Here is a 72089-nt window from a genome sequence, read left to right as displayed (position 1 = left end):
TGACTACACTTGGCCATGACTCTTTGGCCAATAGGCTAAGCTTATTCCCAAATTTGAATAACTGAATAAAAGGGACTGAGGTTAGCTTTTCTTAAGAACAGGAATCTAAGACTATGAGGTGGAAGGAACACTACTGAATATAATCAATTTATTTTAAATAGCAATTTGATAGTACACCCATGTTCACAGTGGTATTATTCACAGTAGCCAAGTGATAGAAGGAACCCAAGTGTCTATTGATGGGTGAATGGATTAACAAAATATGGTATATACACAAAATGGAATATTGTTCAACCTTAAACAGGAAAGAAATTCTGACTTGGGCTACAACATGAATAAACCTGAGGACATTATGCTACATGAAATAAGCCAGTCACAAAAACACAAGTACTGTGTGACTCTGTTTATAAGAGATATCTAAAGTAGTTAGAGTCATAGGAACAGAAAGTAGAATAGTTGTTGCCAAGGGCTGGGGGAGGGGAAAGAAGGGAGGTGTTTAATGGATACAGAGTTTCAGTTTTTCCAAGATGCAGTTCTAGAATTGGTTTGCACAACAATGTAAATATACTTAACACTACTTAACTGTACTCTTAGAAATGGTTAAGATGGTAAATTTTATATTATGTATATTTTACCACAACAAACAAGTAGATAAGTAACATTCCCCAACAATGATCAATTCACTGAAAATGTAAGCCAAAACAACATTGTTACAGAACTCTAAAGGAATATTTACATTGTCTTTTTATGTAGGGGATTGCAAACCTAGAAATTGTTATTTTTTTTAATGTTGTCATTACTCTGAGTTTATGGCACATTTATAGAAGCTAAAGGGGATGATAATTGTACCTACAATATAAGGAATATATGATACACATAAAGCAGTTAGTATAGTAATCACACAATCTTAATTATTATTGTTATTGCTCTCTGGAAAAAGAAAGTATTGGAGAAACTAAAAAAAAAAAAAAGCCATTTGCCAGTTGTTAGAAATACATGGTTTTTTTCCAAATTAATGACACCTCACTGTGAACAACCATCAACTAGACTTCTTTTAGTTCTAAAGCTCTGCAAATCTTTGATTATTGTACAACTGTTATCTCTACCACTGACAGCGTGGAATATTTCTGAGGAACTCCAGCTTTTTCATTACTATTCACACATCTTTATGATGTTTGCAAAAGGTGGTATACCATTTTGATACTAGAGCAACTGGAGACAGGGACTATGAAGAATTTTTTAGGCTGCATTTTCCACATTTGGCTTTCCATGGAGGAGGCAGCACAAGGTGGGGAGGCCTAGGCTGTCCTTCCAGTTCTTACTGAATTGTGGGGCATTGTGCACACGTCAGCAATTTTCTGAGCAATTACCTTTTCTCATCTGTGAAAAGATAGGACTGGACTAGTCGAATCTTGTGTCTCTTCTCATCCTGTCCCTACTCCTTCTTTATACTCCTAGGGGTTTCTGGAGACTGTCCCTAGGGCCAGAGTTATACCCTCAGGCTCAGATAATTAGAACAGGTTTGGCCTTAGAAAATTATACTTGGATGAGGAGAACCTGTTAATTGTGCTTTAAGATCTGTCTGTATTGGATACATGTCAATTAAAATATGAGCCCCAGAACTGCCTTTCTGGATAACTTAATACAGAATTATGCCATGCCTTCTGTACAGACTAGTGAGTAGAATGAGCCTTTCTAGATAAACAGCCACTTCTGTCCAAATCTAGGTGGAAATGTACATCCAGCTGTTCACATCCTGGTAAATTGTAACAAGAGGGAACTGTCCCATGATTGTGTCTCAACATTCCTACAATATTAGTAGCTTCTTCTGGAATGTTTGCCTTGATGGACTTCATTCAGGGCTGAGTGTAAGATTTTCGAAATTTTGTGTATGATTTAAAGCCACCGAGTAATAGATTAGGAAGGAGCTGTAAGAAACTGTCCAGTTAATCATGCCACAAAGGTGGGATGTTTTAGTTTAGTTCCCCCAAAAACAAGCCTGAGAGAAAACCTTGGGTGTAAGTAGTTTATTTGGGAAATGAACCTAAGAAGTATGAGTGAAGTAATGGAGAGAGAGTAACGGGAAAGGGAAAAAAGCCAGTACAAGGGTGTATTGCTGTGGGCAACAGGAGCCCAATTATACTGGTTTTCTGAGAAGCATCTGGGATGTCTCTGGAATTGTTTTTTGGAAGGCTGGAAAGCTGAGACATTTTTCCTATTTCCCATGCCCCAATGGTTGAAGACTTTGAAGCCATCTTGAATATGGGCTGAATGGGCTCTTGCACTTTCAGAAGAGATCCTGAGGCAGGAAAACAAAAAATCTACCTGAGATTAATGGAACTTTATGTTCTTAAGCCTTAGTTTCCTCATCTGTGAAATGAGGCTTTTGAAGTCTTTCTTGAAATGTTTTAAGGATGGACTGTATCATTAGGTAGAGCCCTTAGAATCCAAGTTTGACTTTATTAGAGCCTCAGAAAAACTTTGAATGAGTTTATCAGAAAACTTGTATAAGCTTTGTAGTCAAAGTCCCCAGTGAACTCATACTGATGTCAGTTCTGGAAGGGATTAATGGTCTTAATTGGTGATATAGAAGTAAGACTTTTCACCCACCCATCCAGGATGGATTTGGTTGATTCTGTAGAAGAACCAGATGATTTGTTTTTTATCGTATTTTCATTCTCAGTTTCCTCAAGAATCTGTTGATTTTCACTGTTGATGATACCTCAGTGAGAAATATGACATGAAGAGTTGTCTTGAAGATATGGCTACAGGCCTCTTCTCATCTCCAAAATCATTGTCCCTATGGAGAGGAGACTGTACCTTAAGAAGATGCACCTGAATTTCTCTACTGAGTTTTTGGTTTTGTTTGTTGGGTGGTAACCATTGTTCTGTATTGGTGGGGAAAAGTCAGTCTCAGGGGCTGGTTGGGAATGAGCAAAGTTAATGTCTCTGTGGCCGTAAACCCCTTGCAGAAACATCACAAATATGGCCCTAGGAAGTCAGTGATTGATATGAAAACTCAAATTTAGTTTGAAGCCTGGAGTTCAACCATTTTTCCTGCATTGGGAGTTTTCATAATGGAGAAGAAATATGAGATGTTCTATTAAGGAACACCTTTGCATTATGCAACTCCTTTTGATCACAATAAGTTTCTGAAGGACTAGGACTCCAAGAAGGAGGAGAAAAGTCACAGCTTTGAAAAGCCTGTGAATATGCTGCTGTGTGTATTCTTGGTGAGCTGTTCTGAAGATTGGTTTTTATTTTTTTATTCTTTGTTTTAAGATTAGTGGCTCAGAAAACTGAATCATAAAATAAAAGCCAAAGGATTTGGAAAAGACTACAAAATTCCTGAGTTAATGGAATGAAACATTTGGGTTTGCTTTGTCCACTTTGATCGGTGAATTTATACATTTTATATTATGATAATATATACTTATAACTGAAATTCCTCTATTGTTGGTTATCATGTCTGAAATGCTCTCATAATAATCCCAAAATGTTCCCCTTTCACTGAAACAACTTTTTTAATATCACAATTATTGACAAACCAGGTTACTTTTTAAGAATCTACATACCCCATTATAGCAGAACAAACAGTATTGTTAAAATCTTTGAGAGTCCAATTCCAAATTACTATGAAAGCTTCAATCTGTTCCCTGCATTTGTATGTTATTCACAGTGATCCTGCCAATGTTTATCACCCATTTATGAACTTGGTTACCATCATGGCATATTAAAATTCAGTGGTAACCTGAACTGTATTCTGGAGTGGAGAGAGCCATTGTTTTCCATAAATACACACTCGCTGACCTGGATTTGTTTTTAGTTTATGTCCATCATCTGCTTAAAGAAAAATAAAGAAAAGGCACTGAAGTCACAGAGGTAGGGGAAGCTTTGGCTGCCATGATGCGTAGTGGTGTAAGGGAGTTTATTTCTGGTGACGATCTTGAGCTCTGGAGAGGAAGGCAGCATGGATTGAATGAACCCCTCGGGAAGGTTTGAGCACCTCCTATGAGTATAGCACTGTGATAGAGGATGGATAAGAAAGTACTAGAGATCTGTCTTCCATGACCTTAGAATCTGAGTGGGGAAAGGAACCATGCAGTTTAAGCCCCTATGCAGTGCTCTATGAAATTTAGTCTGAATGAGCGATGCATGGCTGGTGCCCTCGGAATTCAAAGACCAGAGACTCTTGCTGTGGGCTGCTGTGCTTGAGCAGCACCATGAAGGGTAGAGTACACCTAAACACAGATAGAAGACTAGAAAGCAAATTTTGGGGAATGAGTTGGAAAGAAGTGATGTGGTCTGGAATTTTAGCTAAATGAGTTCATGCCACTGATGATGCACACCAGAAGGCAAAACAAATCTTTGTGCATGGGATTGTTTCAAAGAAAAAAATAATCACCCTTCTTTCTTTTATAGGCTACTGGCATAATATCAGTATGACACAGAGGGTTTTTACTTCTTCAGGTGTTTTGGTTACATTGGCCTCCTACAGATAAGGTGGGAGTTTGGGCATATTGCTGTTTTTCTGACAAAAGCATTTTCCCCCATGGCTAGTTCTTCTTGAAATGATACTTCTTTCTTATTTTTCCATGGCTGGAAAACTCCTACACGGATATGGGCTTCTTTGAGAATGACAGCAAGGTTATTTGGAGGGAAGTTGTTTGTGAGTTAAGAACTCTGTCCTTTTATTTGGATTTCCTTATGTAATATTTTTCTTTTGTTTCCTACATTTTTACTTATTCTTCCCTTTTTTTCTCTTGCTCTGCTTGGTAGTATAGGCTATCTTAGATTTTTGGCTTCTTTTATAATTTTATTTTTATGAGAATTATCTCAGAATTGCTTACAAATGGGACATAGATACACTTTTCTACCTTTCCCTTGTCAAGTCTGAAATTTCTGGTCCAATGCAAAAAGGTACAGCCACTCTGGAAGATAATTTGGTGGTTTTGTTAAGAACTGAATATATTCTTAACATACAATTCAGCAGTCATGCTCCTTGGTGTTTACCCAACGGAGTTGACTTACGTCCACACAAAAATCTGCATGTGGACATTTATAAGCAGCTTTATTCATAATTTCCCAAAGTTGGAAGCAACTAAGGTATCCTTTAGTAAGTGAATGGATAAATAAACCATGGCACATCTAGACAATAGAATATAATTCAGCATTAAAAAGAATTAAGTATCAAGCCATGAAAAGACATGGAGGAAACTGAAATTAATATAACTAAGCGAAAGAAGCCAATCTGAGAAGGCTACATACTGTATGATTCCAACTGTATGGAATTCTGGAAAAGGCAAAAATATAAAGACAGTGAAAAGATCAGTAATTTCCAGGCACTGAAGAAGGGGGAAGAAATGAATAGGCAGAGCACAGAGGATTTTTAGAGCAGTGAAAACACTCTGAATGATAAAATGATGATACGTGTCATTACACATTTTCTGGATCCATAGAATGTACAACACCAAGAGTGGACCACAATGTAAATCATGGATTTTGGATGATAATGATGTATCAACAGAGGTTCATCAGTTGTAACAGATGTGTACCATTTTGGAGGGGGATGTCCGTAATATGGAAAGCTGTGGATATGTGGGCATAGGGGGGAGGTGGGAATGGTGACTTTGTCTCCATTTTGCTGAAAGCCTAAAGTTGCTGCCCCAAATAAAGTTTTTAAATAGGAAAAAATCCAAGAATGCCCCTGAATTGGAGAAATCTAGTAAATAGACTGCTTTATAAACTTTGAAAATCATGCTGTTATTCATATCTGCCTGTGATGCCTTTCCCAAATGTCTCATGGAATTTCTTAAATCATACTTTTACTTTCTAAACAAAGTTCTGGCTAGATATTGTCTCAGCAACTGATTTTTTAAAATTTATTTTATTTTATTTCATTTATTTTAAGTTATTTATTTAATCCAGGAGACAGAGAGTGTGGGTGGAATAGGGGCAGAGAGAGAGGGAAGAGAGAATCCCAAGGAGGCTCTGCACTCAGCACAGAGTTTGAAGTGGGGCTCAAACTCATGAACCGAGAGATCATGGCCTGAGCTGAGATCAAGAGTCGGATGCTTTACTATCTTTACCCAGGGATGCTTTACCCAGGTGCTCCTGATTTTGTTTTTAAAGGAAGGGGATAGTAAAGATATTTTTTAAAAACTCCATTATAAAAGCAATATATTCTGTGCAGCTCAAAGAGTAGTAGTAGTTCAGGAAGAGACACCCTGTCCCCTCACGAGTGACAAGTCTATAATTCACACTGCTACCTGTACTTTTTATTGGAAGGATGGTTGAAAAGTGTCTGTAGAGCATTGGATTTAATATTTGCAGTTAATAAACTTAATTTTGGTTTTTAACATCTGTAAAATGCAAAATGTAGTAGGTTTTAGGGTATAGATTAAATATTAGATATTGTTTACCTAGGATTGGCAAGCCAGATAGACATGTGATCAAGAGAGGGTACAGGGTGCAAGTGTGCATGTGCAGTATGTGCATCTGTCCAAGGGTCCTCAAAGGAGGACCTTGGCTGCGAACCCGCAGGGGGACATACTGGGGGCTGGCCTGTGGGTGGGGATGGTGGGTGAAGGAGGGAGAGGAATGGGTCAGTTTGCAAGTTGGACTGAAGAGCTTTGTGGGGACAATGACAGGCATTCTGAGCCTCCAGACTTAGACCCCTTAGAAGAAGCTCTGTGATAACCCCAGACCCAGAAACTGCACATTAGGGTGATAGGAGAAATGGGCAATTGATGTAGTCTCCCTGCCCTCCAGTTCCTTGCCTTTACCATGAAGAAGTTGAATTGAAGCAGTGAGTTTTCAAACTTTTCTTTTTTTAGGAATTTTTTTTGTTTGCAATTTTTAAAAATTTTTTATTTTTAAAAATTACATCCAAATTAGTTAGCATATAGTGCAACAATGATTTCAGGAGTAGATTCCTTAGTGCCCCTTACCCATTTAGCCCATCCCCCCTCCCACAACCCCTCCAGTAACCTTCAGTTTGTTCTCCATATTTATGTGTCTCTTCTGTTTTGCCCCCTCCCGGTTTTTGTATTATTTTTGTTTCCCTTCTCTTATGTTCATCTGTTTTGTCTCATAAAATCCTCATATGAGTGAAGTCATATGATTTTTGTCTTTCTCTGACTGATTAATTTCACTTAGCAGAATACCCTCCAGTTCCATCCGTGTAGTTGCAAATGGCAAGATTTCATTCTTTTTGATTGCCAAGTAATACTGAATTGTATATATATGCCACATCTTCTTTATCCATTCATCTGATGGACATTTGGACTCTTTCCATACTTTGGCTGTTGTTGATAGTGCTGCTATTTTTTATTTCTTGTTTTTTTTTCAATATATGAAATTTATTGTCAAATTGGTTTCCAGACAACACCGAGTGCTCATACCAAAAGGTGCCCTCCTCAATACCCATCACCCACCCTCCCCTCCCTCACACTCCCCATCAACCCTCAGTTTGTTCTCAATTTTTAAGAGTCTCTTATGCTCTGGCTCTCTCCCACTCTAACCTCTTTTCTTTTTTTTTTTTTTTTTTCCTTCCCCTCCCCCATGGGTTTCTGTTAAGTTTCTCAGGATCCACATAAGAGTGAAAACATATGGTATCTGTCTTTCTCTGTATGACTTATTTCACTTAGCATCACACTCTCCTGTTGCATCCACGTTGCTACAAAGGGCCATATTTCATTTTTCTCATTGCCACATAGTACTCCATTGTGTATATAAACCAGAATTTCTTTATCCATTCATCAGTTGATGGACATTTAGGCTCTTTCCATAATTTGGCTATTGTTGAGAGTGCTGCTATAAACATTGGGGTACAAGTGCCCCTATGCATCAGTGCTCCTGTATCCCTTGGGTAAATTCCTAGCAGTGCTATTGTTGGGTCATTGGGTAGGTCTATTTTTATTTTTTGAGGAACCTCCACACTGTTTTCCAGAGTGGCTGCACCAATTTGCATTCCCACCAACAGTGCAAGAGGGTTCCTGTTTCTCCACATCCTCTCCAGCATGTATAGTCTCCTGATTTGTTCATTTTCGCCACTCTGACTGGTGTGAGGTGATATCTGAGTGTGGTTTTGATTTGTATTTGCCTGATGAGGAGCGACGTTGAGCATCTTTTCATGTGCCTGTTGGCCATCTGGATGTCTTCTTGAGAGAAGTGTCTATTCATGTTCTCTGCCCATTTCTTCACTGGATTGTTTTTCAGGTGTGGAGTTTGGTGAGCTCTTTATAGATTTTGGATACTAGCCCTTTGTCTGATATGTCATTTGCAAATACCGTTTTCCATTCCGTTGGTTGCCTTTTAGTTTTGTTGGTTGTTTCCTTTGCTGTGCAGAAGCTTTTTATCTTCATGAGGTCCCAATAGTTCATTTTTGCTTTTAATTCCCTTGCCTTTAGGGATGTGTCAAGTAAGAAATTGCTACGACTGAGGTCAGAGAGGTCTTTTCCTGCTTTCTCCTCTAGGGTTTTGATGGTTTCCTGTCTCACATTCAGGTCCTTTATCCATTTTGAGTTTGTTTTTGTGAATGGTGTGAGAAAGTGGTCTAGTTTCAATCTTCTGCACGTTGCTGTCCAGTTCTCCCAGCACCATTTGTTAAAGAGACTGTCTTTTTTCCATTGGATGTTCTTTCCTGCTTTGTCAAAGATTTAGTTGGCCATACGTATTCCATTGGCCATACATATTCTATTCCATTTGTCTATGTGTCTGTTTTTGTCCCAATACCATGCTGTCTTGATGATGACAGCTTTGTAGTAGAGGCAAAAGTCTGGGATTGTGATGCCTCCTGCTTTGGTCTTCTTCTTCGAAACTACTTTGGCTATTCGGGGCCTTTTGTGGTTCCATAAGAATTTTAGGATTGCTTGTTCTCGTTTTGAGAAGAATGCTGGTGCAATTTTGATTGGGATTGCACTGAATGTGTAGATAGCTTTGGGTACTATTGACATTTTAGCAATATTTATTCTTCCAATCAATGAGCACGGAATGTTTTTCCATTTCTTTATATCTTCTTCAATTTCCTTCATAAGCTTTCTATAGTTTTCAGCATACAGATCTTGTACATCTTTGGTTAGGTTTATTCCTAGGTATTTTATGATTCTTGGTGCAGTTGTGAAGGGGATCAGTTTCTTTATTTGTCTTTCTGTTGCTTCATTATTGGTGTATAAGAATGCAACTGATTTCTGTACATTGATTTTGTATCCTGCAACTTTGCTGAATTCATGTATCAGTTCTAGCAGACTTTTGGTGGAGTCTATCGGGTTTTCCATGTATAATATCATGTCATCTGCAAAAAGTGAAAGCTTGACTTCATCTTTGCCAATTTTGATGCCTTTGATTTCCTTTTGTTGTCTGACTGCTGATGCTAGAACTTCCAACACTATGTTAAACAACAGAGGTGAGAGTGGACATCCCTGTCGTGTTCCTGATCTCAGGGAAATAGCTCTCAGTTTTTCCCCATTGAGGATGATGTTAGCTGTGGGCTTTTCATAAATGGCTTTTATGATCTTTAAGTATGTTCCTTCTATCCCGACTTTCTCGAGGGTTTTATTAAGAAAGGGTGCTGGATTTTGTCAGATGCCTTTTCTGCATCGATGGACAGGATCATATGGTTCTTATCTTTTCTTTTATTAATGTGATGTATCACGTTGATTGATTTGCGAATGTTGAACCAGCCCTGCATCCCAGGAATGAATCCCACTTGATCATGGTGAATAATTCTTTTTATATACTGTTAAATTCGATTTGCTAGTATCTTATTGAGAATTTTTGCATCCATATTCATCAGGAGTATTGGCCTGTAGTTCTCTTTTTTTACTGGGTCTCTGTTTGGTTTAGGAATCAAAGTAATACTGGCTTCATAGAATGAGTCTGAAAGTTTTCCTTCCCTTTCTTTTTTTTGGAATAGCTTGAGAAGGTTAGGTATTATCTCTGCTTTGAACGTCTGGTAGAACTCCCCTGGGAAGCCATCTGGTCCTGGACTCTTGTTTGTTGGGAGATTTTTAATAACTGATTCAATTTCTTCACTGGTTATGGGTCTGTTCAAGCTTTCTATTTCCTCCTGATTGAGTTTTGGAAGTGTGTGGGTGTTTAGGAATTTGTCCATTTGTTCCAGGTTGTCCAGTTTGTTGGCATATAATTTTTCATAGTATTCCCTGATAATTGCTTGTATCTCTGAGGGATTGGTTGTAATAATTCCATTTTCATTCATGATTTTATCTATTTGAGTCATCTCCCTTTTCTTTTTGAGAAGCCTGGCTAGAGGTTTATCAATTTTGTTTATTTTGTCAAAAAACCAACTCTTGGTTTCATTGATCTGCTCTACAGTTTTTTTAGATTCTATATCGTTTATTTCTGCTCTGATCTTTATTATTTCTCTTCTTCTGCTGGGTTTAGGCTGTCTTTGCTGTTCTGCTTCTATTTCCTTTAGGTGTGCTGTTAGATTTTGTATTTGGAATTTTTCTTGTTTCTTGAGATAGGCCTGGATTGCAATGTATTTTCCTCTCAGGACTGCCTTTGCTGCATCCCAAAGTGTTTGGATTGTATTTTCCTTTTCGTTTGTTTCCATATATTTTTTAATTTCTGCTCTAATTGCCTGGTTGACCCATTCATTCTTTAGTAGGGTGTTCTTTAACCTCCATGCTTTTGGAGGTTTTCCAGACTTTTTCCTGTGGTTGATTTCAAGCTTCATAGCATTGTGGTCCGAAAGTATGCATGGTATGATCTCAATTCTTGTATACTTATGAAGGGCTGTTTTGTGACCCAGTATGTGATCTATCTTGGAGAATGTTCCATGTGCACTCAAGAAGAAAGTGTATTCTGTTGCTTTGGGATGCAGGGTTCTAAATATATCTGTCAAGTCCATCTGATCCAATGTATCATTCAGGGCCCTTGCTTCTCTATTGAACGTGTGTCTAGATGATCTATCCATTTCTGTAAGTGGAGTGTTAAAGTCCCCTGCAATTACCACATTCTTGTCAATAAGGTTGCTGTGTTTGTGAGTAATTGTTTTATATATTTGGGGGCTCCCGTATTCGGCACATAGACATTTATAATTGTTAGTTCTTCTTGATGGATAGACCCTGTAATTATTCTATAATGCCCTTCTTCATCTCTTGTTACAGCCTTTAATTTAAAGTCTAGTTTGTCTGATAGAAGTATGGCTACTCCAGCTTTCTTTTGACTTCCAATGGCATGATAAATAGTTCTCCATGCCCTCACTTTCAATCTGAAGGTGTCCTCTGGTTTAAAATGAGTCTCTTGTAGACAGCACATAGATGGGTCTTGTTTGTTTATCCATTTTGATACCCTATGTCTTTTGGTTGGCACATTTAGTCCATTTACGTTCAGTGTTATTATAGAAAGATATGGGTTTAGAGTCATTGTGATGTCTGTAGGTTTCATGCTTGTAGTGATGTCTCTGGTACTTTGTCTCACAGGATCCCCCTTAGGATCTCTTGTAGGGCTGGTTTAGTGGTGACAAATTCCTTCAGTTTTTGTTTGTTTTGGAAGACCTTTATCTCTCCTTCTATTCTAAATGACAGACTTGCTGGATAAAGGATTCTCGGCTGCATATTTTTCTGTTCATCACATTGAAGATCTCCTGCCATTCCTTTCTGGCCTGCCAAGTTTCAGTAGAGAGATCGGTCACGAGTCTTATAGGTCTCCCTTTATATGTGAGGGCACGTTTATCCCTAGCTGCTTTCAGAATTTTCTCTTTATCCTTGTATTTTGCCAGTTTCCTTATGATATGGCGTGCAGAAGGTCGATTCAAATTACGTCTGAAGGGAGTTCTCTGTGCCTCTTGGATTTCAGTGCCTTTTTCCTTCCCCAGATCAGGGAAGTTCTCAGCTATGATTTCTTCAAGTACCCCTTCAGCACCTTTCCCTCTCTCTTCCTCCTCTGGAATACCAATTATGCGTAGATTATTTCTCTTTAGTGCATCACTTAGTTCTCTAATTTTTCCCTCATACTTCTGGATATTTTTATCTCTCTTTTTCTCAGCTTCCTCTTTTTCCATAATTTTATCTTCTAGTTCACCTATTCTCTCCTCTGCTTCTTCAATCCGAGCCATGGTCATCTCCATTTTATTTTGCAGTTCATTTATAGCATTTTTTTAGCTCCTCCTGACTGTTCCTTAGTCCCTTGATCTCTGTAGGAATAGATTCTCTGCTGTCCTCTATACTGTTTTCGAGCCCAGCAATTAATTTTATGACTATTATTCTAAATTCACTTTGTTATATTGTTTAAATCCTTTTTGATCTTGTTATTTCCTGGAGATTCTTTTGAGGGGAATTCTTCCATTTCATCATTTTGTATAGAACTGCAGGGCACTTCCCCTGTGCTGTCTTGAATAACTTGCGCTGGTTGGTGGGGCCGCAGTCAGACCTGATGTCTGTCCCCAGTCCACCGCTGGGGCCACAGCAGACTGGTGTGTACCTTCACTTCCCCTCTCCTAGGGGCGGGATTCACTGTGGGGTGGTGTGGCCCATCTGGGCTACTTGCACACTGCCAGGTTTGTGGTGCTGGGGATCTGGCGTATTAGCTGGGTGGATCGGCAAGGTGCACAGGGGCAGCATGGGCAGGCTCAGCTTGCTAATCCTTCGGTGATCTGCTTCGGGAGGGGCCCTGTGGCACCGGGAGGGAGTCAGACCCGCTGCCGGAGGGATGGATCCGCAGAAGCACAGTGTTGGGTGTTTGCGCGGTGCAAGCAAGTTCCCTGGCAGGAACTGGTTCCCTTTGGGATTTTGGCTGGAAGATGAGCAAGGGAGATGGCACTGGCGAGCGCCTTTGTTCCCTGCCAAGCTGAGCTCTGTTGTCCGGGGCTCAACAACTCTCCCTCCTGTTGTCCTCCAGCCCTCCCGCTCTCCAAGCAGAGCTGTACTTATAACCTTCCAGATGTTAAGTCCCGCTTGCTGTCAGAACACACTCCGTCGGCCCCTCCGCTTTTGCAAGCCAGACTCGGGGGCTCTGCTTGGCCGGTGGGCTGCCCCTCCGGCCCGGCTCCCTCCCGCCAGTCCGTGGAGTGCGCACCGCCTCGCTGCCCTTCCTACCCTCTTCCATGGGCCTCTCATCTGCGCTTGGCTCCGGAGACTCCGTTCTGCTAATCCTCTGGTGGTTTTCTGGGTTATTTAGGCAGGTGTAGGTGGAATCTAAGTGATCAGCAGGATGCGGTGAGCCCAGAGTCCTCCTATGCTGCCATCTTCCTCCAGGACCAATAGTGCTACTATAAACCTGGGGGTGCATGTGTCCCTTCGAAACAGCACACCTGTATCCCGTGGATAAGTGCCTAGTAGTGCAATTGGTGGGTTGTAGGGTAGTTCTAGTTTTAGTTTTTTGAGGAACCTCCATACTGTTTTCCAGAGTGGCTGCACCAGCTTGCCTTCCCACCAGCAATGCAAAAGAGATCCTCTTTCTCCGCATCCTCCTCAACATCTATTGCCTGAGTTGTTAATGTTAGCCATTCTGACAGGTGTAAGGTGGTATCTCATGGTGGTTTAGATTTGTATTTTCCTGGTGATGAATGATGTGGAGCATTTTTTCATGTGTCAGTTGGCCATCTGGATGTCTTCTTTGGAGAAGTGTCTATTCATGTCTTTTGCCCATTTCTTCAGTGGATTATTTGCTTTTTGGGTGTTGAGTTTGATGAGTTCTTTATAGATTTTGGATACTAACCCTTTATCTGATACGTCATTTGCAAATATCTTCTCCCGTTCTGTCGGTTGCCTTTTAGTTTTGCCAATTTTTTCCTTCACTGAGCAGAAGATTTTTATTTTGATGAGGTACCAATAGTTCATTTTTGCTTTTGTTTCCCTTGCCTCCAGAGGTGTGTTGAGTAAGAAGTTGCTGCAGCCAAGATCAAAAAGTTTTTTGCCTGCTTTCTCCTTGAGGATTTTGATGGCTTCCTGTCTTACATTGAGGTCTTTCATCCATTTTGAGTTTATTTTTGTGTATGGTGTAAGAAAGTGGTCCAGGTTCATTCTTCTGCATGTTGCTGTCCAGTTTTCCCAGCACCACTTGCTGAAGAGACTGTCTATTCCATTGGATATTCTTTCCTGCTTTGTCAAAGGTTAGTTGGCCATATGTTTGTAGGTCCATTTCTGGGTTCTCTATTCTGTTCCATGTTTGTAATTTTTAAATAAAATATAAAATATTAATTTAAAGGTTGGAAAAACAGAACATTAACAGTACCCCAGAAGTTTCGTCTAGTTTCCATCTTGATTATTGATTACAACCTTCTCTCACCCCGCAAAGGAAACATTCTTCAGGCTTTTGTGAAAATCATATACTTGCTTTCCTTCCTAGTTTTGTTGCCTATATGTGCATCTCTAAATAATATAGTTTAATGTTGCCTATTTTTAGGTTTATATAAATAGAATAATTCTGGTTTCTTTTGTGTCTTTCTTTTTACATAAGATATTATGTTTGCAATATTCATCTATGTTGTGACACAAACCTCTGGTTTATTAATTTCTACTGTGATACAGTTTCCCATTGTATGAATTCACCACAATGTATAGATCCATTGTATTAAGGATGGGCATTGGGTTGCTTCTGGTTTGGAATCGTTATGGACAACAGTGCTGTGATTCATATACAATCAATCTTGGGCACATATGTACAAATTACTCCAGGATACATATCTAGGAGCAGAATTGCTGGTTGCAGTGCATGCACACCTCAAACTGTTGTCCACTGTAGTTATAGTAATTCTTTTCCTCCATAAACAAAACCTGATACCAGGAAATAAAGTAGATGACAGAGCTGCTCTGTTTGAAACAGAGGTGGTATTCCTAGTGTTGACTTGCTTTGTATGCTCTCTTGGTGCTTTTTGGTGGGTCTAACACACCTGTTCTCCAACATTCTGTTAGCTTCTCTCTTCTCTATGTTGCTTTGGAAGATAATGGGTTCCAGTAATTTTCCATTTCAAGGGCAAAAAGAGATCTTGACCTTCCGACCCCCAAATAGCATCTCTACTTAGGATTACTTTCATTAGGAAACCCAAGATTCTACTTTTAAAGTAGGTATTTCCTTAGACCCTCCCTAAGGAAATTCCTATTCCATGAAGAGCTAGAAAAAATTTTTAAAAATGCACACTCCCTCTTGGGCCTATCTATCCTCATTATGATTCTGAATTAGCTTGACTTGAATCTTGGCTAGAAGTAGAAAAATTATATCCAATAGTTATGTTTAAAAAATAGCTGAAAGCAATTGGATGAAAATATTCAAACAGTTTAAAGTGAGAGAGGATGAATCAAACTATTGAGTATTGCTGGAGGTATAAAGAGAATATTTGTACAGCATCTGGTATACTTGGATGTCACTTGTCTTGTTGTCATGAAACTGTGGTGGTGGTTTAAGGTTTAGAGGGAATTCATGCTGTTAAGAATTATTATTCCAATCAAAATGACAAAATGTCGAAATGGAGACTTTCCCCATGTTGTCCTTTGCCAAAAAGCATAACAGTAAAGCAGGATTGATGCTGGAGCAGTCTGGGCAGTAGACAGGCCAATGCATGTAATGCATATCATTAAAAATAGTTAGCACAAAGAAATGGTTGTTATTGTGCTTCGTCCAAGTCGGACTTAGTAGCTAATTAAGTATAAGCTCCTTTTTTATTCCCATGGCCATATGCAGTTTTTGAATTCTTACAACACAAACTGTTTTAAAGAAGAAGTTAAATACAGAATGCATTGAGTTTGGTAGAAAAAGTTTAAAGGTCTGCATTTTCCCACCAAAGCTATTTAATATCAGCTGCAGAGTGGGTGTGTGTGTGTGTGTGGAAAGGTTGTGACCTCCCTTATTTTTACAACCATTGCCATGATTTCATAATACTGGCAGCAGTCACCCAGAGTGAAGAAGTAGACTTTATTACAGTAATTATATGCCAGAATGTGGGTATTAAAACAGAAAACTTTTCTACTGATAATAAATGTCAAGGGAAAAATGACTGTACCCAACAAATAGCCTTTCATCAGTGTTTTTAATATATTAATGGCCTCAATGAAGACCAAGATGTGTCCATAAGGTAGAAGCTCAGACTCTATGTACCCTTTTTGCCTCATTTGCAGAATGGTAAGTAGGGCAGTTGAAGAATAGAAGCATGTCTTAGCAAGTTGGGTTTATTTTTCTTGTGGCATAAAGTCACATATATTTTCACTTGAGCAGATATACCTATTTTTTTTTTTTTTTTGCAGAGAGGTTAATTGTGACCATAACTGAGTTATTCTATTGTTTCTGGATCACTTCACTGCTTTTCTCTGATTTTTTGGGGGGGGGGGTTTGGGAGCTGGGAGAAGTAAAGCAGCATGAGAACTTTATCTTGAAATATGTTAGTTTTCTGACTATTAAAAAGAAAAAGCTCAAATAAGGACAATAAAAGACACAAATAAGTACCAGAAAGTGTAATTTTTTAAAATAGACATATTCTGAGCTATAGGCTTACAGGTACTAAATTATACTCATCAAGTATTAATTGTGGGATTTATCAGTACATCTCTGAAATAATAAATGTGGTCTAAATTTTGAACATTTACATCAGGAAAACATTTAATTCACTATGCAATTTGAATTTAGTGACAGGTTGATTCATCCCAAGAAATGCTAAAATTATAGACCTTTTTATTTTTGATTTCAGCAGACTTTGAAGTATACACCTGGACTTCTCTCCAAAGTGACCTGTTAGTATGCAGAAACTCAGTAGCAAAAATCAGAGCAAGATTTGGGTTCCCATTCTTCATTATATACAAATCTAGAGAACACACTTTTTCTTTTTGGATGTTTGGCTAGTTGCTAAAGCCATCCACATGATTTGAAGGTGACCTTAGACTTATCACTGAAATCCAGTGTTTTACTCCTACATACAATTAGTGCTTAACAGATGCTTGGATAATGAAATTGATTTTCAGTTTAGGGCCTGCTCTGCTTTGTCACATAAAGGACTTGGGTTCAGAATCTCCTGAAGTGAGTTGACTAGTGATGGTGACCCAGCCAGCATCTCAGAGGAGACTTGCTCTGGGCATCAATCACTGATTCATAACAGCCTTAGGTGCTTGCCACTCCCACTCAGTTTCATTGCTCAAAATCCAGACCAGTCCTCAGGACATGACACTGATTGCTCTTCTGTGTTTTCTCTGTTCTCTGCAGTGGGTTTGTCTTTAACAATGAGCCATTCATGGGCACCCAGGGAGCTACCCAGGACCAGGGAGACGGCTGCAGGCCCTGCAGGCAGCTGGCTATGCTCCAGTCTAGATATTCTTGGGAATGTGGAATTATTTGAATCAAAGGGAAATAAATCTTTTGCAAATGTTAATACAAATGACTCTGGGAAGGGCTTGGTGCTAAAAGAGAGACTGAGAATTCTTGGTGCCTACAGAGTTATTTTTTGGCAGGGATTAATACTTGGTTGCCATGGGAATGATGAAGACAAAATAGTAGTCATATTTTTAATGGTTGTTCTTACTGTGTCATCTTCAACTGCCCTAGGTTGAAAAAACTTTTGTTTGAATCATTTGACTACTCTTGTCTCATGTTCTGTTTCTTTTTCTCTTATATTTAAGTTTGCAAACATACCTCTCTAAATCAGTTTGTGAATCAGTTATATCATATTTTCTTTGAGCATAAAGGAACAATTACTTTTAAAGTTTATACTTTAATTATATGCTTTCTCTGTCACAGGTTGAAATTAGAAGCGGTATACCCTGGGGATCTGAAATTCTGTGCACTTTTTTGATGGGATGGGGAGAGAAACTGTACAGTATGGGGCACAGTCCAGTGGGCCTGTGCCGAGTCTCCCCTTCACCACATCTAGCTAATGCCGCTTTAGGGTGATTAGTAAACATCCCTGAACTAGGTTTCTCCATTTGTAAAATGAGGCTAATTAAATGAACACTGAGGTGCTATGAACCCTACAGAAAATGTATGTCCTATTACAGGGATGATGAATACCCAGCAAATATGAGGCCAGTTCTCATTCTGTGTCCTTAACAGAAATCACACACAACTCAAGCTTTCCTTAAGCTACAGACTCCTTCTCAACATAATGCTCCAGGTAGCCACTTTCAACCTATAAGAGTTAGCATGTGAGATTTGTCAAATCACAATCCTTGGAACTTGAAAGACACTCAGTAGGTGGTAGTTCTTAATTATTACTATTCTTGCTAGTATTAACAGGAAGCTGTAGATAGAATAACAAGAGACACAGGAAGCTGTTTTTTGCTTTTGCCATTATAATTCAGTTTGTATCTAGAATTTTAAAGCTTATGTGCAGCAGTGGATATAGCTGATCACTTGCCTGACTTGAGAATACTGGTCTCTCATCTTCGTGCATCTCTATGGTCCCTTACTCCACTTTCTTTGTTGGTTCCTTCTCCTCTCACTGACCTCCAAACATTGGAGTGTTTGAGGGTTCTTTTATTTTATTTTCTAACTTACCTTTACTAGGTGACCTTATTTGGTCTCATCGCTTTTAATACCATCCATATGCTAACAATACCAACATTCATATCTCCAGACTGGATCTCTGTTCTGAATCTTGTTGTATATTCAGTTGCATTCTTGGGATACATCTCTAATACCATGTGTCTGTAACAGAATGTGTCTATTAATTGGATATCTAACATAGGCATCTTCAGCTCAACCATTAAGGGTTAAACCCCTGATTTATAACCTCTTCACCTGCAACCCAAATCTGCTCCTCCCATATTCTTCTTCATTCTTGCAAATGGCAATTCCACCCCATAGTCGCTCAAGTGGAAAACCTAGATGTCATCAATTCTTCTCTTTTCTTCACACCCCATGTCCAATTCACCAAAAAATCCTTTGGTTTCTGCCTACAAGAATATTACTACTTCTTACCACTTCTACCACTGCTATCATAATCCAAGCCACCATCATCTCTCATCTGTATTATTGAAATAGCCAGTAATAGGCTAAAATTGTTTTTCAGCACACAGGCAGTGTGATTCCTTATGTGGAAATGAGAACATGTTACTCCTCTGTTCCATACCGCCCATTGCCTTTCCATTTCACCTTGAGTAGAAGTCACAGCCCCTACAATGCATTGTAAGACTCCACACAGTTGACTTCAGCCACCTTTGAGACATCATTTTCTTTTTCCTTCCACTGTCTCCTTGACTTGTTCTGCTCTAGCCACACTGGCCTTCTTGCCATTCCAAGAATATGCTATTCCTGATTCAGGCCTTTACCCTTGTTGGCTTTCTTTAGAAAGCACTTCCTCCAGGTGTACACAAAGCTTGCTTTCTCATTTCTTTTGTTTCTGTTTATCAGCAAGGCCATCTTAAATATAATACATAGCACCCAACCCTCCCTACCTCTTCTGCCTGGCACCCATTCTCCTACCTCCCTTGCTTTCTATTTCCTCCATGGCACGTATCAACATCTAACATATTATGGCTTTACTTGTTTGTTTATTAGAATGTAAGATTTAAGAGGGCAGGAACTTTGTTCTCTGTTGTATCTCCGGCACCTGAAAAATTCTAGGTACATGATAAGCAGTTTTTTTTTTTTTTTTTTTTTTTTAATCTATTAAATGAATGAAACAAATGGATCTAAAGCATGAGTTTTTCTGCAGTATGAATAAAATAGTTGTCTACAGGGCCACGTAGAATTTATACAACTTGCTACATTTGATTAAGTTTTAGTAATCTTATTGTCTCAGTATATTTAATACTGAGAGAAGAAAATCAACACAACCACTGTAACTGAGGATAAAAATATATTTGTTTACTGTAATTTTTTAGTACCCTAATTTGTTTACTGTAATTTTTTAGTACCCTAATTTGTTTATTTTGGTAAATAGAGATGGAATACAACATGGGAAAGTGTTGATCTCATAGTTGATCTCCTTGAGGCTGACCAACTTTGGGTGGCTGTAAAACATATTTAAAATTGCCTGGATGCCACCTGACCATGTTTACCCTGGGCTGGGCTTAACTAGTGACTCTTGAATTTCTACAAGGGAGTGCTAACCTCGTTGGGAAGGAGATGTGGGTCTTTAAACCTTATTGTGTGAAAAATATCAGTTGTCCATCTCATAGAATGAAAGAGTGGGTGAAGGCTGTTGAATGAGGTTTGGGATAGGGAAGGGAAGGGAAGGTATCAAACCTCTCTCTCTGAGAAGCATAAACATAGGGGATTTGGTCCTACTAAGTAACCGTATGACCTCAAAGTAGTCATTTCATTTCTTTGGGCCTCAGTTTCCTCACCAGAGAAGTGAGGAACTTAGCATACATTATTTATCAAGTTAATTCCAACCCTGTCTTTGGGTGGTACCATGGAAGTTTCAGATTCAGACTCTCAGATGTAATTTCCATTTAAATTGGAAATCTTTCTGAGGTCCAGTTTATTTTCTATAAAATAAAGAAGTTTGGTTAAAACAGACTGTCAGATTTTTCCCAAGTCTAGCATTCTTTGCTCCCATTGTGCTTTTGGATTTTATTCCTCATTTTTACTTTCTTTTACTTTAAAACATTTTTTGGGGGGAATTTTTTTATTTTTTTGAGATTGTGGTCACACACACACACACACAATGTGGAGCTGTGTCATATACATTTATATATGTAGTGTATGTATTTTGCTGTTTATGTACTCACTGCCTAGAGACAGAGTATGGAGCAGAAATGTATCCTTGTGGCTTGTTTTATGCTCTAAACTTGACAGTGAGAGGACAGGAAATGACCCATTTTTTGTGACATAACATACTGAAATCTGTCTTTAACCTCATTTCTGGTCACTTCACATTGGAAACTGAAGTATTTGTATTTATCTATCTATCTATCTATCTATCTATCTATCTATCTATCTATATTTTGAGAAAGACAGAGAGCGGGGGAGGGGCAGAGAGAGATTGAGGGACAGAAGATCTGAGGTGGGCTCCATGCTGACGGCAGAGAGCCTGATGTGGGACTTGAACTCGTGAGTTGCGAAACCATGACCTGAGCCAAAGTCAGATGGTCAACCGACTGTGTCACTCAGGTGTCCTGAAAGTGCAGTATTTTTAAACTGCATTTACACTTCTCTTACTTCTCATTCCTGTGGCTTGTTTTTAAGGTATCTAGGTGAATGGTTCTGGCCCAGAAGCAGTTCAGTCAGCTGAACTTCTCAAAAGGCCTGGTCACACCTGTATCTTAACTTTGTGCCTCAGTTTCTACAAGTACAGAGAAATGGAGGAAATAAAAACTACTACCTGCATTCAGCACCATGTTTGAGATTTCCTAATAAAAGTTTCACAAAAGGGGCTGAGTGTTAATTTTTAACAAACGTGTGTGTTGGGGTTGGGAGAGGGCTTTTGAAAGATTGCTTATCAAATCTGTAATCCTTTCTAACAAGCATCTATAGGTGGAAACTCCAAGAGGAATTACTGGAATGGGAAAAACAATGGCATAGCTGATTAATTATGGGTTCAAATCCATTTTTTTACCGATTTATCTTGATTCTCTCTTCACAGAACAGGTTCTTCTAAATTCATTTTAACAGAATATATATAGAGCATCTGCTGTGGGTCAACATCCTCTCCCTGTGTCCTTTACACCCACTGTTCTCTTTCATTCTCACATCAACCCTTTGACGTAGCTATTTTTTTCCCCAACCTATGTCTGAAGAAATAGAGGCTCAGAGGGCACCTGAGTGGCTCAGTAGTTTAGCATCTGACTTTGGCTTCAGGTCATGATCTCACTGTGAGTTCGAGACCCACAGCAGGTGAGGTTGAGCCCCACAGTGGGTGAACTCAAGTCCCGCTTCGGGTGAGCATGAGCCCAGCTTTGGGTAAAAATACAAGTCCCGCTTTGGGTGAGCCCTGCTTCTCTCTCTCTTTCTCTCTTTCTCTCTCTCTGCTCCTCTCTCACTTGTGCCCTTTCTCTCTCTCTCTCTCTGTCTTCCCCTCCCCCTAAAAAGAAATAGAGGCTCAGAAATGTTGTGAGACTGTCCCAAAGTCACTGAGAACAAAATTGGAAATGAAACCCCTGTGTTATGTCTCCATCTCCTTTGCTCATTCCCCAATATGAGAGTTGTATAGTGCAGTGGGGATATGGGGGGGAAGATATGAATTAAAAAATAACCCAATAATAACATTTTAATCATCATTTTGTATGCCCTAAACTTATACAATGTTAAATTTTAATTGTATCTCAATAAAGCTGGAAAAATTATTATATTTATTTGAATATATATTGACTTCTACCTATGCAGATTTAATTTGGCTTTTTATCCAAGTATAAATCATCTGCTGTCACAACAAAAATTGTGAGAAATCAAAGTAGTGGACACTTTGTGATTGCTTAGAATGGTTTTATAATTTAATTTTTTGTGGTGTGGCTTATGGAAGTCTAGTATTATTCTGAAGATAAGCATTAATGTAAAAGAATTGACCATGACTGTGAACAGTCCTAGGCCTCATCTTTCCTGGATATGACCTGGCTAAATGAAAAATGGCTCATAGGCCTCTTGTCAGCGCTGGATAAGGGCACATGTGTGTTTTTTGGGAGTACTCTTGCAATTGAGATGACCCTTCTGAGTGGTGAGATCCTGCTAATGTCTCAGTGGTCCAGTTTGTTGAAGTGATCTGTCTTCATTTGCTTTGAGACATTAAGGCAGACCGAGGTTGAGTTTTTAAAGAATAGAAGAGAATTTGTGCACCAGTTCCTTCAAAGAAATCAGAGTTACAGAGGCCTTTTACAAATGTAGTGCTGCTTTGCTGTTGAAACATTGTGAACAAAAGTACTTATTTAACCACCTGGTTTTACCTGCCCAACGTGGTCTCTCCCCTTCTTGCATTCCTCAAATTCTGTATATTCTTCCAGACATAGCTGAAATCCTACCTTGTGAGGTCTCTACCCCCACTCCTTTTAGAGGTTATATGTCCTTTCTTAAGTGCTTAGAGCTCCCCCCATTCATCTGTCAGTCCATTGTTCATGGAGCTTGGACACCTCTTCCACTGACGTATGAAACAATTATCTGGATATTTTATTGTTTAACTTTGCATAAGCTTATATTTTATCTCCTTCACTAGATTAGATTACGTACTAGTTTAAAGAAACTAATCTAATTCTTTGAATAACTCAAGGCTTTGAAGATATTTGGAACTCAGTAAATGAGTGTTTCTATTAGATTTGATTAACTTACCATGAGAAAAATGGACAAGAGTCATGAATTCTACCCCGTAGGAAATCACTTTACTCTGCCTTCTTAGTAATTGCTTCTTCCCTTTTAATTTTTCCTCCAAAAGACGTTAGCTGTGAATTAGGTGTCTGCTAGTTCAGTGTAGACCATAGTAACATGTGCTTTTTTGTGTGTGTGTATGGCTTGAAGATTTTTAGGGAGAAGAAATCAACTTGGAGAGGAACAAAGAAGAATATGTTTTTAGAGTCTGAAAGGAAAGTGGTTAAGAAAATCAATATTGTAGGGACATATTTATGATATTTATATTTGTCATGGGTAACAGGGTAGTGAGTCCAGTGAAAGATTCACTTGTAATCTGTCCCTGAGTAATTGATTTACTCCCAGAGGGGGTCCAAAAATGGATTTCCGATTATATTTGGGATTGGAATACTTGTCTTAATTGGAACCTTCTCATTGTAAGGCTATTAAGAATATTAACAATCAGAGAGCAGAGGTGTACACAGTGTGATGAGAGACCAACCCTCGAAGTGGGCAGGTAGCCAGCCTCCCAAGAAACTTGTTTCTGATAACTTTGTGGAGGACGATGAGGTCAAAGGGTGGGTTCTGGACGTGCAGAACTTGTGTCCTCTTCCCTTGAAGGCCTCAGGCAGTGATAAAGTAATTAGTCACCACAGAGCATCATTGACTTCTCTGCTCGAATCAATGAATATTCCCATTGGCACTGACTTACTTAGTGGGAAAAAAGGTTACATGTCTAGAAAGAGGGAGGGAGTATTATTACAGTGTATTTTTCCTCCAATACTTTATTATGAAGGTATTTAAGCATAGAGGAAAGTAGAAAGAGTTACACAGAGAACACATATATACCCACTTAGTTTCTACAATGAATATTTTGCTGTAATTATTTTATTACCTATTTCTCCAGGCTTCTATCGATCCATCTAAAGAGTAGCATTTTATGAGTTTTGACAGGGGCTTTCACCTGTGTGATCCAAACTCCTATCTAGATACAAAATATAATATTTATCCCCTCAAGTTCCTTTATGCTCCTTTCCAAATAATCCCTGCTCCCCCCACCCCCAGAGACAGCCACTTTCTTATTTCTTTTATTGTAGATTAGCTTTGCCTATTTTAGAACTTTGTATGAGGTTTCTTTTGCTCGAATAATATTTTTGAGATTATCCATGTTGTTGTGTGTATCCATTTATTTTTAAACCAAAATAATATCTGTTAGTATCTAGAAATTCTCAGGTTAGCAGCTTCTTTGTAAAGTGGTAGCAGAAATAAAGGGTTTTGTTTTTTGGTTTGTCTCTTTGATATTTAAAAAATGCTAGTTGAGGGGCACCTGGGTGGCTCAGTCGGTTAAGTGTCCGACTTCGGTTCAGGTCATGATTTCACGGCTCATGGGTTCCAGCCCCGTGTGGAGCTCTGTGCTGACAGCTCAGAGCCTGGAGCCTGCTTCAGATTCTGTGTTTCCCTCTCTCTGTGCATCACCCCCCCTCTCAAAAGTAAATAAATGTTAAAAAAATAAAAATAAAAAATGCAGGTTGAAATGGGTTCTAGTGACAGCTAGGTTGGCCCCTAATTTTCCCTAAGTAGTGGTTGAGGACCAGTGATTGGTCAGGTTCATGTAGACTAAGCTAAAACTGGAATCTAGATCTCCTGACTCACTGCTCAAAACAGTTTGAAAGGCAGCTGAGTGGGGTGGTTTTTTGAGCCGAAGCCATGTGAGACTAGAGAGTTTCGACAGAGCTTTGCTTTAGAGGATGTGAAACTACACTAACCTCATGTGACAAGGAATCCTCGGAGGCCTTGGTGTGAAGCCAGGGGAAAAAGTTTGATGCAGCTTCTGGTTACAGCTCCAAATCAGAACTCACTGCCCCTGTGTGACTTATGGTGAGCTTTCTGATTTGCAGTAAAACAAGACATGGGTCGGGGAAGGCTTTTATACACCAGCATGCATAGACAGGATAACATTAAAGGAACAAAAAAAGTCAAGAAAGGCACCTTCAACACGGCCCTCCCATAGGAAGAGACCTGGAGCTGAAAATAAAATATGGAGGGAACAGACAGAGCCTTTGTCTCCGATTCAGTCCAGGATGACAATGACCTGGCGGTGCCTGCTTGCCAGCTGTTGGCTGGCCTTTGTGAAAGTCCCTGATCTCTGGGCCAATGCTTAGTGGGCAGGTATCCATTTCATGAAGCCAACTGGCACTGCTGGCACCTTTGTTGGTGAAATGAGCCCAGTGACAGGGAACTAAGGCTGCTGGGCCACTTTTGCTACCAGCTGGCAGGTGCAAACCCCAAGGGCAGGTACCCTGCAGAGAGAGGGTTGGCGTTGTCTTGGTAACTAGTTAGAAAAGGACATTTCTTCTTCAAGGTCAGTTTGACCTCTTTTCTGCCAGGGGAATATTGTAAGAAGTGATTCTGTGACAGTTCTGACTTGTGTGTGAATGTGTACCTCGCCTGTTTTGAATGCATAACTCTTAATTGGTTCTTATTAATGTCATCTGTTGGACAAATCTGGGGTTGGTAGACTTGTTGGGGAAGTCGTCGTTGATGAAGATCAGGTCATCAGAGAAGTCCCAGAAATGAGAAGATCCAGTGTAAACCGAGGAGAACTGAACAAAGAATTCCAAAGGTGTTTCTAAAAGGCAGTCAGTCAGGTTAGACAGGTTTGTTGGGCTATTCCGGGATAAGAGATTAGTGCTGACTGTTTGAGGCATGTCACCCTAGATGTCCTTTGGCCAAACTGTCCTGGGCACAGGGGTGAGAGACCCTTGTCAGCTTGCTGCGTGCCTTACAAGTTTGACACAATGAGTTCATTGTTAAGAAGCAAGCTTTCCTAATCATTGTTGTCCTCTCTGTAAATCTTGCACTCATGCCTTTACTTGAGCAATACATTTTTTCTGGCTTTGATTTAAAACTGTAGTTTCTCTTTGGTGTTAGTGTTACTGTATCTGGCTGTGATAAAAGCTGTTCTGACTCAAGTCGTTGGTTGGGTGTCAGTATTTTTTCCCCTATTTTGCATCTCTTGTGTATGTTTACATGGTGAGTCTGAGATTTCTGTTAGGAGAAATAATAGCATTGTAACAATATGGGGAATTTTACTCCGTTTTGTCCACTGGGATGCTATCAAAATTATTCAGATGGGATAGCACCCTAACCATGGGAAATATTAATTATACTGGATAAATGCTGAGCAACTTGCTTGCAAATAATACCATGGAAATAGTCCTTAGTCTCCTAATGTGTAAAATGAAAAGATTGTAGATTAGACGAATTCTTCATTTCCTTGCTAGCTAGTTTTCTAGGACTTTAGATTTGAATTCAAAAAAAGAAAGCTCTAAATAGATTCAATATTTACAAAATGACCTTATGAATTTTTACACTAGACCCTTATATTCAGCAAAGGTTTATAATTCATCCTCTAAGTCTAGGCACTTGGGGATATAGAAATAGATTAAGCATCATTTTCTATTCTGAAGGATCTCATGGTCCAATGGAGGATGGTTGGCAAGAAAAAATTCTCAAAATTGGCAAGAGTTTAAAGGCAAAATTCTGCTTGAAAAAAAGAAGTTATCTTTTGGTTTGGAAAAGCACCTCAATGGGCATATTTAATGTAGAGAGATGAGCCTCTGCCTCCTCCCCTCTAATCCCTCCTGCCCCCATTGGCAGGGTCAGGACTAGGGGGGTGTGAAGCACATGCCTTGGGTGCATGTGTGTGATCTTGCCTCACTTTCCTCACCCTAATTCTGGCCTGGTTCCAATAAAACAATAAAATTTGCCAATTTTGATTGTTTTAAATACTAATGCACTAAAATATCTAAAGGTTTAGACCAAAAATTGTATAACTGAGTTTAGGGTTTGGAGGGTTGTCATTGGAGAAAAACCTTGAGGGAGATGGAGTCCCTGGAAGATGATGGTGAGCACAGTCAAGAAATTCTTCATGGCAGAGAATGGTTAATAAATATTTATAAGAGAGATGACTAATAAAAGTTATGCTATGCTGCAGTTACCCCCTCTACTCTCCACCCTTCAGTTAAAAGTAAGATACATACAATAATCCTTGAATTTGTGCTGATGTGAGAAAAAGGAAGGAAGAAGGGTGGTGTCCAGCATGGGAGGAAGTGGTCTAGTGAGAGGAACCACGCACGATGTAGCAAGGCCTAGCTCAAGAGAAGCCTCACTCTCTGAAATCCTTTGGAAAGAAGATGGAAAGGGTGGTGGGTCTGGAGTTTGCAAGGCATAGGATGTAACCATGAGCTCAGGCAACAGACATTGAAGCCACACCTGTAAATCAATAATTATGTTCTTTAGTGGATCTTTGGTTTGCTCCTCCATTCACCATGCTCCCTGCTTTCCTCTTGGGAAGCTGCCTCTATGGGTCATATCAAAGGACTCTCTTGTCCCCTGGCTCCAGCTGGAATGGCCAGTATTGAGCACCAGTAGGTAATTGGAAGGAGGGAGGAGAAAGCATTGACTCTTTTCCTGGGGGTTTGCTTTAGGCCAATGGTATCCCTTTATTGATGGTTGCAGCTTTGTCTCATTCCTTATCCAGGCTCAGGGAACCATTTTCTCATGTTACCATTTTCAGGCTAAGGGTGGTAACAGAGCCCCCTGTTATTTTCTCTGGGGTATGCACTGTCTTTTGTGATTTCCTTGTACTTTGCTTCTTTGTAAAGGGTCTCTGTAATAAACTCTCTCCAGTGTCAGAGTGCTATTTGTCACTATTAAGACCCTATTGATACAGACATGAGAAATACTAAGAAAGATTGTTCAGATTGTTATAGGTTGACAGTAGGGGAAGCAGCCAATTGCCCAATGGGATGGGAAGATGGGTGGATATATAGGGCTTCATGGTTGATATTTGGGCTGAATCTTGTAGAATAAGATATTTCTCTGGGAGTAGGGTGAGCTGCAGCATGAGAACAGCCAGGTAGGTACTCATGTAGGTAAGCTCAATGGTCTGCTTACCTACATGGTCATACCTAAATGGTCATAAAAGACAGTGATTATCCAGTGGGCTTTAAGAAGCACAGGAAAGCTTAAACAATAAAATAGCAATCACCCATACTCCTGTAACCCCTGTCGATAATCTGGCATACTTTCCTCCAGAGTTTTTACAGTTGAGATCATACTCTGCCTATAATTTGGGATCCTTTTTTTTCTTTAACATTACATAATAAGTGATTTTCCCATAACTGAAAGAAGCTACAAATATCTGCTCCTTTTAGAGGTAGCAGAATAACTTTAAGGAACCAAGTGCTGGGGCACCTGGGTGGCTCAGTCGGTTGAGCATCTGACTCCTGATATCCACTCAGGTCATGATCTCATCGTCATGGGATTCAACCCCACATCACCTACGCTATGGGCATGGAGCCTGCTTAAGGTTCTCTCTCTCCCTCTCCCTTTGCCCCTCCTCCCTCCCAAAAAAGAACCAGGTGCTATTACATCATGTAGAGGTACTATAATTTTGTGCTTGCTGAATTTAAAAAATTGCTACTAAAAAACCTGAGTACAGATGTATTTGTGCTTCAGGATTGCTGAATTATTGTAGAGTTTTTGTTGTTTTGTTTTGTTTGTATTTTTTAATGTTAAGGAAGATTGAGTTTTCCCTTGCTGGGTGAGAAAAAGGAAATGGTGCCTGGGACTCCATTCTGAGGGCTGGCCTGGTAACTTGGCCAGGAAGGGACTCTTTGTGGATGGACATTAGCAACAGTGATAGCTGAATTAAATTTTATCCTGTTCTGGAATTACTTTCCAAAGTTTCCAGTCCTTCAATGTAAGCCTGAGAAATAGGGCCTTATGTTGGTAGTGCCTTGTGTAAGGGAGGGGCAAGAATAGAGTATGTGTGAAGGACAAAGGGCTGTGAGGAGTGGACAAGAGGGGCACATGGATTCAGAGGGACCAGGAGCAGGGATTTGGGGAGAGAGATGACTGGCAATCTCCCAGGAGAAGCATCCTGTGCTGATCCTCTGAAATACTGAGATGGGTATTAGACTTCTTGTGGTTCTAAGACTGCTATTTGGGTATTAATGGCAGAGGTAATCCTGAAGCTTGAAGGACTCAGGTTATAGTTCCTTCTAGTGGGAAGAAATAAGGGAAAACAAAGGAGGAAATGAATGAAGCGGCATTATGAAGGAAGGATTTGGTGACATTGTGTGGGAAGGTGCTAGGTATTAGCACTGGGTAATGGAAGTGATATTTCATCACAACAGAACTGCAAAATGATTGAGAAGAGTAAAAGATAATTTGCACAATGTTTTTGGACCTGGAGAGAGGTAAATTTCTGGAGAGAAGTAAACTTCTTTTGTAGGGCTGAAATGTGGCAAGGTAAGCTATGATTCAACTTAGTATTTGTAATAGGACCTTGTAGGAAAGGGATTGCTATGACCTCAAAAAGTAACAGAATTACCTGGGTTTTCCTTCTGATTGTTCATCCTATGATGAGACAAGTTCAAAACCTGAACTTAGCTGTGACTTTTTTTTTCAGTGAAATTTTTTTTTCCATTAGAACCCTGAAATAAGTGACTTATTTATCCTCATGTTGTTACCCCGTTCATTTTTCAGCTCATGCTCTACCTCTGTGAGACATGAAGCTAGGGAAGGGCTTAGGGAAAATATCTGATTTGAAACATGATTGCATTTTTCACATGACTTTGCCAGATGGGGTGTCTGCATTAAAACTGAGGTTTCCCACCCTACAGCTGCCTTAGCTGAGTATTCAAACCTGCTTTGCAAGAGTTTGGATATGATATTCATGCAATTATCTGCAAATAATTTATAGAATGATTCTATTTTTCCCTGGGTAATGAAAATATAGTGCCTCTTTGGGGAGGCTTTGGAGAACCCCAGGACAATAAGGGGTAAGATTTTGGTGTTGCTTTTATTGTCATATTGATTAGATTAGCTTTGGTATAGAAATCTTAGAAAAGAAGACATAGGATTTTGGCAAGAAGGCTGTTTTAATAACAAATAATCTTTTTAAAAGATCAGAGACCCATTACCTAATGCATAAGGTAGGTTAAAAGGCCACTGCTTCTGCTATCTCCATAGAATTTTGTATTTGTGTAGTATGAAAAGCAATACTGACCACCCCTATCCAAAATCAATTTAAAGAAAACATAAAAATATTACCTTATGTCCAACAGTAAGATATTATTTTATGTGAGGTGTCTCTGGGCTAGAAAGAAAGACTGAGCTCTCAGGGTTCTGGCATCTGTTTTTGTTATATAGACATGGTTTTGAACATGGCATTGAAAGATCTCTAACATTAGGTTTCAGGGCTCTTTATCTGAGCTTCTCAGTTTTGCCTTCACTTTTATTTATTCTGAATGAAAATATAGAAGATATATTTGAGTATTTTTATAAATTTGAGAGGTTCTAATAACTGAGTTCATATTCTTAAAAGATCTCTATATGTTAAATTGATGGGTTGAAATGAAGGGGATAAAGTTTAATGAGAAATTAAGATTAGATCTTAGATTAAAAAAATGAATTGACTGGAGATGACTGGCTTAATAGAAGTTCATGTTGAAAGTCTCATGAGTTTTATCACTAGGAAGTTCAATGAGAGTTCTGTGTCCCATGACAAGCATCGACCCAAGAGTGCATTCGTGTAGGTAGGATCCTCCTATCAAGGATTGGTAATGGTCCTGTATTTTAATTTCGGCCAAATATCAGATAAGTTCCTTATCTTAAAGGGTTCAGGGAGTTTATCTAGACACAGTCAACCAGGTGGTAAAAATTAGGCAGTGGATCACATAGGAAACTTGCAGGATTCCCAGAAGCTACGATTTAGCCTGCAGAATAGCTCAGGAGGAGGCATGAGTGATTGCTGTGTAGAAATAGTTATTTGAAGGGTTGGGGATTTCACGGATTAGAGAATGTAGCATTGGGGCAAGACCTGGGTCAATGTCTGGACATTGTAAGGAAATTGTGTGATATTGGAAATTATCTGATGAGTAAGATTTGTTCAAAAGTGGAATGGACTGGCATGGGAAGAGAGGAGTCCCCTGACCCTGAAAAATGAGGCCAGATATCAGCCTTCTGGCTGGGAGGTTGTGGAGGGATTGAAGAGTAAAGCTGTACTAGATCACTCTTCAGATTCTGTTCATTGATAAGTAGTCAAAATTTGTCTCTGGAGCTGACTCTCTTCCTTTTATCCCAGCTATTACTCTGGGAGAGGCACGATCACCTACATGCCATCATGGTATTTATCACTTATAGGGCTTAATGTCTAGAGCCCAGAGAAATTTATGCTTTGGTAAATTTCTTTTTTTTTTTTTTTTTGATGTTTATGTATTTTTGAGAGAGAGAGAAAGAGTGTGTGAGTGAGCGCACAAGTGGGGAAGGAGCAGAGAGGGGGATGGGACACAGAATCCAAAGCAGACTCTAGGCTCTGAGCTGTCAGCACAGAGCCTGATACAGGGCTTGAACCCATGAACTGTGAGATCATGACGCAAGCCGAAGTTGGATGCTCAACCAACTGAGCCACCCAAGGGCCCCTATGCTTTGGTAAATTTCCAACAAATAGGCATGCTTCTATTCATGCAGACCACCACTTACATCAACCTACAAACAATAGGAATGTTATAAGGATGGGAAATTTTCATGTGCAATAACAAGCTTCTAGAGGGAGAGATTTTTGTAGGGCTCAACATGTACCCCTTAAACATATAGGCATGAAAACATATAGGCATGCTTCTATATCCTCTGAAAGTATGAAGTCAGAATGGGCACAGAAAAATTAGAATCTGTCTGCTGTCCTTTGGCATTGTTGTGGGATTAAATCAATAAGAACAGAAGCTTGATCTTGGTATTTGATAAGAATTTTTAGCTACCACTTCCTATTCTACTTGAGGTCACTTTGTCTCAGCTTTGGAAGTGGGCAGTAAAGATGTAGTATTTGAACATGGCTGCAGTCATAAACTCTCTGCTTATTTCTTCTCTGTATTCTGTCTCCCAGCTAGCAAGGAAGGTAGAACAGAGAAGGTATCTGTGCCATGAAGAAGGCAAGATAGCAAATATTTTTGGGGTGCAGAACTGCCATCTCAGAAGATAAGAGAAAAGCCCGGAAAGGAGAAGAGAACTAGGGAGTATTTTTCTCTCTCATCCAGGAGGCTTTTGGGGACCCCTTTCTGAATCTGGCATTCCTCCTGTTAGTCTCTTTACAGACATGTTCAGGGACCCTGTGGAGTTCCTGAGGATTCCTGCAGCTGCTGGGGTCTTGTAGGAGATGGGCAGTGTGTCTCCCGGTCCTTGTTAGTCCCACAAATAGCCCATTGAGGGGAGCAGGAGAAGGGAGAGGCATCCAGGGCTGTCCCTGGGGTACCTCAATGGGGGCACTGTTCAGGCTTGGGTGGAAGCCAGCCCTGACACCATGCTAGTTGTTAAAGCCTCATTCTTCCCAAGGAGACGGCTGGAAAGGCAGCAGAGCAGCTGAGGCTCCAGAAAAGGTACTTCTCTTGTTCTTCACAAGGCCCAACTGACACACGAGAGGAAGCCACTTCCTTTTCAATTATTTTCTGTTGTTCATTACATTTACATCCCAAGCATTTTTCCTCTTCCTTCTCACTCTGGTTTTATTACTCAAGACCCGAAACTGATGGGTTTTTCCTTTCTCTCCCCAGTCTCAACTGAAACTTAGAAATGATGTCAGATTTTTCTGTTTTGTACCAGTCTCCTCGGGCAGCCCATCACAGAAGCACTCTGAGAAAGGCTGCAGTTTTGCTGTTGCTCTTGATACCCTGAATAGTTCAAAGTCTTTTTTAAAATGAAGAGTGGGGCTTTGGAGATTGCAAAGTACTAGATGCCCACTGCAGGAAATGTGTTATTTTTCCTACCCGCCGTTCATACTCTTTTTTTTCTCATAACACCACCTCAACTTTTTTTATAGGCCACCACATTCCAAGCTCAGCCTATAGGCTTTTATGGGGTTAACCAGACCATAGAAGCCCCCTCATTTCAGGTTGGGCACAGCACCCTGGCCTACCTACATCTTCTGTCTTCCTAGCTTTCGGTCCAGGATAGTTGGGACCCGGACTGGGCTACATGAAAGATTTTGTGGAAGTATTGTGTAAGAGACTCTCTGTTTTCACTGAGGCTGCCTGCTGGGTACTGTATAAGTTGGGAGCTTTGCTATCACATGGGAAGAGTCAATGTTAGAATATAAGTCACAGAGGAAAACTGAGCCAGAGTGACACTGATGATATAGGATGTAGACTGGATCCAACTATGCCTGAAGCCAGCACACTGACCTTTCAGTTATGCTGGTGAGTACATTCCCCCTCCCCCTTTTTAAATCTAATTTGAGCTGAGTTTCTGCTAGTTAAACCAGTTTCTGTTAGCTTAACTCTTTTAATTGCAATGAAAAGAATCCTAACAGATACTAAGTATTTTTCTGTTTCCTAGTCTCTGCTCAGGCCATCCCAGTGCCTTGCAATTGCCCCAAACTGTACCAGAGCTAAGATGTACTAACTTTGTTCAAAATTTTAGCATCTGTGAAAACAGGGGACTCACTCACTCAGTTCTCTGACCCAATAGGGGAACAGGTGGAATCACCACCTACATTTTCAGTTTGTGGTAAGGACCCCAGCCTTGGCTATTCATTCAGCAGTCATTAATTCTGTATCTGTTACGTGCCACAGAATTGCTTTAAAGAGCTGACAGTTAAGCAGAAAAACTGGTATGAGTGGAAATAAGTTTAGCAGGCACCATGATGAAAGTCTGTGTCTGCTTCCATGGGAAAGAGAGAGTAGCCCAAGGAGAGAGTAGCCAGTTCTTATCTTAGCAGCATGAAGAAAGACCTCATGGAAGAGGTGGTGCTTGAGCTGTATCTTCAAAGATGAGTAGAGGTTTTTCAGCTAAAAAGAAGTGTAGGAACCATTTTATCCCAAGAGAGAAATGTGAAGTATTGTCTGAGTTAAAAATCTATCATCTGCAGAATGGAGTAGGCAGTTCAGTCTTGTGTGTTTAGTACTGACTGGTGTGCTGTACTGTCCATAATACATCAGTCTGTGGCCACACTTGTCTTTCCCTTCTTCTCTTTCTAAAATTTGGAAGATATCTATAAAGTTCTTTTCCTGGTAACCAAGGCTCTGTAGACATTAGAGTTGATTGTGGTGGGTAGACTAAGCATTCCATGTCTAGCCTCCAGCTTTATGGGCAAATCACTTGTGGGGAGATAGCAGTGTCAGTAGCTGCAGAATCTGTCCTACTTCAAGGTCATAGAACTCTATGCCTTCAAAATAAGTTGTCCAGCAGTAGCCCCTTAACTTCCTCTTTAGCCCGTCCAGTGATTTTGTAAGCACTCCAATCCCTATGCTAACTGCCTTGCAGTTGGAAATAACTAGAGTGAGTTCTGTTGTCTGCACTGAATTCTGACTGATGATTCCCCACTGTGAGGTCTGGAAGAGCCAAGACCTGATTATCTTGTTCTCCATTGCATCCCCAGTCACAGCTTGGGTTTGGCAATAGTAGGTCCTCAGTAAACCAATTTTGAATAAGTGCATTAAAAGTTGTCTTATGTGTATGTATACACATGTGTATGTATATGCAAATAAAGCAACTCAAACGATGATGTAAGGCTTCACATGGTCAAAAGCCACCTTACTAGCAATAAGTGTAATGTTGTCATAGGCTAGTGGTTACCATGGAAGTAGAGTGTTCATAGAAGACTTACTAGAAGAGTCTTGGTGGGAAGGAACTGGATTCTGACAGATTAGCAGAAGTTGGATAAGAAAAAAAAGAGAGGGACATTTCAGACATTAGTGCTTAGTGCTAATATTACTGCACACTAATGATACATGTGCACTCATTCCTGAAATAAGGACTGAATTCCCTTTGAAATGCATATGGGCTCAAAAGTGAAGGGAAAAGGTCTTGGCATGATGTTCTTGGGTTTTGCCAAACCCTAATGTTGTGTTTGGAACCCTTCTCTGCCCTGTAGGCCACAAGAATTCCCCTGTCCCCATCTCATACCCACATCAAGCATGTTTCTGAATCTTCTGGGAAGCCACACAATGAGGAGTCAGATGTTTGATCCAGCTTCAGAACAAGCAAGGCAAGTTCTAAGTTAGAGCAGCAGAAATTTCCATGGGGAGCCTTTGTCCAGGCTGACAGCCTCTGGTCCTCCTGATCTCCAGGACTGGGTGAAAGGTTTGGTGGACAAATCTCTCTTCATTATACTGTGATTACAAGGGAAGTAGTGTGATTGAAGACTTCTCTACCTGCCAGTCAAGTTGATCAGTATCAGCAGAGGGCAATAGGCTTATGAGCCCTTCTTTACATGGGAACCAACCCAGCCAATGCTGGTGTTATGTATTGTAAGAAAGAGAGCAAATGTCTACAGAACCTTTGCAAGCCTGCAAAATCTCTTCTCACACTGCATTCAGGTTAATAAAAGGGGGTGGATGGGTAAGACAAAAGCTGTGTGGTGTCCATATATATTGTGTAAGAAGGTAAGTGAACACCTGCAAAGATGAATACCTGAAAGCTGGGCTGTTGCTCTGGACCTTCAGACTTCACCTGATTGATGTGAGTCCTCTTTCTCATATGTTTAAATGAAATACTTTGGGTATTAGGAATTTAAAATTAGGAGACTCCTAATGATGATAGAGGAATAGGGGCCTCTAAAGCTTCCGTATTTGATATGCTCTGAGACGTTATTGTTTTTTATTTAACCTGACCTCCTGTTCTATAGAGCTATTGAGTAAATTTATTAATCTCTCTAAACTTCCGTTTCCTCATCTGTAAAGTACTTGTTGTGAGGGTTAAATGATAAAATGCATGTATACTCTTTAGCCCAGAGCCTGACACAAAGTAGACCTCAGTAGCCACACTAACTGTTATTTTCAGCGTATATAAGGCCATCAATTCAAAGATTGTGGACAGATTAATTGTTGAACCATGCTGTGTTAGAAATAATAAATCTTGAGATGTCTCCTGGTCTCTGCCCTTGGCTTGTTGGGTAGCTTCAGTGACTTGCATTAAGTCTGCGGTGGAGAGAGATGGGACTTAGCATGATATCAGGTCCTATGATAAGGACTTGGAGGGGGGCACCTGGGTGGCTCAGTTGGTTGGGCGACTGACTTTGGCTTAGGTCATGATCTCACAGTTTGTGAGTTCAAGCCCCGCATCGGGCTCTGTGCTGACAGCTCAGAGCCTGGAACCTATTTCAGATTCTGTGTCTCCCCCTCTCTCTGCCCCTCCCCTTCTCACACTCTGTGTCTCTCTGTTTCTCAATAATAAATAAACGTTAAAAAAAAAAGGACTTGGAGGGGGTGTGGTTGCCCAGAAGCTCATAGGACCTAGGTAAGTGTCTCACTTGAGTGACTCAGTCTGAGACTGTATAAGTTTGTAGGATCCATAATCAGGAAGGTGGTGGTTGTTAGACTCACATTTGAGCACTAGGCTTTGAGAAAAATAGGGATAAACTAGAGGATGTTATGGGATGATGAATGTTTTCTGAACCACACCTCCTGAAGTCAAGTGAAGGGGCTGGAGAGATAAATTTGGGGAAGTGGGGGTGAGGGTGACTGACTCAAGTTTCCAGTAATTTGAACATTGTTCCACGGTAAAAGCTGTGATGGGTGGGTGGGAATTCTGGGGAGGCATTTTCAGTTCTCTTGCTGAAAGGATGAGTGGGGATGAAGTTGGGATGAAGATGGTAGAACCTTTTAGAAATTAGTGGAATGGGCTGCCTTGCAATGCACAGTCTCTAGAGCTGTTAAGCTAGATAGGTTGGGAAGATTTCTGTGCAAGGCTGAGGAAGGTTTCTGTGCAGGAGTATTTGGGAGAGAGTTCAGCCTTGTGGGGGAGAAGTGATGGCCAAGGAAGATTTTCCTGAGGAAGAAGTAGACAAGATTGGAAGAATGAATGGGGAGAAGAGGAACAGGGAAAGATAGAATTTGATGGGTGCTGAGAACTGAAAGTGGTTTGGTATGGCAGGAGCATAGGTGTGATGGGAAGTGAGTAGTTTGGAGAACAGAGAGATTTTAAGGGCCTTTTGTATTATCCTTAGGAGACAGGATTTTATTCTAAGGGTTTATGGAGGAGCCACAGAAAGGCTTTAAGCAGGGGAGTAACATGGCCAGATGTTATTATAGAAGGATTACCGTCACTCCATCAAGAATTGAATAAAGGAAGAAGAGAGTCAGCATTTTCTGAGAACCCACTGTGAAGTGGATGCTTCAGGTAAATGAGAGCATCCTGGGATGCCTGGGTAGCTCAGTTGGTTAAGTGTTCAACTCTTGGTTTTGGCTCAGGTCACGATCCCATGGTTTGTGGGTTTGAACCCTACATCGGGCTCTGTGCTGACAGTGTGGAGCCTGCTTGAGATTCTCTGTGTCCCTCTCTCTCTGCCCCTCTCCTACTTGCTGTCTATCTCTTTGTCTCAAAATAAATAAATAAACATTTATTTTAAAAAATGAGAGTGCCCCACACTCACAACCACTCTCTCTGGATGGATAATTATCTTAATTTCATAGACAAGACAATTAAGGACCCAAGAGGTGCCTAGCCCTAATCCATCTTTCATGTGACCTAATGCTATAAGACCCTTTTCCTCCTGGCTGGAGATAATAGGCAAGGACCTTTCTGACACTTTTTCCCAGGAATTTGGGATTGGTGTTCTAAAGCAGCCAGTTTATTTTTCTATGTAGCTGGACACTTGGTAACTAGGGTGCAGCCACATACCCCTATGTGGATGGAGAAGCAGAGAAAAGGCATTATAGGGAGAGAAGAAAGCAGCACATAGATAAGCAGAGAGGAGAGATACAAAGACAGTCCTGCCCAGGGCTTTTTGGTTCTTCTTACAGTCCATCTGAATTTCCTGAGATTTCCTATATCCTTATCACATAGTTCTTTTGGTTTAAATTAGCTAGAATTCATTTGTGTTAAAATGGAAAGAAATGGATTCATCAGTGTTCCTAAGGGGGACTGAGGAAGGCAGGCAGTGAGATAATGTGAACTCCACTCCCCAATGTGCTGAAAATGGTGGGGATCAGGTATTGGGAAATGGAACCATGCTATGCTTCTCATAACTCCCCAGAGAATTACTAAACTGACAAAGTGCTGAGTGAGCCTGGGTTTCTTGTGGGAACAGAGAAGGGGATGGACTCTGAGGACATCCTCATGTGGATTCTATTGAGACAACACATGAGAAGGCAGCAGGGCAAAGGCAAAGAGGAAGATAAATGAAGGCAGGAAAATTGTGGGAAGGGGATAGAACTATATCAAGCCTCAGAAGGGGGATTCAGGCCAAATTTAACAAATCCAAGAGAGTAGAAAGGTTTGAGCACACATCTGCCTTACAACTGACACCAGAGGCTTAATTTATATAATACTACAAAGTTCTATTTATTTTATTTTTATAGAAGCAGTGCGTGATGATCTTCTTGTAAAATTCCAAGTTATACATGTACGTGGAGTATGTAAAGTCCCCACTTTATCCCCAAATATTTACAAGTGAAATTATGGGTGAAACCTGGCCAAGCCCTGAAGAGTACAGTCAAGGGTGAAAAGGGTCCTGGACTATGTAGGAAGTAGGTGAGAGATGAGAGCACAGCACTGTCCTTCATCCTAGTGGATGTGGTAACAATGCCTGGGGCAGGATTTGCTTTTATTTAGCCTATAACAAGCATACATTAAACAATATCTGTTCTGTAATTTTTTGTTTTGTTTTTCGAGAGGAAGGTACAGAGGTTTCCTATATGCCAATTGTGTCCATACCTCCATAGCCATCTCTGTTGTCAACACCCCCCACCAGAGCGGTACCTTTGTTACATTCCATGAACCTACATCCGTACTTCATAATTAGCCATAGTCCATAGTTTACATTAATAGTTAATAGTCCATAGTTTACATTACAGTACTCTTGGTACTGTTGATTCTGTGGGTTTGTGAATGTATAATGACAAGTAGCTACCATTATAGGGTCATACAAAATTGTCCTAAAAACCCTTTGTGTTCTACCTATTCATCCCCCCCCTACTCCCTCTTCTGGCAACCACTGATCTTTTTACTGTCCAGAATGTCATATAGTTGGAATCATACCCTGGGGCATGATTCTAAGCCTTCCTGAATGTTTCTGACAGTGGGTACAGTAGACAGAGCCGGGCCAGTTGGTGTCAAAGTGGTAGGTGCCCATGGGACTACCCACCTCCCTGATCTGTTCCCAGTCCCCATCATGAAGAAGCAGGATGAAGCTAGAGTTGCTTGCTCCAAAATCTCACTTGATTGCCTGTGCTATATAGCCTTTGTCAACTGTTTCTGAACCAGTCATTGAGAAAGAGACCATCAAGAAATTAATTTTTTTTGTCTTTTGTCAACTATCCTGATGCAGAGCATTTCAATCAAAGGTTTTGCTCAATTTGAAGTGTTGGTTAATTGGGACTGAGTAGGTGAATCATATGTTTGTCTTGGGGAATTATTGGGCACCAGCAAGGAGTTAGCGACCAGAAACAGCATGTATAGCTGGAGGGTTTTTTTGTTTGTTTTTTATTGATTTGAAAAGGAATTTTTTTTAATACATTTGGTAAAAAATTAAGACAAACAGAAAAATTTTAGATAAAAAATAAAAAGCCTCTCTTCTTACCTTCATTCCTAATGGTATGGTCTGAATATTTCTCGCCACCTCAAAACTTATATTTTGAGGTCATAACTCCCAAAGATGATAGTATTAGATGATGACCTTTGAGTGCTGATTAGATCATGAGGGCAGAGGCCTCATGAATGGGATTAGTGCTTTGTAAAAGAGGCTCCAGAGAGACCCCGGTCTTTCACCATGTGAGGACACAGTGAGAAGTTGCTGTCCTATGAACCAGAAAAGGGGCTCTCACCAGAAGGTGATTATACTGGTACCTTCACCTTGGATTTTCCAGCCTTCAGAACTGTGAGCAATAAATTTCTTTTGTTTTAAGCATCCAGTCTGTAGTATTTTGTCATAGCAGTTTGAATGGACTAAGACACCTACCTTTACCATTTTCTTTCCTAGAATTAAAAAAAAAAAAATGTACTAATGGCCTATTTGTGGAAAATTTTAAAAATTTCAAATAAAGTTGCATTGACCACCTTTGTACATGTATTTTTGGGTACTTTAAAAAATATTTATTTATTTTTGAGAGACAGAGACATAGTATGAGCAGGGGAGGGGCAGAAAGTGAGAGGGAGACAGAATGTGAAGCAGGCTCCAGGCACAGAGCCTGATGTGGGGCTCAAACCCACGAACTGCAAGATCATGACCTGAGCCAAGTTGGATGCTTAACTGATAGAGCCACCCAGGTACCCCTATTTTTGGGTACTTTTATATCTATAGAATACATTTCTCATAATGTAATTTCTGAGTCAAAATGTATGTACATTTTTTTAACTTTGCTAGATGTTGCCAAATTTACTTTTGCAAAACTATACTTACGGAGACTTCTACCAACAGTAAGTGACTGTTTCTCCACATTGTCACCAATATGGAGGATTACCAAACCTTTAGTATTTTCCAACCTGATAGGGAAAAACAGTGACTTGTTTTGATTTTTTCTACCTTTTTAATGTTGAGTAATGTTGTACACCTATTATCTCTCTTTTTTTTTTTTTTACTGAGCAGTTAATTTCCTTTGTTCTTTTGTCTTACTGAATTATAAAGATTCTTTGTTTATTAAGAAACCATACCTTTCTCAGATATATTTCAAGAAATTTTCTTCAGTTTTTGTCTTTGGACTTCGTTTATGATGTCCACCGTATTTGCCATATGGAGGTTAATTATTATTATTATTATTACTGAGAGAGAGAGAGAGAGAGTAAGCTGAGGAGGGGCAGAGAGAGGGGAGAGAGAGAATCTTAAGCAGGCTTCATGCCCAGCAAGGCACCCAACTTAGTGCTTGAACCCACCACTGTGAGATTGTGACCTGAACTGAAATTAAGAGGCAAATGGTTAAACTACTGAGCCACCCAGATGCCACTGGAAGTTTATTTCTTAATCTAATTTTTATTTTTGGTAGATACATTCATCAGTCTTTTCCTTCTTGATGGCCTGAGTATAATGGCCCATGCTAGGAGAAAGAACACAAAGACAGCCTTCAAGAAGAGGGAGAACTACAGCTGAGACACCATTCATTCTAATGGAAACACTGGGTCATCTGAGATTTCTCTATAGTCATTAGGAAAAGCAGTGCAAAGAAACTTCTTTTTTCTGTATTGGGGTGAGAGTGAGGGTATGTTAGAATTAAGGAAGGTGAAGAGTTGAGAGGAAGAACATCTCCAAATGCAGCCTGGTAAGGGAACAGGAAAATAGAGGCTAAGTTACAAGTGAAAAAGGTAGCCTGTTCTTATGTTCTGAGGCTTATTTAGGGTGTGAAGATAACTGTGGGTGGGTGGGTGCAATAAGAAGGTAACTGCAGGTCTGGCTTAACCACCTCTTCTGGTTCCACTATCTCTGGTAAGTTGACCTTTCCTCTCTTCTCCATCTCCATCCCCTTTTCTCTGCAGCTTAACTCTAGTCCGGACAACGAAAATAATCACATCCCACAGAAGACACATTGCCTATGTCCTGGGGTGAATCTTATTCTGAGGACCAGTGGCCTTGGGGTCCTTGGGGATGGAGGTTAATGATCCTTGAGGATGGAGGTTGATATTGCTGTGGCTCTTCCATTCTGGTCTTACCAGATGACACTTCTCACTGAAATGCCCAAAAAGGGAAGGAGAAATTTGTAAGGTATCAATACTGTGAGAAGGAGCCATTTGGAACCCTGACAATTTGACCCTTGTCCTTTCCTATTTAGAAATTGACTTCCTAAATTGGACATCCCCCTTTGCTGCTTGTTTTTTCCTAGATTTCTGATCTTTGGGCATTTTGTATCTCCGGCTCACTCTACTAGAGGAAAGAGAGAAGGTACATTTTACACCAAGCACACTTGCCACTTTACTAATCACTCAGCAAGCCAATGTATGGCAACTAACCAATGCTAATGTCTCAACTGAGGTTTGGGATTGTGCTAATGTGAGGTCAAACTAACAACTGAGGATAGAGGGGGGAATAAAGGCAGAAGGGGAGGAGATGGGTGTGGGAAAGCTGTGGTGAACGTGGTGGATGAAAATGAACAGAGGAGGTTGGGAGGTGGCAGCCTCTCTTGTTTCAATCACTGTAATTTACACCCACCACAGCAGCAGTGAGGTTCCTTAAGTTGACTTGCACTTGACTTGCAGAGAACTTTGGGGGCAGTCCGTTATCCATGTTGGAAGTAGGGGTTAAAAAGTAAGGATGCAGTGAATGAGAGAAAATCCTGCCCTGCTGAAGGAGTGCTCAGCAGGTTCCAGGGATTGTTGTGAATACAGACTTTCTCCAGGCTGATTAAATGGAATTAACTCCATGGTCTGGGATTGTACAACCTCCCGTTGCTCTCATCTCTCCAAACCCTTGTTTTACCTCTTCAGAGCCTCCTGGAACCCTGAGGAATTTATTAATGAGGTCCAATTACAGGAAATTTCAGGTTTTTAATCAACTCTGGATGCATGACTGTAGAGTTCAGCTCAACCCCCTTGAGAAAATGTATATTAAACAAGATTTCACTTGATTTCCCTGCTGTTTTTCCATGTCTCGCCGTCTCCCTCTTTCCAATCATCTGTAACTTCCCCACCTCTGCCCCCCCATTTCTCTTCTGCCCTCATCTTTCCACTCCCCAGCTTTCACACAGAGGAGTGGACTTCAGCTGCCCCCCCCCCGCCCCTTTTTAAAATGCAGGACAAGCAGAGCACAGCAGACTGGTAGACAGCTGGTTTCTGTCCAAGCCCTCCCCAAACCTAATTTGTGGCTTTCATCTAGGTGTGCTGGAAAGACTTTTCCTGGTCATTTCTACCCAGTCCACTGTTCGCAAACAACCTTTGTTTCCTCTTCAAGGATATTTTTGAAGACAGATCAGAGGCTTGAAAACACTTGGAATAACTCTTTAAACAGGTTTTCCAAACACTGGTGGCCGGAAACAAAGGAGGTGGGTGGGAGCATCGGCCCTGAATAATGTTCTATTTATCATCCAGTGTTGCCTCAGGCCCTGCACAGCTTTGGGTTCTCCTGGCAAGTCTGTGGAAATTTTGTAGACTTCCGGGGCTTGGTCTCTGCGGAGGCTGCTCCTTACCCTGGGAGAGATGGGCCCTCCACCAGCTGCTGTGGGAATGGCACATCTGGCATTTCAGCAGCCACTTCCTCCCCAGGGAAAAGCCAGGACTCCACCCTGTACAGTTTCACAAAGTGATGCTGGGGCTCCTGGGAATGCAGGAGTGGTTGTGAGCTGTTAACATCCTCCCGACTCCTGTGGGGCCTGCAGGCTCTGCTCAGCTGATTAAACATTCTTCATGTGGGGAAGACATTTAAAGTGACCATTGCATGGCATGCCCAGGCTTTTCATTGTTGGAAATTTTATTTAACAAGGTGGGAAGTCCAGTTAAAAAAAAAAATCTAAGTTGGCTGGAAGATTCTCCTTCATAGGTGTTAGCTGTAACCTTGCCTCTTAGATGAAGCCATCTTCATCTGCTTTAGCTGGCAGGGATCTCTTTAATAAGCCAAGATTCTTTTGGTTGAAGGTGACCAGAAAGCAACTGGATCTATATAGACTGGACAAATGAGGGCATTTGTCAGCTCCTGAAATCAGGATGGGAATATAGGTAGGTCTTAGGAATGAATGGAATCCATGTTGTGTTAGATCTGGCTCATACTGGTTCTTGAGAACTGATAGTTCAGTTTTTAGGAGTTATGTGAGCCCTGTTATATACATACAGCCATTATTAAAAGTTAAGTTGTATAAACTCATGACTAAAAAATTATATTAAACATGAAGATAATAGCGTCCTAAAAACTCACCACTTCCTAATTATTTTACTGCATTTAGATATTTCTGTGCTCTTGAGATTGCTTACATCTATTGTATCTGTGTGTTAGAAACACTGTATAATGGTGGGCTGTTGTTCATCCCTTTCCAACTCTGTTTTCAGTAATGTTATATTGGAAGCTTGAAACTGACCATGGTGGAAGTATTTAAACCATAGACACTCACAAATGTTGCACATTGCGGCTTGATCCAATGTTGATTGTCTAGAGTCTAGACTTAAAAAGTGATGGAGAAAACATTGATAATGCCAATCGAATGGAAAGTATGTCATATTTGTGAATGTTACATTGTGAATGGCATCAAAGAAAATGAGAAAATATTCTTTCATTTTTTGGAGGACTGTTCTCTGCTATCTTTGATCTAGGACAGATTTGCAAATGGCACTTACCTGGAATATATGTCACTAGTTGTATCTGGCTGGTAGGAACTTTATTGTTTTTATTGCCTGTGTTTTACTTGGGGGAGAAATAACCATTATCCTCTATTCACCCTACTGCATTGCTTTTCTTGTGGATGGGAAAGAGATTTAATTGGGGGTTATCTTGGTGCCCTTTAAATCCAGGCCAGCATCTGTCACCAAGTAATCAGGCGGCAAGTTTGGTGTGTGCACATTTGTTCTCCTTCAGATTCTTTGGCCCATGGTCTTTATCATCATTGTTGTCCACTGATGCTGGCAGATAGACTTGGCCCTTTTTGCCAACTTGGGTCATGAGTAGAGCAGTTCATGAAGTTCTTATTCAGAATCCTGATTACAGATTAAAATCTCTTTGAAACTCGTGAAGGAGAGCCATTTCTGCTGGGAAGGTGTCAGTGATCCTATGGATTGGCAGAGCTGGTAGAGTGGGGCAGGGGAGGATGACCTTACATAGGTCATGCAACCAGTACTACTGAATGGTCATTGCACCCATTACTCTGCCTCCATGCAGTTGCACTGAAACCGTTTATTTATTTGTTTAAAAAAAAAAATTTAAGGGGTACCTGGGTGGCTCAGTTGGTTAAGCATCCGATTTCAGCTCAGGTCATGCTCTCGCAATTCATGAGTTCAAGTCCCATGTTGAGCTCTGCACTAATAGCTCAGAGCCTGTAGCTTGCTTCGGGTTCTGTGTCTCCCTGTCTCTCTCTGCTCCTCCCCGGCTTGTGCTCTTTCTCTCTCAAAAATAAATAAATAAAAATTAAAAAAAAATTAATTAATTAATTAAAAAAATTTTTTTAAATTTATTTAAGCCATCTCCACACCCAACATGGGGCTCGAACTCATGGCCCTGAGATCAAGAGTTGTGTGCTCTTCCGACCGAGCCAGCCAGGAGCCCCTCACTAAAACCATTGAAAGTGCAGTATATAAAAGGAAAACTTAAAAAAAAAATGATTATATTTAAAAATACATTTCAATGCCTTAGTGCAGTCTTTGCTTCTGCACTGTAAGCTGATTTATCCTTATTTGGTTTTCCAGATATACACAAAGAAATCACTGTATTTGATACTTGACGCTACCTAATTGTCCCTGTTCATTTTCTCTTCTGAGAAAAACTTTTTTTTAAACTTTTAAGGGTCTCCCACAATGATTATAAGGCATCACCCTTCACACATATTTTTTTTTTTTTTTTAAGTCTTCAGACACAGGGCTTGCTCTAATATTTTGTTTGTATCCTTTTTTAAAAAATTAAAAAAAAAAGATTTGGCCTCAATGAAATATTTTGTATTCTCTTCTATGGTGATTTCTCTTTTCTCTGAAGTTTTTAAAGCTATGGTCAGTGGTATGTAATTTATTTGTTTCTATTTGTTTCCTGTGTGGAGCTCTTTTGTATCCTCAACAGAAGTATTAAGCTATGGAGGGCAAGGATAGTAACTTACACTTTTCTGTCCCTTAGTACCTACTAAAGTGCTAGAAAATAGTTACCATTCAAAAAGAGCTTGTTAATTTGCTGGCTTATTGGATGACAGCTGTAAGAAGTCTTCTTCCTTCTAATGTCTACATACTTCTGATTTGCTGCTTTTAAACTACTGACAGTGGGAGAAATCAAATGAAAACTTGTTAGAATTGTGGACAAAGTAAGGGTAACTTAGCTCTGAGTGATATGCTAAAGTATCTCTTATGAATGAAATTCATGACTGTTAGACATAAATGTTCCTAATACCTATTTTGCCTACCCAGAAGCTCCTCCTAACTCTTGTCCTTACTGTTTGATCATTACCATGTTTTGAATTGATTGAGGTTGGTAAAACAGTTCTGGGTAAGTGATGTCACTGTCATGGCCTAACAAGTAAGTTAATAATTAAAACATTTTTAAATTAATTTTTAAAATTCAAGTATAATTAGCATACAGTGTTATGTTAGTTTCAGGTATGCAATATAATGGTTCAACAATTCTGTACATTACTTAGTGCTCATATGATAGTATACTCTTAATCCCCTTCACCTATTTCACCTATCCTCTGTCCCTCTCCCCTCTGGTGACAGTCTGTACTCTGTATTTAAGAATCTGTTTTTTGTTGTTGTTGTTGTTGTTTATCTCTTTTTTTCCCTTATTTATTTTGTTTCTTAAATTCCACATATGAGTGAAATCATATGGTATTTGTCTTTCTCTGATTTATTTCACTTAGCATTATACCCTCTAGAATTTTTTTTAACGTTTTCAAATCCAGGGAATAGGGACTCCTTTTGACTCTATAGTTCTTGACTAATAAATGATTTGGCTGCATTTTTGGTGAACTATGAAAAATCTAATGAAAATGTGATATTTATAATGGGAAGTATACAATTTTGTCTTCAGATAGCTGAAAGGACTAAGTTTTTGCCTTCTAAAAATAACCCAAATGAATCCATAAACCATAGTAATACATTTAAGTTTATATAACATAAGATTTTCTTCAACAGATCTCTGTAACTAATAACTTATTATTTGGTATTTTAAAAAGTGGTAAAATTCCTAACAATATTCACCTTTGTTTATAAATACAGGACATAAGGGATTTGGAAAATCACCTCAAGTATACTAAAAAGGGTTACAATTGTACTAGTATAAATCATTCATATCCACGGGTTAGCACTTATTGAAAAAATATGGGACTTATTTTTATGGGTAACCCAAGATAGTTTGGTTTTCGTGGGCATTGGATATACACTTCTTCTATACCAGTGCAACTTCACTAACATTTATTTAGTCCCTACCACGGTCAGTATTCCCATGCAGACTCTCAGCCAATATTAAACAGATAAAACATTGCTTGGTTTAAAAAATCTAGTGGGAAAAAAAAATCCAGTGAAATTAGTGATAGGAAGGATGATATGGTTTTATAGTCTCAAGCAGGTATTTATTGAGTGCCTACGGTGTGCCAAGAACTGTAGTATTATTTTATATTCTTGGTTATAGATGAGCAAATTGAAGCTCAGAGAGGTTAAGATGATTTGTTTAAAGCTATGTTGTGTAGTCAGGTCTAATTCCAAAGGCTGACCTCTTCTTTTCCTCCCATTGCCTCTAATGTGGCTAAAACCAGTATTTCTTGCCCTGATAGGATCCCTTCTCCCCTTAATTGGGCTGGGAGTGGGGCTGTGATCTGGGGAAAGAGTGTTACCCACAACAACATGGGATGGAGACAGAAGGGCTCAGATCCCAGCAATGACCAAAATGCCTTGTGGATGGAAATTCTAGCTCCCTGACTTACAAAAAGTTTGAGATAATTGGCACTGGTATTAGCAAGAAGTGCTTTGAGCTTTTCAGATGAAAGGCTCTAGGTGAGTATAAAGTATGGCTATTAAAGGCTGTCATGGAATTTTATATAAAGGAGAGTGCTTGCTAATTATAAGATGGCTACTCATTTGTAGATTTACTTTCTAGTTTAATCTCTCATTGGTGTTATTACAAGAGCTAGAAAAGTGCCTAAAGGTTTACGACCAAGACTCAAAAGCTAAGTTTGCATGTCCTGGATAAACCTATCTGCTTAAAATAATAAAAATAATAGTAGTCATTAAAATGAATTCTGTTTATACCTTGTTTTTGCTTGAATGGCTTTAGAGTCTCTGCAAACTTTAGCCGTTAGCAACTATATTAATTCACTGGCCTGTGACTTATCTGAGAATCTGAGAACATTTTAGCAATAATAGGAACTGATAGGACTACAGAATTAATTAGGCATCTCTCTGGAGCATACCTGTTGGGGAGGAGGAGAGGCGAAAGCTGAATATTATTTTTATGTAGCCTGGATGGCCACAAATTTTTAACTCCTTTTATCATCTTAGCCAATCCTAGATCAGCCCTGAAGGTTGTTATTATAAAGTCCCCCCCACCCTCCCCGCAAGTTAATGTTTCCCTTTGTTTTGTCTATTGTTTAGTTTTAAATGACCCAGGCAGTGGCTCAGAAAGGAATGCAATTCCCATAAAACATTTTCCCACATTAAACAATTAAAAATTATTTGGAGGAAAAAGAGAGAGAGGGAAAGCAAGAGAAGGAACTTGGAGTTTTTTAAAAACCTGTATTGGAAACTTGGTTGATATTTTTTCTTGTGGCTATAAATAGAAAGCTTAGGACAGGGTATGTGCCATGGCCAAGGTCATAGAGTAGAGGAGAGCCAATAAATAGGGACGGATATGGACTGACTGGATCATGATGTGTAATAGCACATGCTTTATTAACCACATTTGTTAAAAGCCACATTTTGTTATTCTTTTTTTTCTTGTATCTTGGTTTCAAAGACTATCCATAGATACCCTCTGCCTTTATTTTCTTTCTCCCAGCCTTTTCCATTTTCTCTTCTTATAATTCTCACTTGATTGTTCAAAAATGCAGCCAGTGGGCTCCTTAGTCACCTCCCCAGCCTCCCCAGTTAAGGTAATGATAACTCTTATAATGAATTCACCTCCAACTGTATATTGGCTTGGACACAATAGACTTGTTTTTTCTTGCTGATGTTATGTCTAAAATAGATGTCTTGATAGTTAAAATAGATGTCCTGATCGATACAGTTCTATCCTTCAAGCAGTGATGCAGGAGTCTGAACTCCTTTTGTCTTGCGGCTTCATTGTCTTCAACATGTGGCTTCCAAAGTTGCCCTGGCCATGAGCACCCACACTTCAGAAGGAAAACAGCATGGAGAAACACAGGTGGAAGATTTTTGTGTACCTGGTTTGTGGAAGTGGCCTACAACATTCTGTTAATGTTAGTTTGGCTAAAACTTGGCCACCTGGCCACACCCAACTGCAGAGGAATCTGGAAAATGTAGTGGGTTGCATTTCTAGGAAGAAGACAGCCTGGCTTGGACATTTTCTCCACTTTTGGTTTCTGTGGTCCCTTTTCCTTTCATCAGTTCTTCAGGGATTCCTTTACTGCTCCTGTTCTTATATTCTCTTAGTAGAGAGTACAACTGACTCTTTTTAAGTTTCTTTCTTTCTTTCTTCCTCTTTCTTTCCTTCCTTCCTTCCTTCCTTCCTTCCTTCCTTCCTTCCTTCCTTCCTTCCTTCAAAAATTGTAGTAAGATATACGTAACATAAAACTTCCCATTTTAACCATTTTTAAGTATACAGTTCAGTGGCATTAAGCACATTCACATTGTTGTACTGCTGTCACCACCATCCATATCCAGAACTTTTTTCATCTTGCAAAAACCCAAACTCTCCATATCTATTAAATACTTACTTCCTATTCCCTCCCTTCTCCCAGCCCTCAGCAACCACCATTTTCCTTTCCACCTCTATGAATTAATCTTTTTTATCTTATTCCACAAAACATCACACTGGCTTGCCATGTTATGTTGATTGGATCTGGTAAGCAGGAAGTAGGTAGTCCTTTTTTTTTTTTTCCTCCCAAGCTTTATTGAGATGTAATTGACATATCACATTGTGAAAGATTAAGATGTAGGGGTCTACTTTTTGTGGGAGCCCCTTGGCTCCCAGCCTTTTTCCATGATGCCAAATCTATGGGATCCTGGATTCCCTCTCTTCAATCTCTTCTCATTGTATGTTATCTTATATCTCATAGAAGAAATACTGAGGTCCCTGTCCTGCCCAGCTCTCCTCTTTCCTTGGGTGTCCCCCTTTTACCTTCTCCTAAGACTCTTTTAGTCTTACCCCCTGTGTACTTTATGCCTCATTCATATTCTGTGTAGTTGCTCTATCTGCCCCATCCCCCCACATTCCTTCCTCAAATTCTGACTACCTCCTCCTTATTTAACTTTTTAATCCCCATTTACTCTAGGGCCTTAAGGATGATGGTCCTTTTACTCTCCTGATGAAACATAAGCTTCTGCTTTGTGGTCTCCTAGACCATCTGAGCTGTCTCACTCCAGTTCTCAGTCCTAACCACCATTTAGGTGATCCCAGTTACATAACCCTTTTGGGCTGATAAGAACAATTTCTCACTTTTTATTGTACGAATTACATAAACAATCTGAAATATAAGCATAATTTGTGTCATTTCACTCATGGGGAAACAGATTCAGGGAGAAAAGTGATTTTAGCAAGGTGACACAGTATATTCAGGATGAAGACCTTAGCTCAAGTTTATAAACAATAAAGGCTTAAGCTCAAAGCCCGTCACTCTTTTGAGTTTCTTAAAGCATACAGTTTTTTCCACCTAAATCATCTGTTGCAAATACTTATTCCTGCTCTCTTCATTTTCCTGCTGCTTCAGGCTCTTAACCTCCTCTGTTGTCTCTGGCCCAAAACTTAGAACTTCTTCATGCCCTGCCTTCACAGCTTTAAACTCAAGACTTCTCAGAACACAATGGAATGCCCCTGGAAGGAGCATATGCTACATACATAGTTAAAACTCTGAAATGCTGAAAAGATATGTCAACTGGTTATTTATTTATTTAAATTCTGTTGTAGGAAGGGTGATGTGTTTGCCTAATGTGAGACTATAGACATTAAGCAAACAAGGTAATACATAAAAGATTTATCCATCATTCAGACAACAGGTTTTGAGTACCATTTAGGTAACTTTTGTGATTAAAGTTGTGAATGATATAAAGAATGAATGAGAGTCCCTTCTGTCAAGGAGCCTTAGAATAACAGAGGAGATAAGACTAAGATCCTGATAATGCTGACAAAACATGGAGAATGATAGTGCCAGCATGAAGCACAAAGTTCACCTGCTACTTCAGATGATGACTAACAAGAATATACTCAGCTGGAAAAGTTGAAGGTCCATCTTATGAAGGAAGTGGAAATTTGAACTGGTGTTCATCACCATTAATATAGTTATTAACTTGACAATCTAAGCACCTATTACCAGTTTGCTGTTAGATATGTGTCACAGAACATAATACATGTTGTCCCTATCTTTAGAGATCTCATTGTGTAGTGAGGAAGAAAGTAGCTCCACTGATGACTATACATATAAGCATTTTATGGCTTATATGTATAAGCCATACATGTATAGGGATAAGTGTTATGAAGGAAAAGGACAAGGTGTGTGAGAATGTATAATAGGGAGATACTACAAGGTTTGCAGCAGAGGAACATGATTTAAATGGAGAGGGAGTGAGTAGAAGGAGACATCTAGTTAGGCAGAAGAAAGGATGGAGCAACACAATAAAGCAGTGTTAAGTTGAAGTGGAAGGGAAGGTAGGGAAAGTAGTAGGAGAGCCTTCTCAGGTGTGAGGAATCTGAACTTGATTTATTGGACAATGAAGAAACCAATGAAAGTTAAGGTAATCAGGGAGAACACTTGTAACCCAGATCAGAACAAGACCACATGAGAATAAATTACACTTGTTTTTGTACATCAAACCATCTTGGTCCTTGCAAGAGGCAAGATGAGACAAGATCAGCACCATAGCAGTGGATTCATCGTACGTTTCCACGGAAATCCTTTCTATAGTTCATGACTGAAAGTCTTGGTCTGTTTGCCTATGTCACATTATGAAGAGCAAGAGGCAAGAACTTAGAAAGTGGATCAGGAAACAGTAAGGAGGAATGTCTTCTCACATCCCTGCAAATCTGAGACATGAAACAAACATGAAAGATGAGTACTTCCCAGCACATCCCAGGTCAGTGCAAGAACAGCCAAGGGAACACTCCTCTTCTTCTTCTTCTTCTTCTTCTTCTTCTTCTTCTTCTTCTTCTTCTTCTTCTTCTTCTTCTTCTCCTCCTCCTCCTCCTCCTCCTCCTCCTCCTCCTCCTCCTCCTCCTCCTTCTTCTTTTTTACAGCTTGGATAGGACAGAAATGAGAACTTTTTCTGGATCATGAGAGTTTTCCTTTCTTTGTCTTTTTCAAGTGGAGCCCAGCATAGCTCTGTTCTGCCACAACTCACATAGCAGTTTTGAAGTGAGACTATTTACCAAGAGCAGAGAGACACACCCCACCACTGGGAACATCACCAGGTCTCCCCATGCACTTCCTCCTGAACGTCTTCTTCAGCTAGGTTACACCTGGCATGTAGACCCTGGCATGCAGCTACTCACTGCATTCCTTACAAACTCAAAGCCTCTGGTGGGCAGAGTGATGACTGGCCACCATCCAGACAGTAAACAATAGAGGCAATTATTATGCAGTCATTAAGCTTGTCAATTACATATTAACCCAGGCAGTGTGTAAATGGGAGCACTATCCACTATTTTTTCCTTCTCTTTCTCTGCCTTGTTTTCCCCTAGAAAATAAAAACAGACTGCGTTCTACCACTTTCTCAACATCATCACTGCTTCCAGTATTTCATTTGTGGAAGCAATCATATCAATTTGGAAATTTCTTTAACATGAATGTTTATCTTTCATTTTTTTTGTGACTTCTAATACAGACAACACTTTAATGGGAATACAGGGAGCTGATTTTTCTGCTTTCTATAAATCTGTGATTCCTTTTCCACTTTGAGTTCCTTATTTGAAACGACCATGATAATAGAAAATATCATCCTGATTAAGTAATACAATTAGGTATAAAAGGATATTATATGTTTTAAAATCTCTTTCTAGTACACCTATAAGACTCTATTTCCCACTCATCTTCATCTAGATAGATGCCACCCAAAGATATTCTTGTCCATTTGAAGACCAGTAACAGTTGCCTTTGTGGTCAAAGTTGATTTAAAAAAAAAAAAATGAGGGGGCTCAGGTCACAATCTCACGGCTCGTGGGTTTGAGCCCTGCATCAGGCTCTGAGCTGTCAGCACAGCTGTCATACTTTCTGTCTTTCTGCTCGCTCTCTCTCTCAAATATAAATAAATATTTAAAAAATAAATAAATAAATAAATAAATAAATAAATAAATAAATAAATAAAATGAGGAGTAGACCTGGAAGCAATTACACATAGCATTTTTCAGGGCAGATGGTGAAGTGGGCAGACTTTCTCTTCAATGCCTCCAGCCTTTCTTTTTTCCTGTGTTCACTCTCCCTTCAGTGCCCTTGACCTCTCCTTTTCCTCTTGTTTTCCAAAACTAGATCTAAGAATTGAGCCAAGTCAGTCTCTATCCCTTTATGTGCTTAAGTGAATCCAGGGAATGCTTAGTTCTGCTATGTTTACCCTGAAAGCCTTATCTTTAATTGTGGAATGAAAGGAATTTCAGGTATCAAATCACAACTCAAAGCTCAAGTTTTCAAGTTCTATTCACATAGAGGTCAGAAAAAACAATTTATTATTGGAAGGGAAGGCATTTTTTAGCAGGCTCCTTTCCTAGACTCTAGAAGTAACTGGTCTCTACTCTCTCTTTTTTTTGTGGAGCCATCCTTAGAGGAGAGGGTATTAGGCTGGAATGGGTAGGAAAAATAGCAGAGAGAGATTTCTTAATATTGCTTGATAAGATGTTTGAGACCTATTCCAGTTAATCCTAATAAAAGTAGGAATAAGAGGATATGTGGATCAGAAGTGTGAAAAGGATCTGTCAAAATAAGGCAATGACCCTGTCCTTTCTTGTAATTTAGCAGAAATTACCCAGGAGGCATCAATGTTCAGGGCAGCCCTGGTATTTCATTTTGGGGGAAATCTGGAGTGAGGTCTTGCTTGCTTAAATTATCACATTGCTTCTAGAGACTTGGGAATATTTTCATGTTGCTGGGCATGAACTCATGAGATCATTTTCTCAGATTTGGTTTATGCATAGAGGGTAGTACAGTGTCTTCACTAGAAAGACTGCAGACTTGATTTTTCATCTTGAATCTGTCTATAGATATAGGCTAATGCATTTATTCTGGAGCCCAATTTTAGTACAATGGAATTGACTAGTCAGTCATTGAGGTTCCTTCTAGCTCCAAAATTCTGATGATCTCTGAGATCTATGAAGTAAAATTAGTTGGTGCAACTTGATATAATGCCATTTAAGCCAAAATGCTTTGAATTTTCATCTTGAATCTGTCTATAGATATAGGCTAATGCATTTATTCTGGAGCCCAATTTTAGTACAATGGAATTGACTAGTCAGTCATTGAGGTTCCTTCTAGCTCCAAAATTCTGATGATCTCTGAGATCTATGAAGTAAAATTAGTTGGTGCAACTTGATATAATGCCATTTAAGCCAAAATGCTTTGAATCAGAGCACTGGTAAAAGGTAAAAACCAAGAATGTAAGGAATGGTGGCCATTTTCCAAGGATCGTTGCCTCCCAAATTGGAACAATTTTAAGGTCAATACTAACTGCATCCCCAATAAGATTGTTCAGGGAAATATGCTTATAAAAGGTGGGAAGGAACAGACTGGGTCTTGAAGAGTAAAGGGAGAGGCCAGTTTCTCCTAATGATCGTGTTTTGAGCTTACAAATGGCACAGCCTCTTCTTTGATATAATGATTAAACTGAGCCATAGGAGAGTTCCCTGAAAAACCAAGTCACAAGTCAGCTATCAGATGATCAAGAGTATTTATTTCACAATTGACTGACTGTTTCAAAAGTACTCTTAGCAGCCCAGATCTTCAGGTTAAAGGCATCCAGTAAGCACTGGGCCTCGTATATAAATGGAAGGACAATAGAAAATTTAAAGAAAGGTGATAATTTCAGAGATTTTTAGGATTTCTATTTTGGCAGAGTATTTGTCTTCAGTGCCATTGTGGGTACTTTCTTCAGTAGCACACCTGGTTAAATAATGGTGTTAGTGAAGTCAAGGTCCAGTGTTGAGACACATGGGCCAGTCATATCTAATTCAATAATAATTGACCAGATCTCTTGTGTCCTTGGTACTTTGCCAGGAAAGACAGAACAAAAGACAAGACATATTCATAGACCTGGAGGAATGTAGAGTTTAGCAGAGAATGCAAAAACATTTTACATTAGTTGACAAACTTGGAAATCTTTCAGTCTTGCAGATAAAGACTATGTCACCAGTCTTTCAAGCCATCTCAAGAATGGGGGTCACAAGAGGAACTGAATGAGTTATTTGGAGCAGGGTAAACTCATCATTCCAGAGCTTGTGTATTTGGGGGGTTTTGGTGTCTTTATTCCATACGTGAAGATTAATGTATTTTCTAGTTACAATGTTGATGGCTATTTATTTTCTCATTAATAAATACAAGTACTGTATTTAGTGATGGAATGACTGGCAATTGGGGTCAAGCTCCTCCAACTTTTAAAGGAACAAGGAAAGATGAGGAAGATGTTCTGTGACACAAATTGATAAAAATCTGTGAATCTGTCAATATTAAAGGCTTTATGCCAGTTTGTGGATTCCTTTTATATTCCCTACTCTCATAATCCTATGGGATTGATGAGCCATGTGTTTTGATCCTCAGAAAGGCTCTGCCTATGGGTTGCAGCATAGAGTTTTATTGGCTCTTCAAGCAAAAGCTGGTTTTAGAAGCCTGAAGATTGATGGGTACTTGCAGACCCTCTCATTCCACCCTTGCCTGCAGGCAGGACTGTTCCTTTTGCAGAGCTGGTACAGACTCCTTGAATAAGAAATGTGCCAGTATTCCTCTTTCTGTTAGCAGCTTTGGAAGATTTAAATATATTTGGGTTTTCTCTTGCTGCTCCCTGCTTAGTCTCAATGAGTTTTTCTCCCTTTAATCTTTATGGAAGAACTCTTGTAAAAGAGAAAAAAAAGAAAAAGAAAATCTTGCTTTTTACAATTTGAAAAGTTTTAATAGATTAAGAAGTTATTTTAAAAAATTATGACCAAGTTACATTTATTCTAAGAATTCTGAATTACTATACAAAAGCTATTATATTAACCAAATAAAGGAGAAAAATCACGTGATCATATAAATAAATGTAGATTATTATTATTATTATTATTTTTTTTTTTTTTTTTACAGAAAATCGCATCCATTCTTGCTTGATATAAACTCCTAGGAAACAAGGTATAGAGGAAATTTCTTAATTTGAAAAACAACATGTAGAAAAACCTATGGCTAAGATCACTGTTTGTGGTAAAATGTTGAGTGTCTTTATCAGAGTCCTCAGAGATTGAGAAATTGAATCTTGAGGGAGAGCTCTCAGGTGAAATCTGTAATAAAGGGAAGGAAGCAGGCTAGGACAGGAGAAAAGGTAAGGCAAAGATGTAGATTCAGGGAACTCTAAAACATGAATAGTACTACAGAGTTACTCCCCATTGAGGCAAGGCAGTGGGTCTTTATGGTACCCCATATCTGTTAGTTATTGGCTGGAGGCCTTCCTCAGGGGCAGGGCACAACGTCCCATATATTCTATCTCCAAGTGGCTGCCACTGGCCAAGGGCAATTCTGAAGGGTGGAATGCATCTGTGAGCTGATAGAAGCCCTCCCCACACCCCTTCCCTCTTGGGCAACCAGGAGAATCCTTGCACCAGTACAATAAAGGAGGGCTGGGCGGGGCACCAATAGAGTCGACTAGATTGAGTTTTTTATATTAAAAAGAATTTCATTCACCCAAAGCTAGGAAAATCTTTATTTTGATCATTTCTGGGGCTCTGACTGGTTCACATTCCAAGTTTTGATCTGGTATCATTTCCCTTCTACCTGTGGAGCCTCCTCTAACATTTCTTTTTTTTTTTTTTTTGTAGTGTAAGTCTGCTAGTAACAAATTTTCTCAGTTTCTACTTGTCTGAAAAAGTCTTTTCTTTCTTTTTTGATATGTATTTTCACCGGGCATAAATTCTGGGTTAATAGTTCCCACCCCACCCCCAGCATTTTAAAGGTATCATTCTATCTTGTTTGATATGGTTTCACATGAGAAGCTTACTGTCAGTCTTAGCTTTGTTTCTCTGTATGTAATATTTCCTTTTTATTTGAGTGTCTTAAAGATTTTCTCTTTAAGTTTTAAGCCACTTAAGTATTATGGGTCTAGATATATGTTTGTGGTGTGAGTTTTGTTTCTCTCCCTTCTCCTCTTTTACTGTTATCTGTTTGGGGGTCCTCTGAACTTCTTGGACCTGTGGCTTAATATATTTCATTATTTTTGTGGGGAAATACTCAGCTTTTATATCTTCAAATATTTATTCCACCCTACACATATGTTATACCCATAGTTCTAATGGTTCTATTTAGTATTTGCTTTTCTTCACTTGTTTTTCTCTGTTTCAGTTTGCATAATTTCTATTGACCTAGTTTCAAGTTCACTAATTTTTTCTCACTTATTTTTTTCCTGTTGGCTTGTTGAATCTTTTGATCAGTCAGTTGAAGACGTTCTTTATTTGTTATGATTTTTAAAAAATTTATATAGCATTTTTGTTTTTTTTCCCTAAAATGTTTATTTCTTTGGTGAAATTTTCCATCTGGGTTTGTATGCTGTTCACCTTTTCCACTAGAGTGTTTAAGATATGTTATTTTATCTATTTTTTTTACTTGGTCATTTTATTTTATTAAATATTTTTTAAATTTTATTTTAATTCCAGTAGAGTTAACATACAGTGTTGTATTGCTTTCAGGTATGCAATATAGTGACTCAACAGTTCTATACATTATTCAGTGCTCATCATGATAAATTTACTCTTAATTCCCTCTCCTATTTCACCCATTTACCGCCCACCTCCCCTCTGGTAGCCATAATAGTCTTTTTTTTGGTTTGTCTCTTTTTTTCTTTGTTCATTTGTTTTGTTTCTTAAATTACACGTATGAGTGAAATCATATAGTATTTGTCTTTCTCTGACTGACTTATTTCACTAAGCATTGTACTCTCTAGGTCCATCCATGTTGTTGAAAATGGCAAGATGTCACTCTATTTTAATGGATGAGTAATATTCCATTGTGCATATGTATATCACATCTTCTTTATCTATTCATTTATTGATGGACCCTTGAATTTCTTCCTTAGTTTGGCTATTGTAAATAATGCTGTTATAAACATAGGGGTGCATATATATCCCCCAGTGTGATTGCTGGATCATAGGGCAGTTCTATTTTTAACTTTTTTAAGAATCTCTGTTCTGTTTTCCACAGTGGCTGCACCATTTTGCAATCCCACCAATAGTGCATGCAGTTTCCTTTTTCTCCATATTCTCGCTAGCACCTGTTGTTTCTTGTGTTTTAGATTTTAGCCATTCTGATGGGTATGAGGTGATATCTCATTGTGGTTTTAATTTGCATTTTTCTGATGATGAGTAATGTTGAGCATCTTTTCATGTATCTCTTGGCCATCTTTATGTCATCTTTAGAGAAATGTCTGTTTATATCTTCTGCCCATCTTTTTTTTTTTTTTTTTTTTTTCCATGTTCGGTTGTGTGAGGTCTTTATATGTTTTGGATACTAACCCTTTATCTGATATGTCATTTGCAAATATCTTCTCCCATTCAGTAGGCTTTTAGCTTTATTAATTGTTTCCTTTGCCATGCAGAAGCTTTTTATTTTGATGTAATCCCAATAGTTCATTTTTGCTTTTATGTCCTTTGTCTCAGGAGACATATCTAGGAAAATGTTGCTAAGGCTAATGTCAGAAAAATTACTGCTTGTGCTATCTTCTAGGACTTTTATGGTTTCAGGTCTTGAATTTAAGTCCTTAATTCATTTTGAGTTAATTTTTATGTGTGGTGTAAGAAGTGGTCCAGTGTAAATGTGGTCCAGTTTCCTTTTTTTGCACATAGCTGTCCAGTTTTCCCAACACTATTTGCTGAAGAGACTATCTTTTTCTTGTATATTCTTGTTGATGATTCATTGGCCATATAATTGTGGGTTCATTTCTGGGCTCTCTATTCTGTTCTGTTAATCTGTGTGTCTGTTTTGTGCAAGTATCATACTGTTTTGATTACAACAGCTTTGTAGTATACCTTGAAACCTGGGATTGTGATACCTTCAGTTTTGTTCTTCTTTTTCAAGATTGTTTTGGCTATTCAGGATCTTTTGTGGTTCCAAACAGATTTTAGGATTGTTTGTTCAAGCTCTATGAAAATGCTGTTGGTGTCATGATAGGAATTGCATTAAATCTGTAGATTGTTTTTGGTAGAAATGGATATTTCAATAGTATTAGTTCTTCCAGTTCATGAACATGGAATATCTTTTTATTTATTTGTGTCATCTTCAGTTTTTTCATTAGTGTTTTATATTTTTTAGAATACAGGTCTTTCACCTTCTTGTTTAAATTTATTCATAGGTATTTCATTATTTTTGGTGCAATTGTAAATGGGATTGTTTTCTTAATTTCTCCTTCTGTACTTCATTATTAGTGTAGAGAAATGTAACAGAGTTCTGTATATTGATTTTGTATCCTATAGCCTTACTGAATTCATTTATCAGTTCTAGTTTTTTTTTGTGGAGTCTTTTGGGTTTTCTATATGTAGTATCATGTCACCTGCAAATAGTGCAAGTTTTACTTCTTCCTTACCAATTTGGATGTCTTTTATTTCTATTTGTTGTCTGATTGCTGTGGCTAGGACTCCAGTATTATGTTGAATAAAAGTGGTGAGTGGACTCCTTGTCTTGTTCCTGATCTTAGGGGAAAAGCTTTCAGTTTTTCAGAGTAATGCCTCATGAATGAATTTGGAAGAGTTTGAGAAGAACAGGTATTAATATTTCTTTAAATGTTTGTTATAATTAACCTGTAAAGCCATCTGGTCCTCAACTTTTGTTTGTTGGGAGTTCTTTGATTACTGATTCAATTTAATTTTTGGTAATCAGTCTGTTCAAGTTTTCTATTTCTTCCTTACTCAGTTTTGGATTATATGTTTGTAGGAATTTATTCATTTCTTCCAGGTTGTCTAGTTTGTTGGTATATAATTTTTCATAATATTCTCTTATAGTCCTTTGTATTTCTGTGGTATTGGTTGTTATTGCTCCTCTTCACTTCTGATTTTGAGTCTCCATTCTCTCTTTCTCTCTCTCTTTGATGATTCTGGCTAAAGATTTATCAATTTTGTTGATCTATTCAAAGAACTAGCTCCTAGTTTGATTGCTGTGTTCTGTTGTGGTGTTTTTGGGGGGTGTTTCAATTTTGTTTATTTCTGCTTATATTTTTATTGTTTACTTCCTTTCATTGGTTTTGGGTTTTGTTTGTTCTTTTCCTAGCTCCTATAGATCTAGTGTTAGGTTGTTTGTTTGAGATTTTCTTTCTTCTTGAGGTATGTGTTTTCATTTTCGTTTGTCACTATGTATTTTTTTTTTTTATTTCCTCTTTGATTTCTTAGTTGGATCACTCATTGTTTAGTAGCATATTTTTTAACCTCCATGTATTTGTGTTCTTCCAACATTTTCTTCTGTGATTGCTTTCTAGTTTCATAGTATTGTGGTCAGAAAAGATGCACGGTATGACTTCCATCTTTTGAAATTGTTGAGACTTGTTTTGTGGCCTAATATGTAATGTATTCTGGAGAATGTTCCATGTGCACTTGAAAAGAATGTATATTCTGCTGTTTTAGGATGGAATGTTCTGAAGGGATCTGTTAGATTTATCTGGTTCAATGTGTCATTCAAAGCCACTGTTTCCTTGTTGATTTTCTGTTTGGATAATCTATCCATTGATGTAAGTGTGGTATTAAAGCCTCCTACTGTATTATATTACTATTGATTACTTCCTTTATGTTTGTTATTACTTGCCTTATTTATTTGGGTGCTTTCTTGTTGGGTGCATACATATTTATAATTGTTATATCATTTGGTTGGATTATTCTCTCTATGATTGTATGGCATTTTTCTTTGTCTCTTGTTACAGTCTTTGTTTTAAAGTATATTTTGCCCAATGTAAGTATTGCTACCCCATCTTTGTTTCACTTCCATGTGCATGATAAATGCTTTTCCATCCCTTCACTTTTAGTTTCCATGTGTATTTAGGTCTGAAATGAGTCTCTTGTAGGGAGCATATAGTTGGGTCTTGCTTTTTTTTTTTTTTTTTTAATCCATTCTATCACGTGTCTTTTGATTGGAGCGTTTAGTCCATTTACATTCAAAATAATTATTTATAGGTATTTACTTACTGACATTTTGTTACTTGTTTTATGGTTGTTTTTGTAGTTCTCTGTTTTTTTCTTCTCTTGTTCTTGGCTTTCTTTAGTAATATACTTGGATTCCTTTCTCTTTAATCTTTGCATATCTATTACTGGTTTTTGATTTATGGTTACCATTTATTTTTATTTATATATTTATTTTTAAATGTTTACTTATTTTGAGAGAGAGAGGAAGAAGAGAGAGAATCCCAAGCAGGCTTTAAGCAGTCAGCACAGAGCCTGATTTGGTACTCGAATTCACAAATCATGAGATCATGACCTGAGCCAAAATCAAGAGTTGGGTGCTTAAGTGACTGAGCCACCTAGGCACCCCTCATTAGGTTTATATATAACATCTTAAGCATATAGCAGTTTGTGTTAAGTTGATGGTCAATGAAGTTTGAACCCATTCTTTACTCTTCTCCCCTCTATCCCCATGTTTTAGATATATGGTGTCATACTTTACATCTTTTCATTTTGTGAATCCTTTGAATGATTTTGTAGATATACTTAATTTTACTGCTTTTATGATTCCTATTTTTCTTACTCTTACGGTCTTTCCTTTCCACTCAAAGGGTCCCCTTTAACATTTCATATTGGGCTGGTTAGATGGTGATGAATTCTTTTAGCTTTTGTTTACCTAGGAAACTCTTCATCTCTCCTTCTTTTCTGAATGATAGTATTGCTACATAGAGTATTCTTGGCTATAGGGTCCCCTCTCCCCACCCCCCCCACCCCTGCCCAGCACTTTGAATATATTATTCCACTCCTTTATGGCCTGCAACTTTTTACTGGGAAAACAGCTGATAACTTTATGGGGTTTTCTTTATATATAATTGTTTTCTCTTGAATTTTAAAAATTCTTTAGCACTACTTTTTGCCATCTTAATTACTTTGTGTCTTGGTGTGGACCCTCTGTGTTGATTTTGTTAGGAATTCCCTATGTCTTTTAGATCTGGATTTCTGTTTCCTTCCCCAGATCTGGGAAGTTTCTAGGGAATATTTTTTTTCAAAAAATTTTTCTGCCCCTTTTTCTCTCTCCTCTCCTGCAGGGATCCCTATAAGGCACATGTTATTATGCTTGATGGTATTGCTGAGTTCCCTTAGTTTTCGTTTATTGTTATTTCTCTCTCCTGTTCAGCTTGATTGCTTTCCATTACTCTGTCAGGAGTAATGCTTTCCAGGTTGCTAATCTGTTTTCTGCTTCCTCTAGTCCACTATCTATTTTATCTAGTGTTTTTTTTTAAGTAGGCTTTGCTCCCAGTGCAGATCCCAATGCGGGACTCAAACTCATGACCCCAAGATGAAGACCTGAGCTGAGATCTAGAGTCGCCTGACTAACTGAGTGACCCAGGTGCCCCACCATCCAGTGTATTTTTAATTTCAGTTATTGAGTTCTTCATCTCTGATTGGTTCTTTTATTATTATTATTTTTTATCTATTTTATCTATTATTTTTTATCTATTTTACCCTTAAAATAGATAAAAATAGCTGATATCCTCTGCTCTTTTCTCAAGTCTAGTGGGTATTTTTATGATGATTACTTTAAATTCTCTATCAGGCATATTTCTTATCTCTGTTTCATTTAGCTCTCTTGTTGTGATTTTGTCCTGTGCTTTCATTTGGGACATATTCCTCTGTCTTCTCATTTTGTCTAACTCTCTGTGGCTGTTTCTTTGTGTTGGGAAAGTCATGTATGTCTCCTGTTGTTGAAAATAGTGGCCTTATAAATAAGAGGTCCTATAGTACTCAGCAGTGCAATGTCCCCTGTTCACCAGAACCTCGCACTTGACAGGTGTCTCCTAGGTGTGTTGCATAAGCCCTGCTGTTGTGGCTGAGCTGTGTTTGTCAGTCTAGTCATCTGCCATGGCTCTCTTTGCCTGTTGTAGGCAACATTTAGTCCCCGTATTATTAGTGGGCCAGTCTGGGGCTGCCTTGGGCTCAAGTTGAGTTAGACCAATTGCTTATTAGAGATGCAGTAGAGATGCAGTAGCACCAAACTGCTTGGTGCTTTCCCTGCATTGTCCCCTGAGAAGCTTTCTTTGGTAGGCAGGTCCTGAAGTTAGACCAGATGTCTGACCCCAGCCCATTGTAAGGGCTACATTTGGACTAGTATGTGTGGTTTTCTACATCTGTTTCCCTGGGTAGGAATTAAATTGGAGAGATGCTCTACCCTGGTTGTGGACTGCTCACACTCTGCCAGGTTTGTGGCACTGCTTTGGATGGACTCCAGTCATGGATGTATTCGAGGGGATAGAGCCACTGGAGAATTACGGGGAGAGTCCAAGGAGGGAGTACATGGTGTTAGCAAGATTTGCTAGGTCTGCTGTGGGAGGCCTGGCTGGAGGGGGTGTGTCCACAGGAGAATTCGGGAGTGGGATATGCTGTGGCAGGTTGTGTAAGGAGTGTTGGTGTGGTGCTAGTTCAGGATGTGTCCATGTGTCTAGAGTAGAGGACAGTGGAGAGAAATGGCAGCCACCAGCTCCTTTGTTCCTGGAGAAGTTTCCCTACAATCCCTGCCCCTCCAGCACATGCTCTGGCATTGGTAAACAAATCTGCTTCCTGTATACCCCAGGCATTCCTCAAACTGCTGTTTCTATACTTTATCTCCACAGGGCTATTTGTTAAGCTATTTCTTTAAGGTCAGGGTCTCAGTTTCCTGTTGGACTCCAGGCCACCCTGCTGACCTTCAAAGTTCGAGGTGTTAAGTCCTGCTGATTGTAAGAACAAGAGGAATTATGTCCCTTCAGTTTTCATGCAGGTTTCCCATGCTTGGAATGGTTGGTATAAGGATATGCTCTCCCTTCTCCACACCTGCAGCATCCTTCCCTCCCTCAGTCAGTCTCACAGGTCCTTTAAACTCCTGACTACATCTCTGCCCTCTTCAGTGTGGCCTCTTCTCTCCATTTAGCAGTGGAAAGTCTGTCCTGACAGTCTTTGAGTCATTTTCTGGGTTACTTACACTGATGTGGGTGTTGCCTAGTTGTATCTGTGGGATGAGATACAACTCGGGTCCTCCTACTCTACCATCTTCTCTGTAAGATAGCTAATCATTAATTTTAAATTTTCTGATAGTTATACATCTGGTTTATCTCCGAGTCTTTTTGTTCATTTCTCTGTCTTTTGAAAATGAATTGTTTTCCCTTGACTTTTTATGTATCTTCTAATTTTTGATTGAGTGCCTAATCTAATGTGTAAAACAGTAGAGACTATAGTAAATAATCTTTATGCCTACAAAAAGACATGTTCCTTCTTTTCCTAGGCCAGTAGTGGGGGAAAGAGGGTGGTAGTGTTGAGTCAGTCTAATCAAAAGTAAAATTGTGTTTGTTTTTTATTTTTGCTATAGTCACCTTCAGTATATCACTGGCTTCAAATTCCTCCAATATTACCTTGTGCATAGAGTGGAGGTTGAATTACTGGAGGGTTTTTTCAATGTTTTTGCTCCATCTTCAACTTCATATCTTTCTTGTGCTCCTGTGCCACAAATATGGTTTCTCTCTGAGCTCCTGACCCTCAATCAACAGTAGACTCCTGCTTCTTGTTACTTGGTGCTTGCCAGCGTGGTAGTGGGAGCAGGGGGTTTCTCTGTTGTCCTGGTTCAATTTTTGTTATAGAGAGGCCCTATGTCCTTATATCTGGAAGAGTATTTTTAATTTTTAAAAAATTTTAATTAATTTTTTTTTGGGGGGGAGAATAACAAGTGGGGGAGGTGCAGAGAGAGAGGGAAACACAGACTCTGAAGCAGGCTCCAGGCTCTGAGCTGTCAGCACAGAGCCCAAGGTGAGGCTTCAACCCGCAAACTTGGAGATCATGACTTGAGTCGAAGTCAGACACTCAACTGAGTGGGCCCCCTAGGTGCCTCATGCGAGAGTCTTTTATTTATTTATTTATTTTTTTAAATTTTTTTTCAACGTTTATTTATTTTTGGGACAGAGAGAGACAGAGCATGAACGGGGGAGGGGCAGAGAGAGAGGGAGACACAGAATCGGAAACAGGCTCCAGGCTCTGAGCCATCAGCCCAGAGCCCGACGCGGGGCTCAAACTCACAGACCGCGAGATCGTGACCTGGCTGAAGTCGGACGCTTAACTGACTGCGCCACCCAGGCGCCCCAAGAGAGAGTCTTTTAAAAAGACTTTCTGTGTGGAAAATATGTCCAAACTGACTGGACAAGTGGAGCCTTGGGCACTAAAGCTAAAGGATACTCTAACAGCATTGGAGTGAGATCAACAAAAGACTTAAGAAAAGCACCAGAGAATACTTCTGTCCTTCTGTTTTTCATTTTGCTCTTGTATAAATGTGAAGAAACAGTCTGGGGCAATGCTGAAAAACTTGAGGGGAGAACTTTACACAGAAAATAATACAAATTGTACCTCTGGGGTTGTTCAACCCAGTAAGTCCTGGGCAAGCACATATTCTCTGTGTTGGGACTTCAGGGGAAGTTGATTGGGGGTTCTAGTACACAGAAATATTTCTGTATATTCAACAGACCTTTCTGGCTAGTAGACTTTGGATTTTCTTAGAGAGGTGGGAAATGGTAGTTGATAGTGAAATGGGCAAAAAGAAGTACTTGACAACTTTCATGTTGCTCTGAGTTCTTCTACCCTGTTAATCAATATGCTGTACCTAGGGAGATTTCTCTGGTTTATCCTTTCAGTTGCTTTAGACCCAGATTGGGGGATAAAAGATTGGGAGAAGAATACCACTTCTGCTTGCTTATTTATGGCATAGGAGCTATTGTACTTTTTTTTTTTTTAAGCTCTGTTGTGATATTATTAATATTACATTTTCAGTGCTTTTTTTTTATAATAGGAAAAGGAAGCAGACTATTCCAAACAGAGCTTAGTTAGAAATGTAATATTTTATAACTCTTAATATTTATGAAGAATTTTTAATGACATAGGAAGTACTTAGTAGTATAAGTCTATGTGAACAAAAGCAAGTTTAAAAAGTATACATATCATTGTTTCTTAACTATGTAAAATGTAAAGTTTGAGGAAAAAAGCTGGAATGGAATCTCCAAAAAAAATATTAAGGCCATTAATTCTGGATAGTGGGATAATGGGTAATTTCTCTTTTTATCTTCTTAACCTTAATTTCCCAGGTTTTCTTTAATGAACAAATTCTACTTTTAAAATCAGAAAAGAGAAAAGGTAATAATGTAAACGTGACATTTAACAGTTACTAAGGACTAGAACAAGTGGCATTATTTTTTTTAGTGATTACCTTCATGTGAAAACCCTTAATTTTTGTATAAAATTGAGAGAAAACATACTGTTGTTGCTTTGAATGTATTCATAGCTTCCTTACATAATAGCTTTGGCCACATGATTCATCAATTCTGGATCCTTGCTATGTTCAAAGTACACCATTAATCCCATTTACATATGCATAGAAGGAATTAAATGCTTTCTGTATTAATATATATATATATATTTTTTTTTTCCTTCTCTTTTTTGATTAGAGGCCAAATCTACGTGACTTAAATGATATATGTGTTTTATTTTTTAATACTTTTGGCATTAGGAAGTTCTTCTTTCTATCCAGACTAAATGTCTCCACCTTTTTTTGGGTAGAGAAGTAGAAAAAAGTCTTTTTTTTTTAATATTTATAATTTTTTTCCTGGACCCAACAGGTGCCCTCCTCAATGCTCATCACCCACTTTCCCCTCCCTCTCACCCCCTATCAACCCTCAGTTTATTCTTAGTCTTTAAGAGTCTCTTATGGTTTGTCTCCCTCCCTCTCTATTTTTTCCCCATCCCCTCCCCCATGGTCTTTTGTCAAGTTTCTCAGGATCCACATAAGAGTGAAAACATACGGTATCTGTCTTCTTTCTATCCAGACTAAATGTCTTCAACTTTTTGTTGGGTAGAGAAGTAGAAAAAATCTTTTTTTGTTTAAATATTTAAAAAAATTTTAATGTTTATTTATTTCTGAGAGAGAGTGTGAGCAGGGGAGGGGCAGAGACAGAGGGAGACAGAATCCAAAGCATACTCCAGGCTCTGAGCTGTCAGCACAGAGCCTGACACGGGGCTCGAACTCACGGACCGTGAGATCATGACCTGAGCTGAAGTTGGAAGCTTAACTGACTGAGCCACCCAGGCGCCCTGAGAAGTAGAAAAAAATCTTAAGAACAATTTTTGTTTAACAAGTTTCCCAAATGGGAAAATATTTCTAGTGAGTTCCAAAGAATATTGCAGAAATTTCTTTCAGTTCTGGGGACACATGTCACCAGTAGATCTAGAAGCATCTTTATCTTTAGGAAAAGATCTGGAAGCAATTGATATGCGTGCCTGATCTGTAGGATGCCTTCAACAAATATTGTTATTATTGTTGATATTTTTATTTTTTATTACTGACAAATCACTGTGTCTGCAGACCATAACGATGTCCTGTAGTAGATGTGATTTGGGCAGCCTATTTGTTGCAAGAAACAGATTAAGTATTTCCATATTCCTTTTTTTCTTTTTAAGTCATTGAAGTTCAGGATTTATTTACTTGTGTTTTTCTAGCATCTTGCAAATTACTTATCTCCAGTTCATTATGGTTCCCCGCCCTGAGGTTTCATCTTGTTCTATCATTTGGAACATATTCCTCTGTTTCTTCCTTTTGCTTGACTCTCTTGTTAGTTTTATGCATTAGGTAAAACAGCCACCTGTCCCAGTCTTGAAGGTGTGGCCTCCTATAGATGAACCTTATTGTTTAATCCTGCCCTAGCTCTTGGTTGTCTCTCAAACCTTTGGATTTTCTATACAGCATATTTTATTTTTAATAGCTCCCAATAGTTGAGGGTGTGTCCTCAGTGTCCTTGAGGGAAGGATCTTGGTCAGCACCTGGGTGCAGGCTGATTGGAAGCCAGACCACCCCCCCCCCCCCCGGCAGCAGCTTTTAAAGTATGCAAATATATACAGTCCTGTGGGACCACAAGTGTAAGCCTCACAAGGATGAGCCCCACTAGCCACCAATCAGGTTATCTAGAGGGTGTACCCTGGGCAGCATTCCCACAAACTGGGGCTTCAGACAAGTGTATAAGCTCCTTCCTGGGAGATATTGGTGAGCTGTAGTGAGGCAGAGGGAGAGCATGAATATGGCATCCCTCGGCCTGTGTTCCCTGTGAGTACCTCCACATGCACCTCAGTGTGTGCCAAATCTGAAGCCTGCCCTTCAAGCTGAAGCTCCAGCAGAAGTGAATAGGTCTCTTTCACAGAAATATGGGGTATATTTGAGCTTTCTGTCTTTGTAGTTCCCTGGGGGTGGTAGATTGCCAAGAACTCTTTCTCCAGTTGTTACAATTATGTGTGACCCAAGAATGCAAGTGCTGTCTCCCCAATCCCCACTCCCTGGCCCCAGCCCCAGCCAGACAATCAAAGGGGCATCTCCTGGGTGGCAAGTCACAAGAACAAAGCACCATAACATGTAAAACCTCCCTTCTACTCTAGAAAAAAAGATGGCACACATTGGTTAGAGTGAGGGAGAGGAAGAGTATGAAGGTGGTATCTGCCAGCCAGCAGGTACTTAGCTGTGTGCTAATTTAGATACCTCCCTCTCAGGCCAGCACTTTTAAGATTAGAAAATGAGCCTCTTTCAAATAAATCTGGGTATCTCTCTATTGGCTGTCTCTATGGTGGGCCCTGGGACATGTGGGTTCCAGTGTGAGCCCTTTAGGAGGTGGTTCTCAGAGAGAACAAGAGAGTTGTTGTCTCTCTAACAAGAGAGTCAAGCAGATTATTATAGCTTTGTGGGTCTGGTGGACATGCGCCCCATTGGTTTATAAAGCTAGATGTTCTGGGAGCTTGTCCCTCATGTGCTTGTCTTAAAAATTGGGCTGCCTGATGTGAGGCTGAAGTCCTTTGCTCCTCAGGGAGCAGCTCCAGGTTTTGAGTTCCCTTTTGACTGTGGGTCACTGCACTAGGGGTGCTGTTATGGCAAGAACTGTGTCCCAGTCTCTACTACCTGCTTTAATGTGGGTTTCTCCTTGTTTGCTCAGATAGTTTTTTCGTTTTTCTTTTCAGAGGAAGTTGTTCCATATGTAGCTGTAGAATGGGGTATGTCTATGGGAGAAAGTGAGCCCAGATCCTCTTACATCACCCTCTTGAACTAGAATCTGTTTTTCTAATATCTGTTTCACATGTTGGCCATAGATATTAAACATCATGATTGACTTGAGCATATTGTAGAAGGAAGATGAGAGATGCATGTAGATGATTTCCTGATGGACACATCAATGTTCATGATTCCTTTGATCTTTACCCTTCATCAAAGGACTAATCATATATGCCACATTGTTAATTTCCCATTATGTGATGAAATTTGAGGAATAACCTAATCAAAACCTTTTTAAAATATCTTTTAAAAAGGTGTGTTGTGTGTGTGTGTGGTGTGTGTTTATTTGCTGTTTGTTTGTTTTTAGAGGAGAGTGAGAATCTTAAGCAGGCTCCGTGCTCAGTGCAGAGCCTGATGCAGGGCTCAATCCTACAACCCTGGGATGATGATCTGGACCAAAATCAAGAGTCAGATGCCTCAACTAACTGAGCCCCCATGTGCCCCTACCTTTTTTTTTTTTTAACAATACTTTGGCAGGCTGGATTTCCCCCAGTATCATGAGGAATCTCTTAAGAATTCCTGTACATCAATTCTTCTTGGATATACTATTAAAGACGGAAAAAGATTTTCTGGGTAGGGTCAGCCCTGCATTACAGATAAGAGTTGGCCCCAGTCAGTTATATTCCATTAAAGTCAGACACATTTTAGGACACTTCCACCTGACTAAAGACAGTAAAAAAAAAAAAAAAAAAAAAAAAAAAAGGAATTTTTTTCACTTTGTTTGCCTTTTGGGGGTGGTAGGAATTATGTTGGTAGGTAAGTCAACTGCTGCAAAGACTTAAAAACAAGGAAGACAGTATCAGCTGGAAAGTTTTATAGCAGATTGGTGCTCTTATGACACTGTCTAACCACTGTAGAGTGGGAGAATTTAAAGTTTATTTATTTTGAGATAGAGAGAGATAGAACCAGCAGAGAAGGGGCAGAGAGAGAGGGAGACAGAGGATCTGCAGTGGGCTCTGTGCTGACAGAAGTGAGCCTGATATGGGGCTCCAGGTCACAAACCATGAGATCATGACCTGAGCTGAAGTTGGACGCTTAACCAACTGAGCCACCCAGACAACCCTGGAGTGGGAGAATTTAACAGACTCTAGCTATGACCAAATTATAGAGCAGATAAGTGACCAGGTCCCCTCCTGCATCCATTTTCCTGGGAGAAGCTTTTCTCTACTTCCAAGGAAAGGCTTAATGATCTCTCTGCTTCCATTCTTGTCTTTCCACAGTCCATCTCTGTACAGAAGCCAGAATGATGCTTAAAAAAGATATCTGATTATTTCACTCTGATATATAAGACTCTCCCAGGACATCCCAAAATACTTGGAATAAAATCCAGAATCTTTACCTTAACCCTCAGTAAGCCCCACGACCTGTTCTCTAACCTTCCCTTGACTGTCTTCTTGTGCTGTTTTCCTGTTTCTGTTGTGCTCCAGTCATAGTGGCCTTTTATCTTCCACAAGTGGTTAAATTTGTTTCTGCCTTTGGTCCTTGTCTCTACTTGCTCTCTCTGTCACCAGTGTTCTTGCCACTTTCCTTTTCCTATCTGGCTCCTTCCTGTCAATCAGATCTTACCATCTCAGAGATACCTTCTCTGATTGCCTAATTTGCCCAGTGACTGTCTTACCCCTCTAGTTTTAATTCTCTGTGTAATAACTTTCCACCCTAAGTTACTTTTCTTATTTATTAATTTAATTTATTTATTTATTGTCATTCTCCTCCGCATTAGAATAAAAGCTTCATAAATCCAGGGACTTTGTCTAGACTTATGAACTTTTAATCCTGCAGCCTAAGGACAGTGGCCTAGAGGGCACTAGAAAGAATTGTTTAATAAATAAATGTTCAATGGAGGTAACAATACTTATCATAGGATATTATTATGAGGGTTAAATAAGATAAAGTCTACAAAGTGCTTAACGTATAAACTGACATAATATACTAAATAATTGATAAGTATTATTAGTGTTATTATTTTGTCATTGGTGATTTTTTCTTCAATCATTGTAATTGGGAGGGTGTTGTTGTTGTTGTTGTTGTTGTTTTGATGTAAGCCAACTTTCTGCCACAGTTATCTAATTTTCCTCTTTATGGGCTATAGAGAGTTGTACTTCTTCTGAGGTACTTGAAAATAATAAATTTAGCCCTTAGCATTCTCACTTCTGAAGTTGAATAATTCTTCCTTATTAAGTCAAAGAATTCTAATTCTGTTCACTTTTTTTATACTTGGAGAAATGACTTTAAAAAATTCTTGTGTTATCCTCATTGGAGCCTTTTGCCAGGGCTACTGAACAGAGTCATCACCACATACTAATTAGAAAATTTCTGCACAGCTCTAATTTGTCCATACATAAAGGAAGCTGCCCACTAAATTTTCCCTAGAAAATGACAATGTTGCAATAGTAGTTCCACCTACTCTTAAGGTGCAGGAGTATCCTTGCATGCACATTTCCATATGCACTTTAAAAATACATTGACAAATAAGAAGTCTGGTCTTTATTCAACTGACAGTTTGCTAGCTATTTTTAGAGCACTGCCTCCATTGCACTTTAGCTTCCAAATTCATAAAAAAGAACATAATAATTGAAATTAGAATCTGTGAAATTATTTCATATCTGAAATGCTATTCTATTCCAAAGGAATGGGAAAAGTGATCTGGTCTGGTTGTTTGAGCCTATGTAGAAGGTACTTATTTCTGGGATAGAAAGACTGCCGTATCTTTCTTTTGATATTTTG

Source organism: Lynx canadensis, chromosome A1, assembly GCF_007474595.2.
Source record: "Lynx canadensis isolate LIC74 chromosome A1, mLynCan4.pri.v2, whole genome shotgun sequence".
In the NCBI taxonomy this organism is placed as follows: Eukaryota; Metazoa; Chordata; class Mammalia; order Carnivora; family Felidae; genus Lynx; species Lynx canadensis.
Note: the sequence above shows the minus strand (reverse complement) of the source record.